A 72,089-nucleotide genomic window follows, 5' to 3' on the forward strand; every position below is an offset into this window, starting at 1 on the left:
TGTTGATGTGTGGCGGCCTCGGAGTCATTGACTTTTCTGAACTGAGTAAAACGCTGCTGTTCGTTACGAAACTGTGTCTCGTATTTTGGCGAGGTTACGGCAGAGACATGCGCAGAGCACCAGATGCGGCTCCGGACGCTGCTAGGGTGGGCGTTTATAATGAAGCGGATTAGCAGCGGACAGCCGTGCGCCGCCGGACGGAAGGCGCGTCCTGCCGGCGACGCCTTCCTTCCACCCGGCTAGCATTTCCTGCGCTAAATGCCCCCAGGAATGCTTAATGGCGCGGAGGCGCGTTCTTCATCCCTCTGGCAGCCCGCCCTGCCGCCTGGACGCCCCGCTGTGGCCACTAATGAAAACCCGCACACGGCTTCCTCCGCGGCACATTTTTATTCACACGTTTCTTAGCCATTACGGTGTCTGCTACGCTAAGGCATATGTTGGCACTGCCGCAGGCGCTGCTCGGCCATGTTTCGCGGCAAGCTTTATATGTCGCACGACAAGGACAGTATGGTTCTAGCGAATGCAAAAGCTGTAACGTGCTTTCAAAAATAAACAAGCCGCGGCTATAAAACGAGGTGACAGTAGTCGTGGGACAACTCCCAATGTTGTTGTCGGACCTCTTCTTCCCCGGCGTAGTGTAGCAGTTCGACTTTGAATGGACTCAAAAAATGGGTTCAAATGGCTCTGAGCACTATGAGACTTAACATCTGTGGTCATCAGTCCCCTAGAATTTAGAACTACCTAAACCTAACTAAGGACATCACACACATCCATGCCCGAGGCAGGATTCGAACCTGCGACCGCAGCGGTCACGCGGATCCAGACTGAAGCGCCTAGAACCGCACGGCCACACCGGCCGGCCCTGCATGGACTCAGTGAGTCGTTCTAAGTCCCCTGCAGAATTATTGAGCCATAATGCCTCTTATATCCTGCGGCGGGGCGTGGTTTGTCGTCGTTGCTCGTTCGTACAGTCTCTCATTAATTGTCCACCTACCTAAGTACGGCTTCCTCACGACGTCCCTTCACTCTGCAGTAGCAGATACTCACTAGGCTGTGTAAAGCAGTGTTGATGAATCCACGACCTGTGACTTCTCCTGGAAAGACATTCACAAAATCGGTAGAATATAAAAAACAATAAAAATTAACATTTATGATATGGCGCGCGCCGCTAACCTGTGATCTTGTTCCGAGCGCGCAGTGTAATCGATTATAGTTCGCTGTCCTCGTGCGGGTGGCGCTCCGGTGGCGATTTGCTATGACGTCGCTGGCGTGTGTTTGCGGTGGCCGGCGGAAAGCGACAGGGGACTGGACGGAACCTGAAGTTCGCTCTGCCTGACCTGCTAGTGACTAGCGCTAAGGTTGTTGTGCCTCCCAATATGAGCAGAGTGGTCTGGGGCGGAGGCGACTCGCCGCTGTGCTGGCCATGCGATGGTGATTAATTGGAGTCGGCGTACTTGTTCTTTCTGCCTGTCTGATGTGGAGGTCCGGTGGGGTCCTGTGATATTCTGGCCCGGAGACTACTAGTTGCTGAATTTTGGAGTCGTCTGCCATGTTAGGGTGTGGGCTCGGTTGGCTCTTCAGATTTTCGCATGGAAGCTCCAGCAGCGGTTTCTGATCTTTTCTGATGTGGGACGGTGTTGTTGGAACTTTTTGCTGTGTGTGTGGCTCGTTACGATATTTGTTGGTACTAACTTATTTGCCCAACTGGAGTCCTGCCCGGAGTTGCGTTCATGTATGGTACATTTGGCAGTTGATGTGTTACGTAAAGTCTGCCTAAGAAGGGCGGTTTTGTACGGTATATACGAGGGTTGTTTTTTAAGTAAGGGCTGTTTTTATTTTTTAAAAAAGATACAAATACTTTTGTAAAAAAACTTTTATTTTCTGATTCTATACACTTTTACCTATTTTTCTGCATAGTTGCCTTGTTTATTTAAGCAATTGTCATACCGTACAACTAAGTTTTTAATTCCCTCTTCAAAGAATTCGGCCGCCTGCTCCGACAGCCAAGAGTTCACGGCCGCTTTCACTTCATCGTCGTCATTGAAGCGCTGCCCGCCAAGATGGTGTTTCAGGTACCGGAAAAGGTGAAAATCGCTAGGAGCAAGGTCGGGGCTGTACGGTGCACGGTCCAAAACTTCCCAGCCAAAAGAATCAATCAAATGCCGAGTCTTTTGATAAGTGTGAGGCCTAGCGTTATCGTGCAGGAGCAAAACTCCTTTTGTCAGCATGCCGCGCCTTTTGTTGTGAATTGCTCTGCGGAGCTTCTTTAGAGTTGCACAGTAGGCATCTGAATTGATTGTCGTTCCTCGTGGCATAAAGTCCACTAGCAAAACACCGCGCCGGTCCCAGAACACAGTTGCCATAATCTTGCGCTTTGACAGCGTCTGTTCGGCTTTGACCTTGACGTGTGAGGTTGTGTGTCGCCATTCCATCGATTGTCGCTTGCTTTCGGGAGTGATGTGGGATACCCATGTTTGACCTCCAGTGACAATTTGACTCAACATGTCATCCCCTTCTTCCTCGTAACGAATCAAAAAGTCCAATGAAGTGGCAAATCTCTTCCCTTTGTGGTCCTCTGTGAGGAGTCTGGATACCCACTGAGAACACAGTTTCTTAAAGTTTATGTTTTCAGACACAATTTTGAACAAAACCGATCTCGAAACTTGTGGTAATTCCAAAGAAAGAGTGGAAATTGTGAATCTTCTGTCCTCACGAATCTTTGTTTCGACTGCAGCCACCAAATCATCAGTGATCACAGAGGGCCGGCCCGAGCGTTCTTCGTCACGGACGTTTTGACGGCCATTTTTAAACTCTCTAACCCATTGACGCACTTTACCTTCACTCAATGCATTCGAGCCATAAACTTCTGTTAACTGACGATGAATTTCTGCAGCTGATAGGCTTCTCGCGGTCAAAAAACGTATCACTGACCGTATCTCACACGCGGCGGGCGATTCAATAATCGTAAACATTATGCGTACACGTCAGCTACACAGCTGCAACTTGCGTCAGTGTGAACGGGAAGGATGCAGGCAAGTAGCGCGGTGGCTTGTTGCGGCGTCCGCGCGAACAACGGGACTTAGAGCGCGAATGGCCCTTACTTAAAAAACAACCCTCGTACATAGTGAATTACTGCTGTTTGGTGTATGTGGTCTTCTGGGACTTGAACAACACGATCTAGTCAATTTGGTTGTGTAAAAGCATTTATTGGTACGTTCGGTATTTTTTTATTGTGTTATTGTTAACTTGGTGGAATAGTCGCGTTTGGTGTCGTTAAGGCTCTTATAAGACTGTGGTTTGACTATTCATGTGCGCTTGGCTTTTATTGTTTCGTTTTAGGAAGCGAGAACTGTTTGAGATTTGTGTGTTGGCTTCCGGTACTTAAGAGCGCCCGAGTTAATGGCGCTGCGGTTATCATGTGCTGTCGGGATGTTATACTGTATTTTGAATCTTATCTTGTGTTGATATTATCTGTCGTGTGTTAGAGAACATAACCAAGGTGCGTAAGTGATGGGCAGTTGTGGGAGGCATGTCGGGGAGATCTCAGCGGTTTATTTCGGGGTCCGTTTCTAGTGGGAAGGCTCCGAAGTGTTGCGAGCTCGCTCTTCTGTGATTGCGTTGGGAGTTGCCCACGCCCTTTGGTTGTACCAAATTATTTTGTTATTATATTTATTGGTTGTGTGTTGCGCTTCTTTCATTTTATGGTGTCAATCCCCATTATCGTAAAGTTTTTTATATACATTATTTTAAATTGTAATGCCAAGTTAACTTATTATTGGATCTTGTCTTCGGATAAACTCTAAAAGCACTATTTTATGGTGGCAAGCTGCCGTTATTCTATTTTTAAAGCTCACTATTTAACCATTTGTAGCCTCTCCCCGATGTTATTCAATCTGTATATTGAGCAAGCAGTAAAGGAAACAAAAGAAAAATTCGGAGTAGGTATTAAAATTCATGGAGAAGAAGTAAAAACTTTGAGGTTCGCCGATGACATTGTAATTCTGTCAGAGACAGCAAAGGACTTGGAAGAGCAGTTGAACGGAATGGACAGTGTCTTGAAAGAAGGATATAAGATGAACATCAACAAAAGCAAAACGAGGATAATGGAATGTAGTCAAATTAAATCGGGTGATGCTGAGGGAATTAGATTAGGAAATGAGACACTTAAAGTAGTAAAGGAGTTTTGCTATTTAGGGAGTAAAATAACTGATGATGGTCGAAGTAGAGAGGATATAAAATGTAGACTGGCAATGGCAAGGAAATCGTTTCTGAAGAAGAGAAATTTGTTAACATCGAGTATAGATTTAAGTGTCAGGAAGTCGTTTCTGAAAGTATTTGTATGGAGTGTAGCCATGTATGGAAGTGAAACATGGACGATAACCAGTTTGGACAAGAAGATAATAGAAGCTTTCGAAATGTGGTCCTACAGAAGAATGCTGAAGATAAGGTGGGTAGATCACGTAACTAATGAGGAGGTATTGAATAGGATTGGGGAGAAGAGAAGTTTGTGGCACAACTTGACTAGAAGAAGGGATCGGTTGGTAGGACATGTTTTGAGGCATCAAGGGATCACAAATTTAGCATTGGAGGGCAGCGTGGAGGGTAAAAATTGTAGAGGGAGACCAAGAGATGAATACACTAAGCAGATTCAGAAGGATGTAGGTTGCAGTAGGTACTGGGAGATGAAGAAGCTTGCACAGGATAGAGTAGGATGGAGAGCTGCATCAAACCAGTCTCAGGACTGAAGACCACATCAACAACAACAACATTTAACCATTTAAGTTTTGTAACTTATATGAAGTTGTTGTTATTTAATGGAGTTCAGTAATTGTAATTTAATAAATTGTGTACAGAGTCTGCTGTTTGGGTATTATTGGGTGGAACTCCTTGGATAGTTGTCCTATAAGAATGCACATTTCAATTTGTCTGTATTATTATTTCTTTCCTTTTTCAGACGTTATGTCTGGTTAAAAATGGAAAGTGACGTGGACCTTGATCAAGCGTGACTTCCTTTTAACTGTACGGTATATGTTGCATTGCATTTAGGAACTTTCGGGTAATTGAACATGTATCAATAATTACAGATTTCTGAAGTTTTATATATACGTTTGGATGTAGCTGTATTGCGTTGATGTACTGGTGGATATTGTGTGGTATGACTCCTGTAGTTGATAGTATAACTGGTATAATGTCAACTTTATCCTGATGCCACATGTCCTTGATTTCCTCAGCCAGTTGGATGTATTTTTCAATTTTTTCTCCTGTTTTCTTCTGTATAAGTGTTGTATTGGGTATGGATATTTCGATTAGTTGTGTTAATTTCTTCTTTTTATTGGTGAGTATGATGTCAGGTTTGTTATGTGGTGTTGTTTTATCTGTTATAATGCTTCTGTTCCAGTATAATTTGTATTCATCATTCTCCAGTACATTTTGTGGTGCATACTTGTATGTGGGAACGTGTTGTTTTATTAGTTTATGTTGTATGGCAAGTTGTTGATGTATTATTTTTGCTACATTGTCATGTCTTCTGGTGTATTCTGTATTTGCTAGTATTGTACATCCGCTTGTGATGTGATCTACTGTTTCTATTTGTTGTTTGCAAAGTCTGCATTTATCTGTTGTGGTATTGCGATCTTTAATAATATGCTTGCTGTAATATCTGGTGTTTATTGTTTGATCCTGTATTGCAATCATGAATCCTTTCGTCTCACTGTATATATTGCCTTTTCTTAGCCATGTGTTGGATGCGTCTTGATCGATGTGTGGCTGTGTTAGATGATACGGGTGCTTGCCATGTAGTGTTTTCTTTTTCCAATTTACAATTATTATTATTATTATTGTTATTATTATTATTTAATTTCTGTATGAATGGTTGTTGATTATGTCTAAAAGGAAATAATTTCTCAATTTTTTTGTGTTTGTGCAATATTTATGTATCTATATTTCACAAATAACGTCTGTGGTCGGCGAATGTATGTATCAAAGCAGATAATAAAAAATAATTACAAAGATGCTTATTAAATTGCCTATAAATATGGAGGTTAAAACATTACTCTCTCTGTCTTCTTGTAGCCGTTAAAGTTGTAAGAGCCTGTGACGCTCGCTTGAATGCGTAGGTAGCCTTCTTTTGTCCTTTGATCGAGAAAGACGCCATTGGAGGTTTATATTTGTAAAAGGTCTGTACTTTCAATTTATGTTAATTTTTTGAATGTAGAAATTGTTAAAATTATTACCTGTAATAATTTATTGCGAGCTTGCCCAAGATTTCATTCCACATTCTTAGCCGTTCCGAGCGGTCTAGGGCGCTGCAGTCATGGACTGTGCGGCTGGTCCAGGCGGAGGTTCGAGTCCTCCCTCGGGCATGTGTGTGTGTGTTTGTCCTTAGGATAATTTAGGTTAAGTAGTGTGTAAGCTTAGGGACTGATGACCTTAGCAGTTAAGTCTCATAAGATTTCACACACATTTTTCTTAGCCGTTTTCAGCATATTAGTAATTTTTCATGACTCAGAGCCGTGCGGCGATTGTATAACCGCTGCCGCGGCAAATTCAAATTAAATTGAATGAAAGCAGTTTTCCCGCAATATAGCGGGTAGCTAACGGTACATTAAAATTATCTCTTTCAGCTTCCTGGAGACTTCAGAGGGAAATTGTGGATTTTATTATGTGATTTTCAGATGGACATGGGCAGCTGCTATTATGTTAACAGTTTCGTAAATAATTCATGAGTGATAGAGTTTTACCTGTGTGTGATCAAAGTCTGCTGTGCAAAACCTGTTCTGGCTAATAACATAATCATTAAATTTCATTTTTTTAGTTTCATGCTCTCATGTTAGTCGTGGCAGTTAATAGTCTTCTTATATTTAAAACAATCCATTGCAGAGTTTACGTTTAGTGAACATAACATACTGTAACTTCCGTACAGGTAATAAGAGTAATTTTCTGTGCATTCAAGAGATGAAAGTAGCGAAGGGCCTTTTTTTTCATAATTAGTTACAATAATGATACCATGTTCCATATCTAACAAGCCAGATCAGTGTTATATAAAAATAGTTTGGAAATTAAAGATAATACGTCCACAGCAGGAAATCTTTCAATGTTATGCGTATCCCAAGATAACAGGTCAAAGTGCAAGAAGTTAAAATATTTTCAACTGCAGAAAGTAATAGTGAAAATCGTATTTTATCTGTCGTGCTCGCAACAGTAAGCAATACAAAATTAATTAAAATATTATCCCATATAAACTGCATATAAAGTAAAAAAGGTGTGCAGTGCGGATTACGCGACAGACCTAACACCTCCTACCACATAGAGGCTGCGTAACTCAAGCTGCGAATCAGTTCCTCAAGTTCATCTTTTATTATACTTGACGTTTCCCGATAATTTTCAGTTTGAAGAATGTTTGAACTGATAGTTCTTCGATGCAATGTAACAAAAACACTTTCCTGTACTTCCGCTAAAACATAAATTTAGTTTGCCACGACCCATGAATCAGTAAAATCGTATGCTCTGAAGACCACAATAATAATCTTTTTTTGTAATAACGAAAATGTGCACAATACCTTTTGTTCCCTTCTTCTGCAACTGCTTTTACTATGCTTGTGAATGTAATAAAATAGCTGGTACTTTCTACACAACCTGATGCTTTGCTTAATATGGCAATGACAATTTTAATCCCTTTATGTAGGCCTACGTATAACCAGTATCTGATCAAAAAATGTTACTGATTAAATATCACAGTATGTGAAAAGGACGCCTGTTGCTTTTACACACTTAACCTGTATTGCTTAACTTTTACGAAGGGCTAACAAATCATAACTTTTATATTATGTCCTTCACTATGAACAATAGAATATTCTGAACTTCACCATAGAAATAAGTACTTCGGTCCTTTCGTGGTGCTGAGCAACGTATTGCAGTCTCTGACGAGATTTTGCGAGCACTTGGTGGTTTAGCAGCTTTTTTACGGTAGCTTCCAAGTCTTAATTCGCATCGTAATATTTGGGCAGTACAGTGGATAATGCTGCAACGGGATGTCCGCTTCCTATACAGCAAACAAAGACTTCCCACTGGCACTCGTAATAACATTGCCACTTCTGCCTGGTTGACAAATAGATGCTTAATACCATAGAATTATGTGTAGCAATAATTTCCGGTCCATCCGAAGACATTTACCAATGATTTGCTTATTTTAACCACCACATAATACAGTACGTGGGCATCGCACCACACGCGACCTCACAACCCTTCCGACTCACAAAGAGAACTGTTCTGGAACTTCTGACGCAACATTTCTCCCACCTTGTCCTTTCCGCAGGGAAGTTCCTTTACATTTTAACTGAAGCCTAAAGTCATAGCTTGTTACAGTTCTAATTACAAAGGTTCATAATACTTTATAACTAATGTTGTTGTTGTTGTTGTTGTGGTCTTCAGTCCTGAGACTGGTTTGATGCAGCTCTCCATGCTACTCTATCCTGTGCAAGCCTCTTCATATCCCAGTACCTACTGCAACCTACATCCATCTGAATCTGCTTAGTGTATTCATCTCTTGGTCTCCCTCTACGATTTTTACCCTCCACGCTGCCCTCCAATGCTAAATTTGTGATCCCTTGATGCCTCAAAACATGTCCTTCTTCTAGTCAGGTTGTGCCACAAACTTCTCTTCTCCCCAATCCTATTCAATACCTCCTCATTAGTTATGTGATCTACCCATCTACTCTTCAGCATTCTTCTGTAGCACCACATTTCGAAAGCTTCTATTCTCTTCTTGTCCAAACTATTTATCGTCCATGTTTCACTTCCGTACATGGCTACACTCCATACAGATACTTTCAGAAACGACTTCCTGACACTTAAGTCAATACTCGATGTTAACAAATTTCTCTTCTTCAGAAACGCTTTCCTTGCCATTGCCAGTCTACATTTTATATCCTCTCTACTTCGACCATCATTAGTTATTTTACTCCCTAAATAGCAAAACTCCTTTACTACTTTAAGTGTCTCATTTCCTAATCTAATTCCCTCAGCACCACCCGATTTAATTTGACTACATTCCATTATCCTCGTTTTGCTTTCGTTGATGTTCATCTTATATCCTCCTTTCAAGACACTGTCCATTCCGTTCAACTGCTCTTCCAAGTCCTTTGCTGTCTCTGACAGAATTACAATGTCATCGGCGAACCTCAAAGTTTTTACTTCTTCTCCATGAATTTTAATACCGACTCCGAATTTTTCTTTTGCTTCCTTTACTGCTTGCTCAATATACAGATTGAATAACATCGGCGAGAGGCTACAACCCTGTCTCACTCCTTTCCCAACCACTGCTTCCCTTTCATGCCCCTCGACTCTTATAACTGCCATCTGGTTTCTGTACAAATTGTAAATAGCCATTCGCTCCCTGTATTTTACCCCTACCACCTTCAGAATTTGAAAGAGAGTATTCCAGTTAACATTGTCAGAAGCTTTCTCTAAGTCTACAAATGCTAGAAACGTAGGTTTGCCTTTTCTTAATCTTTCTTCTAAGATAAGTCGTAAGGTTAGTTTTGCCTCACGTGTTCCAACATTTCTACGGAATCCAAACTGATCTTCCCCGAGGTCCGCTTCTACCAGTTTTTCCATTCGTCTGTAAAGAATTCGCGTTAGTATTTTGCAGCTGTGACTTATTAAACTGATAGTTCGGTAATTTTCACATCTGTCAACACCTGCTTTCTTTGGTATTGGAATTATTATATTCTTCTTGAAGTCTGAGGGTATTTCGCCTGTCTCATACATCTTGCTGACCAGATGGTAGAGTTTTGTCATGACTGGCTCTCGCAAGGCCGTCAGTAGTTCTAATGGAATGTTGTCTAAAGCTGCTAAAGCTTTAGACAACATTATAACTAATATTCACTTAAAATATGTAGACGTTAATACAAAAACATTATTTACAGTTATACATTTAAAACACAAGTTACAGATTATTGGTTGCGTACTTTGCAGGCAGTGGAGAGCTCCCTTAATTTACCCTTCTGGCGTTAGATGGCATATGCGCCCTCAGCGAACCATTGTCTCACTGCTTGCATTATACCGGTTACAACTGCCCTGCTACCGATCGTATTTTTTACGTTATGACTGAGAATAATGAATTAACTTCTACGGAATGTGATGGAGCAATTCTTACTCTGTGTGACACATACATGTGTCGTTACAGTTGTCACAACTGCGTCATCGTCACTGACACCAGTTTCGATGTGGACATCCTCAAAGAGGTCAGGTCTATTTGTTGTCATTAGATCCAACGTATTTTCATCATGAATAGGTTTCTAACTATCTGTTCGAAACAGTTTTCAGAAGAACCATGTAGTAAAGTTTCACAGGATGTCTTATCACACCCACTGTAATTTTCTCAATTAATTGTTGGATGATTAAAGTCTCCACCAATGATTACAGTATGATTGAAGAACTTACGTACAAGTGAACTGAGGTTTTCTCTGATGTTTTCGGCTACGTCAGGAGATGAGTCTGGTGGGCGATAGAAGGATCCAGTTATCATTTCATGCCCATCCCTGATACTGAGTCTCGCCCAGACAGTCTCACACGCAACTTCAATTTCTATCTTGGTGGATTTGAGTTCTTCGTCTACCGTGACAAATACTCCACCTCCATTTCCCATTTGCCTATCCTCTCGGAATTCACTTAAATTTTATCCAAACATCTCACTGCTATCGATTTCAAGTTTGAACCAGATTTCTGTACCCAGTATTATGTGAGATTCAAAATTTTTTATGACTGATTCAAATTCTGCTACATTGTTTGAATTTTTCTGCATATTACCATTAGTATTTTAGTACCCTCTCCTGTGGGAGGCATTTCTTTCGATCTTACACTGATGCTTCCGGGTTTCCTGCAGCTATCGTTAACTGGACTGTCTGGGGAGTTGCCTAATCTAAAAAACCCTTGTGTGCACCCCAGAAACAGTCATCTACCTGAGTAGCAGCCTCTGATGTGTAGTGCACATCTGACCAATTTAGTGGCGCGCTACAGTTATCAACCCTATCACGCCAGTCCAGGAGGTCTTAGTCTGTCTTGTCATAGAACTTTTGACGTCTCTGGATCAGTCCTTTAACTCGACACATAACGAAATGGCCGCGATTAGTTATGGGGACAATGCTGCAAATTGTGAGCATCGTTGAAACTCCACGCTCGGGGCTGGTCTTCTCAACATTCTCTGCCAGTCGCTGGAATGACTCAAGAATGACTTTGGAGCCCAGAGAACAGGCATCATTTGTTCCAACGTGCACCACTTTTTGCAGTTGGTTGCAACCTGTTCCTGCAATGGCTGCTGGAGCAGCCGCTCCAACATTCTGAATGAGGATCCCAGGAATACTCACTAAGTGCACCTGGTGCCCTTTCCTGTCCCTTGTTGCCCTTTCCCTAAGGGTTAACATCATCCGCCGTACGTCTGATTTACCGACGATTAATAAACCCGTACCCGTTTGCGTTTCTCCGGCTGTTTCGAGTATGCTGCAAAAGTTTCGCTGGAAACCCTCCCCATGGGATTGCAATATTCTTGGAGCATTGAGGAAAGACATTCGCACTCGTTGATTACCTTCGGCCGGAGACATACTCGCCTCAGTAATCATTGTGCTGCGGTGTGACGAAACAGGAGACCCTAAAATATTAATCTAACTAGAAACGGCTAAAATTAGAGGAAGCCTGATACGTCTTCCATGATTTCTCACATACACACGTTTTAGGTAAATGGAACCAACACTCGTAAAACTATAGAAATCCAAAATGTTTCCCCCTGATAAATTTATTCACTAAGCACATTGTGCTAGTCGTGGTACACTACTGTTTGCTAATGTAATTGCGGACACTGTACAACTGCTCAGTAGGCCTACACAATAATCCACAAGAGAATTGGAGCAAAAACAAAAGAACATGCAAACAAACAAACAAAAAACACAAGCAAATAGTATGAATAAATATGCATGGGGAGTTATAAAGCGAATAAAAAATAAAGAGTGAATAACTTTGATCTCATAAATAATAATATCAGTTAACTGCGATAGTAAGGACAGTGTCCGAAGTTAATCGGTTCGCAGAATCATATTATCTATCGTCAAAAGTGGTTTTACAAACGAAACAAATTCTAATTATTATTCCGAATGCTGTAAAGAAAAGTAGTTCAGTGTCGTAATTTTCAGTTACATGAATTCATTGACGGTGAGACTCTACCATTGTTTACCAAAACGTCTTCACATCAGTATTTGGAGGAACAGTTCGCGAGAGTTGAGCTTTTATGACTTTCAGAGACAGTCTCCTTTTTCTTTCATGCAGGTGACTGGAATCGTGGAAATAACAAGGTTCATTGGTTGTGTAGGATTTCCTGCATAGATACGAAGATAGTGGAATAGGAGGAGAATATTGCTGCCCTTCAGGTGGAACTAGATAAGGGATAAGGTTAAGGGGGAAGAAGGGAAACGAAAGGTGGGAGGTGATAACAGGTTATAGAAGAAATAGGACTTTCTCAGACAATGTTACTGTGAATGTGTAAAACAGGTTTGAACTGTTGTCACAGTTGGGAACTGATGAGACACAGGTAGATGAATGAGTAGACAGAGAACAACAAACTTACGTTCACATTGATAAAACATGCAGCCAAAAACAAATTTTAATGTCCACATTTCATGCAGACAGCCTCTGCTTGACACTAGAAATACTGAAAAATTTACTGAAAAATTAGGTTCATCCAGCTCTAATTCAGTCAGCGCACAAAATCAGTTATCCTTATTGCATCTGAATACCTGAGGACTAAGGGGTGAGCTTAATGAGTTGCTTATGTGTTGAAGAATTAGAGTTGAGCAAACCAGTTAATATAATGTGCTTTTCTGAACATTCATGTGACCACTAGCATAGATATGTTAAATGCTACAGGATTCAAGTTAGCTTATTACTTCTGTAGAGAAAGTATAGAGAAAGGAGGAACTGCCACATCTGTCAGAAACTGTTTTGATTTCAAGAATATCGATGTTAATAAATTTTGCTCAGAGCAGTACTTAGAAGCTTTGCAACAGAAGTAGTATTTCATAAAGGAGGTCATTGTGAAATACATGTGCAGTGAGCAGTCAGTCTTCATCTGATTGGGAATTAATTACATGTGGTGTTCCTCAAGATTCCACCTTGGGTCCATTGCTTTTTCTTGTGTTCATTAATGACCTCTTGTCTGTTACATTGCCAGATTTTAAATTTGTTTTGTTTGTAGATGATGCAAACATTACAATAAGTAGCAAGTCAAGTACAGATTTAGAAATAGCTGCAAATCAAATTTTCACTGGCTTAATAAACGGTTTTAAGCTAATTCACTGTCATTAAACTTTGAAAAGTTCAGAAGCTGTAAGAGATTTCCTTCCAGCATGTGTATAACATATGAAGATATACAGATCGAAGAGGTTGACAGTGTTAAATATCTGGGATTACAACTGGATGACAAACTCAGATGGGAAGCGCGTAACATAGAATTTCTGAAGCGCCTAAATAAATCTGTATTAGATGTGAGAAAAATGCCAGACGTGGGAGATATAAACATAAAAATTATTGCTCACTTTCATTCTAGTATGTCATATGGGATCATATTCTGGGATAACTCATCAAACTGAGCAAATGTTTTTAGCGTGCAAAAGCGTGTATTAAGAATCATTTGAGGTGTAAGTTCAAGAACATCATGTAGAAACCTGCTCAAGGAACTTTGTATTCTAACCACTGCTTCTCAGTATAAGTATTCCTCAATGAAATTCGTTGCAAGTAATATCTCTGTGTTCCCAACCTACAGCTCAATACATAGTATCTATACTAGGAATAAGAACAATCTGCATAAAGACCTAAAATCACTTACCTTGGTCCACAAAGGGTTTCAGTATTCAAGAACACACATTTTCAATAAATTGCCAGCAACCATTAAAACTTGGTTCCAGGTAAAGCACGGTTTAACCAGAGTTTGAAAGACTCTTAGATAGGCAAATGCTTCTACTCCATAGGTGACTGTTAGACCAGCTTAAGTAAGAATGTCTGTTAGATTTTAGTTTTGACGGTACTTGCTCACAACAGTCAACATTAGGTGTTTTTTGTATGATAAATTTATTAAAAGTGCGTAACAATGTTTCACTCTGCTAGTGTATTAATTCTGTAGATATTAGCAGTTCCAGTTTACTGGATTTTATTCACCTATTTTGAAAATCTCCTGACAAATTATTAAGGTAGTAAGTAATATATCAATTTTTTATGTTTTTTATGTTTGTTGTGCTTTCTGTTATGTTCCATACCCACGAGAATCATCTCTATTTTCGATCTAAGAAACGAAAACTGAATGTAATCTAATCTAATCTTAGGTGCTGCTGTCGGAGACTCGTCGACGTACATAATCCTTGAGCGTGCTGTCCAGAAATTAGCGTCGTCTTGCTGTTTCTCTAGATCGTAGCTGTCCGTAGTAAATCCAGCAGGAATGTGCTATGTTTGCATAATTAGCTTTCTTAGCGCATTCGCATTCAGTGATGAAACTAAGACACGCTTCTTTCAATTAACACGCAACGTATGCCGTCGTCGTATGTTTGTTAGCCGTTACTAGTCATAGTTTGAATTTCATAGTTTTTCTGTTCGATCGCAGATCGGCACGTTTTGCAGTACAACCGTCCACAGTAACAAGGAACATCAATATATATCTAATTTGAATTAACATTCCGCGGCATGCATCAAACAAGCCATGCTGTCCACAAACGTCACCAATGACTGCAGTCTGACGGGAATCGGCACACCGTGCAATCTCGATTAAAGTTTTTAACATAAATTCATAACACTGAAATGCGCTGTCATATTTTTGTTTAATTTTTGAGTCCGCAGTATCCATTAAATAGTCTGTGCTGTCTATAATCAAAACAGCACACTGACAGCGTTCACGCATTTTAGCGGTCTGCACATCATAGTTTTCAACTTAATGTGCCGAACAGCACTTCAGAATAACAAGCAACGCGAAACGTATAGTTATTTCTTGTCTGCAATACATACCGAAATTACAAAACACATCACTGTCCAAACAGTTATTTCACGTCTATCGCGGACACAACATACACTAGTACTCACACGGCACCATAAAACCTTGTTGTTCTCGCTCCCGATTCTTTGTTTGTGCTTTCCTCATCGATCTATCGATACATTTCTATACCGCTCAACACATCTCGCTTCACATTACACTTTAAAAAATTCTAAGTAAGCCGATTTACAATTCCATAAAATTGTATAGCATCGCATTACTCTGATCATTGAAAATGAATTTAAACAATAGGTCGGTTAATAAACATTAAAACATACGACATCATAATAAATGAAAATAACAGTTATATTCACGACCGATGCATGATGTAAACAGAAGCCACAGCTCTACAAAAAATTAATTTACAGCGCTTATCGCGAAATAGACCGTTCAATGTATCACGAAAATAAAGCAGAGAAAAGGAAAAAGAAAGCATAGGAAAGAGGAAGAAGCTCTATATCACATTGTAGTGATAGCTTAACATGTCGCACCCCTCCTGTGATCATGCGATGCTGTCTCGAACGTCTCACCGCTGAACATATTTATATGTAGTTGGTGCCGTCATATGGTTAATATTTAGAGTATTAAAGCTATTTTACAATTATCCTTGCCTAATTATCTTGCAAGGAGGCATTTACGTAACTAACTGCTGCAGAAAAGTACTTTGTAACACAAACTTATCACTTTTTGTAAACCAAATACAGTATTCCACAATGAATCAGCATATGATACAGTCTCTTTGTATCTAAATTTTCTGTATACAATTATAATAATCATAAATTATATCTCTTTATTGAATTATACAATATGGCACAGTGAATCAACACACCACACTGGTAGCTTCATATAATATTAGACTTTATAATTTAGAATAGTCTCATCTCAAAACTCCAAATCATCTATTACGCATTATTCAAATTCTTTCACTGTATAGTAGGCTTTGTTCGTTACCCACTTAGTTATTACACTTTTGAACTTATTCAGGGGCCCTGAGTGGGCATTTGTAGGTAATTTGTTAAAATATGTGACACCAAGACATTTATAGCCATTATGGATCTTTGCTAGACTGGCATGGGGCTTGTATTTAAGTAATCCAACAGAACGTAAAATACTATAGTCACCTTTTGAGCATATAAGTACAAAATTAAATACATGAGTATATAGTCATTAAGAAAGCCAGAGATAAAAAAATAACATTTTCCTTTCTCCTAAATTCTTAAATTATTCAACCAGTAACAGAAATGACATGATACAGTCAGTGAAAGAACAAATTTCATCTATCCTAGATTGGCATACAACAAAACATAATACAATTGTTATTCTACACAGAACCCCAATAATCATTCCTAGTCTGTTACCACTTTTAGTCCTTCATGTAAGTTCTCTTTTCTTCACTCCTCACATACAGTATTCCAATTTCTATGAACCCATATCTTTATCCATATGTGTTGTGGAGTTGATACTTGTTACTTTGTTTTATTATACAATTAGTTGCTCAATTGACTCGTTATTACTAACCTACGCAATAAATTGAATATTACAGACGTTTCTAAATTTCAGTTATATTTACAACAGTTTTCTATTGCTACCTACCTAGTGTGATTCCTTCATTTACATCTAATAGACTAATGTAGAGGAAGAAAATGAAATACTAGTATATTAACACACATCATGCTATGAAATATCCTCTGCCTTAAATAGCTTTGCAAACTCAAAAAAAATTCACATTTATATAATTTAAAAATAAAATTTTTCATACTCTCTACATTTCAATTTATTTCCTCTGAACATAGTGGCCAGAAACATCTACTTGTGCGAAAATTTACGAAACCCTGCCTTATTTTGATTCAGCAATTGCTATCTAATTGTTTCGTATTAACCAACCCTCCTTCCATTTCTCATTATCCACACCAAAACAATAATCAACACTACCCACGTTGTTTGTTGATACAATAAACATGACACTGCTTGCACTATTTTATTGAAATCTATTCAGTCCTCTTGACTACATTATGGCAAGATCCCTAACAACTTCAACCTGTAATATTATCTGCATTTCCTCTTAGTTCATCTTCCCGTTCTACATTTCTCTTTATCCCATATTTCTACCGTTATCATTTTTCGCTTCAATTTACGTTTTTCTTAATTAACGTTTATTCTACTATATTCCTTTGTAAGTAGGCTGTTTAGCTTTTTATATTGGTAACGCCACATAGCGCTCTGTATGAAAATCACTGGCAGTGCTGTGTGCAGTCTGTGGCTGGTTGGCATTGTTGAAATATTCTCTATTGTAATGTTCGGCATTTAGCTGTTAACGGCGCGTAGCGTTGCGCAGTTGTAGGTGAGCCGCCAGCAGTGGTGGATGTGGGGAAAGAAATGGCGGAGTTTTGAGAGCGGATGATCTGGACGAGTGTCCATCAGAGACAGTAAATTTGAAAGACTGGATGCCATGAACTGCTATATATATTATAACTTTTGAACACTATTAGGGTAAAAACATTGTTTGTTCTTTATCAAAATCTTTCATTTGCTAACTATGCCTATCAGTAGTTAGTCCCTTCAGTAGTTACAATCTTTTATTTAGCTGGCAGTATTGGCTCTCGCTGTATTGCAGTAGTTCGAGTAACGAAGATTTTTGTGAGGTAAGTGTTTCATGTAAGGTATAGGTTATTGTTAGTCAGGGTCATTCTTTTGTAGGGACTTTTGAAAGTCAGATTGCGTTGCGCTAAAAATATTGTGTGTCAGTTTAGTGTTGATCAGAATAGGTAAAGAGCGAAATGTCTGAGTACGTTCAGTTCTGCTCAGCTGTTTGAAAATCGAATAACGTAAGGGGTTTACCAGCACAGTAATACAATAATTTTTCTAAGGGGACGTTTCACCTTCTTTATTTCACTAACTAATTTTTCTAACCTTGCTGATCAAATTTCCTGAATTCATCCAAAATTCACTTCTTACGCTATCACACGCATATCAGCGGGTTCAAGGTCAACATCGATATCGCGGCGCAGCAAAACCCATCGTAAAATTTGCCTTCAGCTCTCGTTGTCACTATAAACCGAAGGTAAAGGATCAGTGGGACTTGAGCAGGCGTGTAGGATTCCTTCCAGACATTTGCGCTAACCGCATCGTCAAATGACTGAGTTTGGAAGAGGGCGCATTATTGACACGAGAGAATGTGTTGCAGCTATCCGAGAAATTTCTGCTCATATGGGACGAAGCGTGTCGGCAGTGCAGTGGGTGTGTGCAGAATGGTTCACGGCATACCGAGGAACACGACGAAACGGTTCAGGTCACACATACAGACCACCCCCCGGACGATCTACATCTCATTCGAATGGCATTGCAGGACAGATCTGGCTCCTCCTCAGCCCCGGCGCAACAGTGGAACAGTGTAACACATCGGACGCTATCAGAGATGACAGTCCGTAGCCGTTTTTTACGGCATGGGTTAGTCCGCGTCATCCACTTCTCCGCCTACCTTTGACGAACGTACAGAAACATGTCAGAGAGCAATGGTGTGTGGAACAATGTCACTGTGGACAGGTATGAAATCAGATAGCGTTTTCAGACGAATTCAGGTTCTGTTTGTTTGAAAATGATTGCCGCATTTTGGTTCGCCGCAGACGGAGGGAGCGGCATCACCGTTACTGCATTCGCACAAGACAAAAGCGCCAACACAAGACGGAAATACGGAAGCGTCCGATCCCGCCCGTCTGCTTTGATCCATGACGTCACAAATATGGCGGAAACAAAAACAAACACACACACTTTCCACAAGAAGCCTAATGACACTAACGGGACAAGCGCGGGAAATGGGGTGTTTTGGGTGGGGGGCAAACTAAATATAAACAAATTTAGACGCCTTGCGTAGCTACAACGTGTAAGTGAAGACAGCCATGCACGAATACCCACCCACCTCCCCAGGGGTCGTAACCCCTGCAACCCATAGAAGATAAAGATGCTTCAGTAGCTGATTAGTGTTTTTTGTCTTTTAAAAAAAAAAATCTCACGGGATAGAACGAACAGATCAGAAGGATAAATATAATAAACTAAAACAGAAATTGGAGGAAACAGATAATTAAAATAAGTAATAAGTGTTTTAAAATTTAAAAAAAAATCTCACGAGATAGAACGAACAGATCAGAAAAGTAAATAAAATAAGATAAAACAGAACTGGAGACAGCCACACTCAAACCAAACTCCGCGCCGTCATGACGTCACACACGACAACACCCTTACGTCACGGGTCAAAGCCGGTGCGTGGGATCGGACGCTTCTGTCGACCCCACAAGACCTTATCGTGTGGGCTGCTGTTGGGTACAACCACAAATCACAGTTGGTGCGTGTTCAGGGCACTGTGACCAGTGTGACCTACGTGAATGACGTCCTGCGACCCGTAGCCATACCCTTTCTGCACAACACCCAGACGCCACTTTTTAGCAAGACACTGCACGACGACATATTGCTGCACTGACATGTGCCTTCTTGGTGTCGTAGGATGTCAGCCTTTTGCCCTGGCCCGCCAGATCTCCAGTCTTGTCGCCAATCGAAAATGTATGGAATATGGTGAAGCGATGGGTGCAGCGCTGTGACCCATTGTCAACCACCACAGATGAACCATGGAACCAGGTGAATGCAGCATGGTTGGCTATACCAACGCCATTGGCGCCTTATACGCGTCGATGCCATCACGCATGGAACAAGTTATCAGGCTCATGGTGGATCCTTTGCCTACTAGGCAACAGGACACATGCTGAACCGAGATGATTGAAACGCTGGTCATTTCTGCAGAGCATACTAATTAGATGTTCTGTGAATATCAACGTCCTATCTCTAGTCATTCAAGGTTTTCTGTTGTGTTCTGAACATGAGATTAAGAGGAATTCTTCATAAAATTAGTTAACATTAAAAAAGAGTTCATGCAAGTATGAACCTCACGTTACTCTTAGATCGCATGCGAGAATGTCGTACCAGTTACGCAAAAAATCCAGTAAATTTATCAAGCAGTATGGGAGATACAGTGGGAGAATGAGACGTAAGAAGGTTCTCTGAATCAGTCAGGACCAGAGGGGATAAACGGGGTGTAACCTAAGAATCATCAGCAAATAAGCATACACTGTCAGCCTAATGTAGCCCATGAACCATCTTCGAACGACACGATGTGTATCGTCGGTTGAAGATATTGAAATGAAGGAATAAAAGCGGTAGAAAGCCAATATGTGAACCTCAAAACTAGCTTGCCATGTAAGTCCCAGACTAGCACCTGTCTTGCAAAGACGATGAACAAGAAGTACTACTTACAGTTTCGGTGGCAGCAAAAGGAAGCGCGATATACATGTATAGTAACACTTGTTCATGTAACCAGTCAGCTACACCACGGAGAGCATCACCGTACATCAACACAGGCTGAGCACTCGTTCGCGACTGAAGCAACAGTCTATTTCCTTGGTCGTTGTATTGTTGAAGTGTGAATATTTGTCCACGGGATGGGACGCAAGATCATCTCCACAGCGCCCGATTGAAGGTCCTGATGATTCCATGTCGAGGTTTTCCTCCCTCTAGCCTTTGAGAAACCAATGTGGACCACTGGGCAGCAGAAAAGAAAAGAGCGAGTAATTCGCAGCAAATGAACAAGTGTAATGTAAAGAAAGCGATACTGCTGAATAACAACATCTGTCCGCACAGAGATCACCACGCCACAGAAGATTACACAAATTTCCGAACCGCTGGAAAAGTGCACTGCATAGGAGGGGGAATATATTGAAAAATGATGTACGTGTCGAAGCTCCATTTTTTGTAAATGCGTCGTAGATACGTTTACGTTTTTTATTTTCCTCGTAACATGCATTTCATGTGTTATAATGCCTGTCACAATATACAGAACGAAATGTTCAGTATTTGTTGGCAGCAATTAGGTTTACACATTCAGGTTTTCAAAATGGTTCGCAATAAAAGACATAACGGTATACGTATATTTTCCCAGTGTCTCAAAATTTTGCATATCCGTCTTGGGATATAAAGTCGAAAATGAGAACATAGGCAACACACGTTGGAGGCCTTATTTTATGCCTGTTTGAGTATGCAAACTAGCCGCATGGAAGGAAAAGCGTATTACTTCCCACGAGGGTACTAATTCGTCTTTAATTGCACCAGTCATGTGCTTCCAGCGGGGTCTGCGCTGCAGCGAACACAAAAGCTGAAGACACGTTACTGTGTACTAGAAGCGGCCTGGATGCTGGAGAAGGAGTGATGCAAAAAACCAAGACTCGGTGATTGCGTCGCGCGATGTGTCACAGATGAGAATTTAATTGATATTTCGAAGCAGCTGTGTGAGGCGCTTTGCTCATTTCCCTAAGCACACGGATGTTAACGTTACAGCAAAAAGCGCAATATCGACTGAGGCTAACACAGAATGCAAATTCAGAAGCAGAACGCACTGAAGAACCGTACCGTTCCTTCATCGTCCGGAGACTGTAGGATACGTCGCTTGTTACGGAAATGTAGTCCCGAATTTAATGCTATAATGAACGAGGACGCTGAAAGCCTATGTTCGTGCAGTCCGTCGATGATATACGAGGTCATTGTTGAATATTTCGCCGGACACGAAAAACCCGTTTGCTATATGCGTCACTAACTTGCCTGTTGTGACAAAAACTAATTTTACCCTCTGGGAGGATTTTGAGTTTTGACAGTGCGTGTGTCTAATGGATGAAGGTATCGGACAGTAATTTTGAATACATTGTAATTAATAGAAAAACTAAACAGGCTTTTGCTTTGGCGATAGTGAAAGTAGTAAAGTTAAGATACGAATGAAAAGTCGAACGGTCGCCAGCCCAATTAGGCACATTAATTTGAAATATTATGTTCAAGAAAAATGAATTGTAGTGACTTTCATTAAGACTCTCCTTGAATAACACACTGGATACACGCGAATACAGGGCAATATAACTTGTGGATAGCAGTAGCTACCGTTAATGCACAAACCATTAATCGTAGAAAGCAAAATTGTACCCCACTCATAATAACAATAACAGTTACAATCATGATCATTACGTGACTCGGTACTGAGATGTTCCTGCAGGAAGCACTGAACTTAAGTTGGACATGGAAAGGTTTCTGACTTAACTGACAAATAAATACCACAAATAAAATTAAATAATACTACAATTACACTGTTTATACTCCCATTTCTAGAAATGTATCAGATTTCTTTAGTAGCGATAATATTCCAATTATCTTTCTTATATGAAAATATAGGGTGGGGACCCATAAGCTGCTACTGTACCACTAGTCAAACTCTATGATTATTTCAGCAGTAAGATTCCATTCAACTAAATTTAATTCTTAGCCTCACTTGGAATAGTTTTCATCCTCCAAAGCAAATTACTCAACACTGAGCTCGATTAACTTGAAAAAAAAAAAATCGTTCATGATAGCAATCAAGACTAAATTACGCTTCCAATAAGTTCAACTTGTGTTCCTTCTTCATCACCTGTGAAGCAGGTATTTTAGACGGTAACATTTACACAGCCTGGTACTGAATTTTAGCACATTTAATACACAGAAATAAATCACTCATTCGTTTGAAACAGGAGACTCTATATGCCTGAATTTGATGGAGCAGCGGCGAAGCAGTGGTGGCAAGCGACGTGGCGACTAACTGTACGGCTCTTGAGGTTTGAATGCTCTTTACAGTTTATTCTTGGCGACGGATTTTTAACGTCTTAGAGCCATCCATTATTACCGAAAGTATAATGCAACAGCCAGATTCACATCGGAGGCAAAATTCCTTGCAAAACGGCTTCCAAATGCCTCCCTTCGCACCGTCGATGTGTACCGTGCAACGGCTAGCCACTGACTGCGTACCGCTCCCACCGAGGAGCAGCCCAGTTCGACCGCCAAAACCATCTTTTACATCGCTCCAAGCCACTTCCGTTGCGGAGTGACTTCCCTACACCTTTTACGTTATACAGTACAAGTGTCCTAAGCAAGAATCAGCTTCCAGTGTTTTCTTTGTAAACTTACATATATTATAAAATTTCATTATTTTCAACATTATTTAGTTTTTCCATATGTACATTACAAACTTCAAATTTCCTGTCACAAATCAATGACCTTAAGCAACAAAGAACAAACACTTCATAATCACAGATACACAGTTACGTAATGTGAACCTACTTCTAATTGATATCGGTGTTACAGTAGCAAACTATTACTGCAATCCTCTTTTGGTGTGTTTTTGTCTACGAGTGTCATCTTCTTTATTTTACTATTACTATGGCTTAAATTTATTTAATCGCGTATCTAACAACTTCTTACAGTAATATATGCAATCTCATTGATAGAAAAAGCACTTCGTCTTCAGGCCACGAGTGTCCTACCGGGACCAGCCGACCACCGTGTCATCCTCGGTGGAGGATGCGGATAGGAGGTGCGTGGGGCAGCACACCGCTCTCCCGGCCATTATGATGGTATTCTTGACCGAAGCCGCTACTATTCGGTCAAGTAGCTCCTCAATTGGCATCACGAGAATGAGTGCACCCCGAAAAATGGCAACAGCTCGTGGCAGCCTGGATGGCCACCCATCCAAGTGCCGACCACGCGTGACAGCGCTTAACTTCGATGATCTCACGGGAACCGGTGTTTGCACTGCGGCAAGGCCGTTGCCCATAACACTGATAAAACTAGACAAAAATTTAGCCACGTTGTAAGAAGCACAGTGGCAGTTGTATTTCACAACGGTCTGAATTCTTCTTGCTGATATTCCAGCAATAAGTGCATAAATTAAACAAAGCATACTACTTTTCCCTTACAAACTCAGAAAAATTTGTACCTTCGCTATAAAATAGAACTGGTGCATTTTTGATAATTTTCAGAAACACTGTAGGAGAACAGTAAATGAAAGAAACTAAGAGCAGCGATCAACGACCCGTCAACGACGATGTCACTTGGGACGGAGCACAAGCTGCGGCAAAGTAAATGGCTGAATACTCTTCAAAGGAATCGTCCTGGTATTTGCTTTAAGGGAATTAAGGAAGTTACGTGAACAATATGGATGGCTGATCGGAAATTTGAACCAACGCCCTCCTGAATGTGAGTCTCGTGTCTCCTGTCTTGGTAATAGGAGATGATGTTAATGTTCATCCCTGTGGCAGGCACAGAAAGATTATATGTGTGAGTGTTAACCACCACTCCCAATGAGGCGGCTGAGACATATGGAAATGAATGGAAAGGAAACGGGATAGTAAAGAGATCCGAAGGAAATTATAACTTCCAGTCGCAAAGGGCATTGCGGCAGTGCAATAGCGAGGGTTGTAAATTTGTGCCGGACGGGACTCGAACGCGGATGCTCCGCTTTTCTAGAATGTTTGATATGTCCATCAGAACACTCATACCTATAGTCCTATGGATGCGAAGGCTGTTTGGTCCGAACACCTTTGGGAATCATAAATCTACGAGTAGGGGGCTAACGGGAGTGGGTTGTCGCGATGCGGCCAGAGGGAAGTTGGGGATTCGGGTCTGACGGAAAGTGTTTCCGGTTGGCCGAGGTAGTAAAGGCAACCGTCCTAGAGAAGCGATGCATCCGGGTTTGAGACCCAGTCCTGAAAAAATTTTCAGCTCTCTCCGATGCAGTGCCACAATCCCCCGCGCGGCTGGAAGACATTATTTCCCTCCTTTCTCTTTCTCATCGCGTTCCTATCCATTCCTTCCACCCCAATTATTCAGGAACGGAGGGGATTGTCTTTGGCTCCTATTAGACAATTGTAAGAAGGTACTGATCTACGTTGTCTCCCTACCATTATCGTGGTTGTTAAAAAGCACTTATCAAAGAAATTTCAGATTTCGAGTTGACCTATAGTTTAAATACAGACCTTAAAGTTTGTCCAAAACCTTTCATCCTACGGTGAGTTCGTCCCTGGCCGTTTTCCGAAACCATATCATCAATGCGATGGCTTAAGAGTAGGAACCATAACAGCTCCAGAAAATCAAAGCTATTTCCCAAGTGCTCCATACGTTCATTGTAACAAGACCGACAAGTGCTGGGACCCTGCTTTGGCTATTCATTCTATTGCTATTTTCAGAGTCTAATGTTTATTATATTGTTTAGCTTTGGGTTCTTAGTGGTTTTATGTCTCCTAAAAAGTGGCACAAACTCAGAACGCTGACCAACTCACTTTGGCAACTAGCATGGAACACGAATTGACTGATGAACTGGTTCATTATATCTACATTTTGCATCACAGAAAGCATATTGGTAATGACTGTGTATAGCGGAATCTGTCTGTGCACTCTTGGACAAGGGTGAATGATGATTAACATCGGCAGCAAAAAATGATATTATTTATGTTTAATGTTGTAGCAAGAGATTCCAAACCTTTATATTTACATGAAATCCAAACAGAATTGTAGTCTTCCGTAAATTAATGGATCGTAAAGTAGGAGTGAATGAAACTTTCTTCTAACTTAGGGCGGAACAACTGATAATGTGATGCAAATTTCGTGAAGCTACTGACCTGTTCAGGCGCCTCATCAATCTTATAGGTTTCGTCTTCACCATTTTTCTTCCTGTGACTATTAAGTCTTTTAAAGTATTAAGAATTATGAAAGAAAATGTCGAATTTACTTTTTAGTTAATTTACGGTTATTGGTTTAAACACACAATGATCATCTTGCATTTAGTGATTTTGACAGATGGCCTAACAAAGAATTCACAGGTGCAAACAGAAATAATTAGCATAACTTTGTTCTTTCAGTGCTAGACGACGGCTGAATAACACAGATTGACTAGGAAAAAATGGAAATTTTCATGTTTACTACCTGACATTGAGCGACTAATACATATTAGCTATACACTTGAATAGTTTAAGCACAACTGACGTCTATATAAATATACGCATAATACAGGAAGTACAACATGGCAAAAATACCCAGTAATTACATCTTCAGTGATAATATAAAGGTTGAGATTTTCAATGTAAAATACGCAGCTGTACAATATTTTTATTGGAAACAATCGATTTCATTCCAACAACAGACCACCTTCGTGCCTCTTGCACCAAGTAAATCGAGATAAAGATGTACATTAGAGTACCACCACGAATAAATACATTACATGTAGACCATCAGTCCTTATTACAAGAAGGTACTTACAAAAACCAACTCGGCTATGCACTGTTGCAGCTGCAATGGCAATGTAGCTTTTATAATGTTCCATTACAATTATTAACTGTCTGAGAGAAACAGTAGTGTCCTGACTAATTTACAGGCGGTTATTTTCTCCCCCTTCTCAAGTTCTGAACTTAATATTCCAGAGATAAAACGACTTCGGATTTAGTCAGTCTGCCAACAAATCAAAGATGCCAATAATGTTCCATAGTTCGGCTAATTATTGCATGCACCAAGATTTACATTATTACTTTGAAAGATTTCTGTGTACTGCATCGCTGTAAAAGTACTTAAGTTACCTAACTGTTCACATACAAGCCCTCAATTAGATATACAGTTAATATATTTTGTGCTCCTATATTTCCATCCTTCTCAATGCCGGCTGTGTGAAAGTGTATGTGAATGTACTTTTCGTGTTTCCATTGGTAGCTGGATGTATGACTGCTTTGGTCAGTCTGCCCAATTTTGGGTGGTCAGTCAAAGGAAAGAGGATGGTGCATTCTAAGTCGTCTTTATCGACAGTGGGTAGGTTGGTACCGGAAGCAACCCCTTTGGTCTGTTCTGGCTACCTGCAGAGATTCGTTGTCCTCGGGGGTGCTTAAGTACGAGTACTTGACTCGTATGCTCAAACACATTTGTGATTTCGAAACTTTACGTTTTAGACTAGGTAAGTGCGTGATCCACAGGATAGTGTTACAGTTTGTAAGAGTGCATGAACAATTGAAATTAATGCTACTTCGAAATTAAAAAAAACAATATTATGTTAACCCACCCTTACTTTCACTTACTATTTTTGAAAAGTCAGTAATAATGATACACAAATAACGAAAAAAGCTGTACTTTGAGAGGCCAGGCGACAAATTACACACTGTAAACTCAATAATCAGTGAACCACTACACAAGACGTGAAACCGGCAGTGACGTCTGTCTCACAGTGCACCTGCATCCACAACAGTTCATATCACTCTGTTGATTATCACAAACGGGAGCCAGAGTCTGGTGAAGCCGGCCGGTACGACCGAGCGGTTCTAGGCGTTTCAGTATGGAGCCGCGCGACCGCTACGGTCGCAGGTTCGAATCCTGCCTCGGCCATGGATGTGTGTGATGTCCTTAGGTTAGTTAGGTTTAAGTAGTTCTAAGTCCTAGGGGACTGATGGCCTCAGATGTTGTCCCACAGTGCTCAGAGCCATTTGAAGCATTTTTTGATTCTGGTGAGGCACCCACAACACGTGGTCGTATGTCAGTATAGGTTAACTTCGTATACACATGAGCGCACACACACACACACATACACACCATCAGCAGGTATTCCAATGCAGAGCTGTGCAGTTTCTAATTAATATAACTAACCTCTTTCGTGTTCAAACTACTTTGGTCTCGTGTAAAACGTATCAATAATGAATGCGGTTCTAGAGTTGCAATACTCTGTAGGAGGTACAAGGCCATCAGAGTCATCTTGGTGGTGTTTAGTGTTGTTACCTGGGTCTTTAATATATACAGGGTGGTCCATTGATAGTGACCGGGCCAAATATCTCACGAAATAAGCATCAAACGAAAAAACTACAAAGAACGAAACTCGTCTAGCTTGAAGGGGGAAACCAGATGACGCTGTGGTTGGACCGCTAGACGGCGATGCCATAGGTCAAACGAATATCAACTGTTTTTTTTTTTAAATAGAAACCCCCATTTTCATTACATATTCGTGTAGAACGTAAAGAAATAGGAATGTTTTAGGTGAACCACTTTTCTCGCTTTGTGATAGATGGCGCTGTAATAGTCACAAACGTATAAGTACGTGGTATCACGTAACATTCCGCCAGGGCGGACGGTATTTGCTTCGTGATACATTACCCGTGTTAAAATGGAAATGGACCGTTTACCAATTGCGGAAAAGGTCGATATCGTGTTGATGTATGGCTATTGTGATCAAAATGCGCAACGGGTGTGTGCCATGTATGCTTCTCGGTATCCTGGGCGACATCATCCAAGTGTCCGGACTGTTCGCCGGATAGTTACGGTATTTAAGGAAACAGGAAGTGTTCAGACGCATGTGAAACGTCAACCACGACCTGCAACAAATTATGATGCCCAAGTAGGTGTTTTAGCTGCTGTCGCGGCTAATCCGCACATCAGTAGCAGAAAAAATGGCGGGAGAATCAGGAATCTCTAAAACGTCGGTGTTGAGAATTCTACATCAACATCGATTGCACCCGTACCATATTTCTATGCACCAGGAATTGCTTGGCGACGACTTTGAACATGGTGTACAGTTCTGCCACAGGGCACAAGAGAAAATGCGGGACGATGACAAATTTCTTCCACGCGTTCTATTTAGCCTCGAAGCGTCATTCACAAACAGCGGCAACGTAAACCGGCATAATATGCATTATTGGGCAACGGAAAATCCAAGATGGCTGCGACAAGTGGAACATGAGCGACCTTGGCGGGTTAATGTATTGTGCGGCATTATAGGAGGAAGGATGTTGTTTTTGTTGTTGTTGTGGTCTTCAGTTCTGAGACTGGTTTGATGCAGCTCTCCATGCTACTCTATCCTGTGCAAGCTTCTTCATCTCCCAGTACCTACTGCAACCTACATCCTTCAGAATCTGCTTAGTGTATTCATCTCTTGGTCTCCCTCTACGATTTTTACCCTCCACGCTGCCCTCCAATGCTAAATTTGTGATCCCTTGATGCCTCAAAACATGTCCTACCAACCGATCCCTTCTTCTAGTCAAGTTGTGCCACAAGCTTCTCTTCTCCCCAATCCTATTCAACACCTCCTCATTAGTTATGTGATCTACCCATCTATTCTTCAGCATTCTTCTGTAGCACCACATTTCGAAAGCTTCTGTTCTCTTCTTGTCCAAACTAGTTATCGTCCATGTTTCACTTCCATACATGGGTACACCCCATACAAATACTTTCAGAAACGACTTCCTGAAACTTAAGTCTATACTCCACGTTAACAAATTTCTCTTCTTCAGAAACGATTTTCTTGCCATTGCCAGTCTACATTTTATATCCTCTCTACTTCGACCATCATCATTTATTTTACTCCCTAAATAGCAAAACTCCTTTACTACTTTAAGTGTCTCATTTCCTAATCTAATTCCCTCAGCATCACCCGATTTAATTTGACTACATTCCATTATCCTCGTTTTGCTTTTGTTGATGTTCATCTTATATCCTCCTTTCAAGACACTGTCCACTCCGTTCAACTGCTCTTCCAAGTCCTTTGCTGTCTCTGACAGAATTACAATGTCATCGGCGAACCTCAAGGTTTTACTTCTTCTCCATGAATTTTAATACCTACTCCGAATTTTCCTTTTGCTTCCTCTACTGCTTGCTCAATATACAGATTGAATAACATCGGGGAGAGGCTACAACCCTGTCTCACTCCTTTCTCAACCACTGCTTCCCTTTCATGCCCCTCGACTCTTATAACTGCCATCTGGTTTCTGTACAAATTGTAAATAGCCTTTCGCTCCCTGTATTTTACCCCTACCACCTTCAGAATTTGAAAGAGAGTATTCCAGTCAACATTGTCAAAAGCTTTCTCTAAGTCTACAAATGCTAGAAACGTAGGTTTGCCTTTCCTTAACCTTTCTTCTAAGATAAGTCGCAAGGTTAGTATTGCCTCACGTGTTCCAACATTTCTACGGAATCCAAACTGATCTTCCCCGAGGTACGCTTCTATCAGTTTTTCCATTCGTCTGTAAAGGATTCGCGTTAGTATTTTGCAGCTGTGACTTATTAAACTGATAGTTCGGTAATTTTCACATCTGTCAACGCCTGCTTTCTTTGGGATTGGAATTATTATATTCTTCTTGAAGTCTGTGGGTATTTCGCCTGTCTCATACATCTTGCTCACCAGATGGTAGAGTTTTGTCATGACTGGCTCTCCCAAGGCCATCAGTAGTTCTAATGGAATGTTGTCTACTCCCGGGGCCTTGTTTCGACTCAGGTCTTTCAGTGCTCTGTCAAACTCCTCACGCAGTATCTTATCTCCCATTTCATCTTCATCTACATCCTCTTCCATTTCCATAATATTGTCCTCAAGTACATCGCCCTTGTATAAACCCTCTATATACTCCTTCCACCTTTCTGCCTTCCCTTCTTTGCTTAGAACTGGGTTGCCATCTGAGCTCTTGATATTCATACAAGTCGTTCTCTTCTCTCCAAAGGTCTCTTTAATTTTCCTGTAGGCAGTATCTATCTTACCCCTAGTGAGACAAGCCTCTACATCTTTACATTTGTCCTCTAGCCATCCCTGCTTAGCCATTTTGCACTTCCTGTCGATCTCATTTTTGAGACGTTTGTATTCCTTTTTGCCTGCTTCATTTACTGCATTTTTATATTTTCTCCTTTCATCAATTAAATTCAATATTTCTTCTGTTACCCAAGGATTTCTATTAGCCCTCGTCTTTTTACCTACTTGATCGTCTGCTGCCTTCACTACTTCATCCCTCAGAGCTACCCATTCTTCTTCTACTGTATTTCTTTCCCCCATTCCTCTCAATTGTTCCCTTATGCTCTCCCTGAAACTCTCTACAACCTCTGGTTCTTTCAGTTTATCCAGGTCCCAACTCCTTAAATTCCCACCTTTTTGCAGTTTCTTCAGTTTCAATCTGCAGTTCATAACCAATAGATTGTGGTCAGAATCCACATCTGCCCCTGGAAATGTCTTACAATTTAAAACCTGGTTCCTAAATCTCTGTCTTACCATTATATAATCTATCTGATACCTTTTATTATCTCCAGGATTCTTCCAGGTATACAACCTTCTCTTATGATTCTTGAACCAAGTGTTAGCTATGATTAAGTCATGCTCTGTGCAAAATTCTACAAGGCGGCTTCCTCTTTCATTTCTTCCCCCCAATCCATATTCTCCTACTATGTTCCCTTCTCTCCCTTTTCCTACTGACTAATTCCAGTCACCCATGACTATTAAATTTTCGTCTCCCTTCACTACCTGAATAATTTCTTTTATCTCGTCATGCATTTCATCTATTTCTTCATCATCTGCTGAGCTAGTTGGCATATAAACTTGTACTACTGTAGTAGGCATGGGCTTTGTGTCTATCCTGGCCACAATAATGCGTTCACTATGCTGTTTGTAGTAGCTAACCCGCACTCCTATTTTTTTATTCATTATTAAACCTACTCCTGCATTACCCCTATTTGATTTTGTATTTATAACCCTGTATTCACCTGACCAAAAGTCTTGTTTCTCCTGCCACCGAACTTCACTAATGATGATGAAGAATGATTGGCCCCCATTTTATCGATGGCAATCTAAATGGGGCCATGTATGCTCATTTCCTACGTAATGCTCTACCGATGTTACTACAAGATGTTTCACTGCATGACAGAATGGCGATGTACTTCCAACATGATGGATGTCCGGCACATAGCTCGCGTCCGGTTGAAGCGGTATTGAATAGCACACTTCATGACAGGTGGATTGGTCGTCGAAGCACCATACCACGGCCCGCACGTTCACCGGATTTGACGTACCCGGATTTCTTTCTGCGGGGAAAGTTGAAGGATATTTGCTATCGTGATCCACCGACAACGTCTGACAACATGTGTCAGCCCATTGTCAATGCATGTGCGAACATTACGGAAGGCGAACTGCTCGCTGTTGAGAGTAATGTCGTTGCACTATTGCCAAATGCAGTGAGGTTGACTGACATCATTATGAGCATTTATTGCATTAATGTGGTATTTACAGGTATTCACGCTGCAACAGCATGCATTCTCACAAATGATAAGTTCACAAAGGTACATGTATCACATTGGAACAACCGAAATAAAATGTTCAAACGTACCTACGTTCTGTAATTTAATTTAAAAAACCTCCTGTTACCAACTGTTCGTCTAAAATTGTGAGCCATATGTTTGTGACTAATACAGCGCTATCTATCACGAAGTGAAAAAAGTGTCCCAACTAAAACATTCATATTTCTTTACGTACTGCACGAATATGTAATAAAAATGGGGGTTCCTATTAAAAAAAAGGCAGTTAATATCCGTTTGACCTATGGCAGCGCCATCTAGCGGGCCAACCATAGCGCCATCTGGTTTACCCCTTCAAACTAGACGAGTTTCGTTCTTTGAAGTTTTTTCGTTTGATGCTTATTTCGTGAGATATTTGGCCCGGTCACTATCAATGGACCACCCTGTATATAAGGGGGAGTGAACAGCGGTAGGTGTTGAGTGGTCACTGTGAAGGCCATAGAGATTCTGCATACCGTGTGAGACACCATTATTAGCATGTGGCAGAGTTTGAAAGGGGCCTCGTGGTGTGTTTACCTTTGGCCGGCTGGTCGAATTGTGCAGTATCCAGATTTGTGAGGCATTCAAGTATAATAGTGGCTCCTTGCCGCTGGACAGCATGGGAATACGAGGAGAAGCATACATAAATTAAGATTCCGATCGACCATGTCTGACCACCACAACGGGAGAAACACTATACTGTGTACCAAGCACACCGTAAACACTTCAGATATGCGTCTGCCATTCGAGAACAGTGGTGTGCCTACGTCAATGGCACTCGTGTCTTTCGATATCGGCTTCCGGCACACTCCTCAGTATTCACAGCCGATTACATTCTAAAAACAAGAGATCGACTGGGAGAAGTGTGTTGACATTTGCACAGATGGTGCTACAGCCATGGTAGGAAAAACCAAGGGCGCTGTATCACTGCATTGTAGGTAGATATAAGAACCACCAGCAGTCATTGTATTGTGCACAGGCGAGCTCTAGTAACGAAAAACGCCTAATAATTTAAAATATGTTGGGAGGATGTGGTCAAAAGGATCACCCATGTAAAATTGCAGCCATAGCAGTCCAGAGCGCTGAAAAATATGTGCGGCGAAATGGGCAGTAAAAACAACTTGCTTTCACTACATACAGAAGTGAGATGGCTATCCAAAGAATTAGCGCTATTGAGGCTTTATGAACATAGTAATGAGTTTTTACCTACGTGGTACCTTTTCGCCCCTGTGTGGTTTGTGAGCGAATGCGCTGTATTCTACTCTTTACAAAATTACTATCAGTATTTAGATGAGGGTTTAGAAAGGATTGCTCCTTCAGAAGGTTCTGTTGTACACTTTCCTCCTACTAACCGGTATTATTTTCCTTTGGTAACGATAGCCTCACTCACTGTAAAGTTTCATTAGACATACGCGATAACGGTCAACTCTATGGTAATACAGTACGCTGATTAGGAAGGGAGAGGTTACAGTTTCTTTAGGAAGAAAGACATAAACAAATTTACCGGGTCTACAAAAGAAATTAGTTCTCTTGTATATTATGCAGGATGATTCAAAGATAACGTTACAAAGTTTGATAACGGAGAATGGCAAATGTATCAATTAGAGGTGAGGGGCCACGGATATGGTACTTGACCTGGGGTTACAATGATAAAAGCAAAGACGGTTTAAATTGCGGCAGCAGCAAAGCATAAAATTTCAGTCTTTAACTTTTTCCTCAGAGTGTGAAAATATTTTGTTGGCGCCCAACTACATAGGGATAAATGTTCATCATAAAAAAATAAGAGAAGTCAGAACTCCCAAGGAAAGATTCAAGTGCTCGTTTTCCCGTGCGCTGCTCGAGAGCGGAAAGAAGCGAAATAACTTGAAGGTGTTCCATGCCCCCTCCGCCAGGCACTTAATTGTAAATTGCAGAGGCCTTGTATCAGGCCACGGAGGACATCCGGCAGTTCTAGGCGCTTCAGTCTGGAACCGCGCGACTGCTACGGTCGCAGGTTCGAATCCTGCCTCGGGCATGGGTGTGTGTGACGTCCATAGGTTAGGTAGGTTAAAGTCGTTCTAAGTGCTAGGGGACTGATAACCTCAGATGTTAAGTCCCATAGTGCTCAGAGCCATTTGAACCATTTTGAACATCCGGCGGCACGGCCTTACCAATTGTGTCCTCTGCTCAGACTCACTCAGCGCCCTCAAAGTCTCTGTGCGCTGTACACTGCTCATCCCTTAGTGCAGGGGGTCCAGGAAAAAGTCACTTGATCACTCTTGGTGGAGCCAATGACAAGTTTCTGTAGGTCCCTGGTCATGTCCGTCGGCCAGGAAACGAGGCTGCTGACGCTGCTGCCAAGGCTGCAGTCCTCGTCTCTCAGCCCGCGATTACCTCTATTCCCTCCGAAGATCTCTGCGTTGCCGTCTGTCAAGAGGTGGTGTCCCTTTGGCATCGCCAATGGTCCTCCCCCTTCACCGGAACAAGCTTCGGCTTATTAAGCCTCTCCCGGCACTTTGGACGACTTCCTCCCTCTCGCCGGGAGGAGATTATTTCAACTCGGCTGCGTTTTGGGGCAGTAACTTTTTAGCCATCGTCATTTGCTCAGTAGCGCTTCCCCAACACTGTGTACCCACTGTGTCCATATTTCAAATGTCTGCGTTTTGGGGTAGTAACTTTTTAGCCATCGTCATTTGCTCAGTAGCGCTTCCCCAACACTGTGTACCCACTGTGTCCAAATTTCAAATGTCCGCCACTTCCTGCTGGAAAGCCCTTCTTTTACCAATTTACGTTCCAGCTTGGGTTTGTCGTCTAATTTGTCAGCCGTTTTAGCGAATGACGGGCGGGCTGTCGGCCACGTTTTAATTTTTATCCGCCGAAGCAATGTGCGGAGGCCATTTAATTTTTAGTTTTGGACCACCACTTTTGTACGGTGCGTTTATCTCTTAGCTCTTTTTCCGTGTGCCTTTTTTAGTTGTCTCCTATTCTGTCCACTGGGACTGACATATAGTCATTTCCCTCGTCTCTGTGTTTGTATTCTATAGTTTTGTCTTGGGCGCTTATGACCCCAGTTGTTTTTTGCGCCCTAAAACCAAACAAACGAACAATTCGAGCGCAGTTAATGTATTTGCAAATTCTGAGTCATTTCGCACCATTGGTCGAAAACTATCTGCCACACTAGGGAGTTAGCGTCTCATGCATGGAAGCGGTTAAAACAAACAGCTGCGTTTGGAGTGGAGTCGTGCCCAGAAATGTTGAATGGCATCGCATTGTGTCCAGCGATGAATCGCGGTTCTGTACTACCCCAAAAAATACCTCGTATGCTGGCGAGCTATAGTGACGTCCCATTCTTCCAAAATTGCACAGTGGTGTTATTCCTGGCGTGATGGTAGACATTGGGTGTGACTTCAGGTCTGACTGAGGGAACTCTGAAGGCAAAACGGCACGTCACAGGCATCCCACTTCCTCATAGGCTACTTCTAATGTGACAGAATCGCAGTGCTGTTGTTCAGTAGGACATTGCTCGTTCACGAGTACCAAATGGCTCTACGAACTTTCTGCATGATGCTGAGGTATTCCCGTTGCCAGCAAGGTTCCCAGATCTGTCCCCACAAAAACAGGTGTGGTGCCAGCTTGAACGCCAACTCCATCCCACAACCAGTATCCAGGATATCAAGGAAGAGTTCAATAATTGTTTGCCAACTTGCCTCAGGGGAGGATACAAGGGTTTTGTGACACACATCCCAACCCAAACGGACATCAAGGACCAGTTACAACAGGAGAGGCTACAACTGTTACACGGCACCAATCCTAACCGAAACAGTGCATGCAGCCAGAACAGGGAAGGTGAAACAACACATTGATAAGCAGCTTCATGCTGTCAAATTATTTGTAAATCTGAGTCAATAATAACTCTCCATCCGAACAGGCCTTGGAGCGCCCAACGGTATCGCTACCGACCGGCCGCCGTGTCATCCTCTCAGCCCAAGGGTGTCACTGGATGTGGATACGGAGGGGCATATGGTCAGCACAACGCTCTCCCTGCCGTTGTCAGTTTTCGTAACCGGAGCTGCTACTTCTTAGTCAAGTAGCTCCTCAGTTGCCTCACAAGGCCTGCGTGCACCGCGCTTGCCAACAGCGTTCTGCAGACCGGACGGTCACCCATCCAAGTGCTAGCCCAGCCCGACAGCGCTTAACTTCGGTGATCTGACGGGAACCGGTGTTACCACTGCGGCAAGGCCGTTGGCGAGTCGATAATATAATCACTGAAAAATATCCCAGACTCTCTCAACCCGTGATCCTTTATTTCATTTCCATATTTCATTCTGGGCATTTCATATTTCTTTTGTTAAAACAATCTACAGTTTAATTCATAGCCTGACAAATATTTCTAGGTTATTAAACAGACTACAACCACAAGCAAATCCGCAAATAGGGGAATAACAGGCAGGCTTCAGAAGAGGGAGATCAGGCATAGAACAGATCTGGAACTTGAGAACACTTTTGAAAGTCAGACAGACAAGAAACACTGTAGTTACTTTTGTAGACTTTAAAAAAGCATAAGACTCCATAGAGCGACAAACGCTTTTTGACATACTGGAAGAATATGGCATCAACAGAAAAACCAGGGCAATTATACAACAGACGCCCACAGACACTACCTCGAAGATTAAGTTCATGGGAGAAATTTCGGATCCCTTCCAGATACACACAGGTGTCCTACAAGGAGTTAGGCTTTCACCAATCCTGTTTAACATAGTCTTAGACAAAATTGTCAAACAATGGGAAGAACAAGTTAAAGGAACGCAGCTAGGAAGAACACGTGAAACAAGAACAATCATTAATGTGCGGCATTTGCAGATGACACAGCCATACTTAGTAATAACACACAGGAGGCAAAGGAAGCACTGGAACACCTACATGAAATAGCTACCAAAACAGGTCTACAGATATCGTATGAGAAGACTCAATACATGGAACTACAAACCAACAATGTACACATCATGCAAACGATGTATGCATCCGAAAAAAGAGTCGAAAAATTTAAATATTTAGGGGAATACATACAAATAGGAGAATCAAACAAGGCATCGAACACAGAACTAACAGAAAGACTACAAAAAGCATACAAACTCACATAGTCGCAATATAATCAGAAAAGCATATCAAGAGAGGCAAAAATTAGACACTAAAAGTAGATGTATTACCGGAAGCACTATATGCGTCCGAAACGACCACAATTGGAGCATCAGGCATTATAGAGACAGAAAAAATTGAACTCAAAATTCTCAGGAAAATATTCGCACCAATATACAAATATGGCATATGGATAAAAAGATCTACCAATGAGTTATACCAGCACACTGACAGACTCACAAACACGATCAGAAATCGCATACTAAATTTCTACGGATATATACAGAGAATGGACATCACAAGACTTACAAAGAGAATCTTCGATGCAGTAAAACATTCAAGCCTTAAAACAAATTGTTATCATGAAATACAGGAAGACATAAGGGAGCTGGGGATCAACAAACAAATGATAAAGGACAGAAAGGAATTCAGGAACAAAATTAGGAACGCAAAATTTATGGTAAATGAGAAGAGGAAGACGGGAGCATTATGGACGGAACAAAGGAAACAAGAGCATAGTCAAAGGATGAAGAGATTCTGGGAAGAGAATAGGAAGAAAGGAAATAAGTGAAAATTGTGTCATCATGAGATATTTGAGTTCAAACACTGTCCATAAGGGCAAAAATGATATGAATGAATTAATTAATTTCTAGGTATGTCGCTCTCTCCCACCATCGAAGAAAATAGGAAAGAGGAATTTCACTGTCCGCATAACTTTTGTCATTTCTGTTTCAAGTAAACTCGTTTGAAGAATGTTGTAAAAATATCCGTACTATAGAAACAGGCATAAAGTAGATTGTAAAAATTAAGAAACACTTTTCTATATTATTGGTTAGTGTGATTTGGAAATCATTGCCGGCCAGTGTGGCCGAGCGGTTCTAGGCGCTTCAGTCTGGAACAGCGCGACCGCTTCGGTCACAGGTTCGAATCCTGCCTCGGGCATGGATGTGTGTGATGTCCTTAGGTTAGATAGGTTTAAGTAGTTCTAAGTTCTAGGGGACTCATGACCTCAGATGTTAAGTCCCATAGTGCTCAGAGCCATTTGAACCATTTTTTTGGAAATCATTGCGTATGCCTCACATAGTCTCCTACCATTCCATGTTGACGTGTTTGCACCCTCATCGAACCTCGCAGCTCGTCCACGTTGACCGGTAAACACGTAGTGTAGGCAATTATACCCCACGGCACTATGATAGCATTACATGAAAAGTCTAAAATAACTGCAAAGAAAAGAGTCGACGCCGTCCAAGTTATCGTCTGGTAAAGAGACAGTTAAAATGATTATTATAAAAGTGTCACGACTTCTGTGTTTCGAATCATGGAAGTTTTAGCGGCTCTTTTGCTTTGGCAAAGTAGAGCGACATAGGGCGGCACCGCTTCCCAACTGGGTCCCTCTTACAGCGTTTACTGAGCCCCCTCACCACTACCTCATTAATCAGCGCCGCCCCGTAGCGAACGGGGAAAGGGCTGGCTGTGATGGAGGTCAAAGATAAATCAGTCGCACCCAGGCGACGCCACACCAGATTCATACTGCCGAGGGTGGTAGTAGACATCGGAGGTTAATCATCAGTTTAAGATCGGCCAGAGAAGTATTGCTACAAGGAGCAGGCAAGGCTGTACGGAACATCTTTTTATTTCTACTACCCACTTCAGCCTTCGCGACGAAGGGCTGCCAGGGGTTTTAATTACGGATCGGTCCGCAAAGAGAGTGATGAATCAGATGTCCTGAAGCGGAGACTCGCAATAAACTTTTGAAAGTCGAAGCCACCTCAGAAAGTGACCACCGGGATCGGTGCTCGTCTTGAATGCGTCAACCGGTACTGCTGCGGCTGAGAAAGAGGTTATGGGAGGGGGGAAGAGGTGGCAACTGGCAACCACCACACGAGGCATTGAATACACACTTATGATTCCTTATGACTCACGTCCATTGTTACAATAGCTCCTCTGTCTGTCTAGGTACTTTGTCATCTGGTATTAAGATCAAAATCAGCAGCACACGGAAAAACTGTTCGTTATACGAGGAATGTTAGTAATTAATTGTTATTTTGTTTCCCGGTAGTGGAGTCCAGCTGCACATTAAAATATCCGCGCCACAGTATCATAGCCGCTACAAGAGTCAAAACGGTGCAGACCATTGGTTATGCGGAGTGTCTTGCCAAAACTCTTTGTCTGTATTCGAAGAGAAACAAAGCAGTAGCATTAGATACTAACTTTCTGGATGTGTACGGTAAAAATACATCGTTCTATGACACAGTGGTTAGCTGACATAGATGGGTCCAGTGTGGTTAAGTAAATGTTGATGACGATGAACAAATTCGCGTACCATCTCGCTGTGAAGAGATCTCATCTATATAGCACTCCATCTTCAGGCCGCAAGTGGCCCATCGGGACCATCCGACCGCCGTGTCATCCTCATTGAGGATGCGGTTAGGAGGGGCGTGTGGTCAGCACACCGCTCTCCTGGTCGTTATGATGGTGTTCTTTGACCGGAGCCGCTACTGTTCGGTCGAGTAGCTCCTCAATTGGCATCACGAGGCTGAGTGAACCTCGAAAAATGGCAACAGTGCATGGCGACTGGATCGTCACCCATCCAAGTGCCGGCCACAGCCGACAGCGCTTAACTTCGATGATCTCACGGGAACCGGCGTATCCTCTGCAGCAAGGGCGTTGTCCTCTTACTGTAACTCTTCAGTTCGCAGTCAAACGCCTGGCAGAGGGTTCATCCTACCGTTCCATTTTCGAACGGCGCATGAGAAAAACGTGCACTTAAATCTTCCTGTTCGAGCTCTGACTTCTCTTATTTTACGATGATGATAATTTTTCCCTATGAAAGTGGACCCCAACACAATATTTTTGTAATCGGAGGATAATGCTGGTGATTGCAATTTTACGGGGAGATCCTGCCGCAACAATTGATTGCCACTCCAAGTCACTTGTAATGTATGTGGCACTGTCTTCCTATTTCGCGGTAGTACTTCTTTCAACGTTTTCGATGTCCTCCATCAGTCACATCTGATGCGGGTCCCACACCACACACCAGTACTCGAGAGGAGAGCGGACAAGCGTGGTGTAAGCTGTCTTCTTAGATAGACTTGTTACGTTATCTATGTGTTTTGCCAATAAATCTCAGTCTTTGTTTTGCCTTCACTACAACGTTATCTAGGTTATCGTTCCAGTTTAAGTTATTAGTAATCTTTATCCGTAAGTATTTAGTTGGATTTATAGCCTGTAGAGTTATGTGATTTATCGTATAATCGGAATTTAGCAGACTTCTTTTAGTATTCATGTGTATGACTTCGCAGTTTTCATTATTTAGGGTCAGTTTCCAGAGTTGTATAACCTAAGCATGCAGTGAGAATCGGTGAATTATAGACACATGATGTTTAATCACAGGACAGATGGCTTGTAACTGAGGAAGTGTAATGGTGAGTCGGTGAAAGATTTTAAATTGATCCCTAATTCGGAGGTAACTACCAAGGGAGGGGTAGCCATGAGAAAATTACAGATTAGTTAAAAGAAGAATAACGTTCTAGGTGACGGAGCGTGTAGTAACAGTAATATGAATGTGGTGAAGAAGCAAGAACTCAATCTGTGTACCGAAGAAGCCATTAAAGAAGTAAACTGAAGCTTTATCAGTAGAATTTAAATTGAGAGTTGAAGGATACACTGATAAGATTCGCTGATACCATGGCTATTGCAAGTGGGAAGGAAGAAGAACTGCAGGACGTACTGAGTAGAGTGAACAGTCTAATGAGCATCGACGAAAGAGGTAACTAATGAAAAGTAGGATAAGAGAAATTACAAATAAACTTATCGCAGTTTGGTAGACCAAATGAGGGAATTCTGCTATGTAGGGGGCAAAATGAGGTATGATGTACGAAGAAAACAAGACATAAGAAGCTACTAGCAAAGACAAAGAAGGCATTCCTGGCCCAAAGGGGTCTGCTAATATAATATACAGTCTTGAATTTGAGAAAGAAGTTTCTGGGAATGTACGTTTGGAGCACGCCACTCTATCACATTAAATCGTGGGCAGTTGTTGTTGTTGTGGTCTTCAGTCCTGAGACTGGTTTGATGCAGCTCTCCATGCTACTCTATCCTGTGCAAGCTTCTTCATCTCCCAGTACCTACTGCAACCTACATCCTTCCGAATCTGCATAGTGTATTCATCTCTTGGTCTCCCTCTACGATTTTTACCCTCCACGCTGCCCTCCAATGCTAAATTTGTGATCCCTTGATGCCTCAGAACATGTCCTACCAACCGATCCCTTCTTCTAGTCAAGTTGTGCCACAAACTTCTCTTCTCCCCAATCCTATTCAATACCTCCTCATTAGTTACGTGATCTACCCACCTTATCTTGAGCATTCTTCTGTAGCACTACATTTCGAAAGCTTCTATTCTCTTCTTGTCCAAACTGGTTATCGTTTATGTTTCACTTCCATACATGGCTACACTCCATACAAATACTTTCAGAAACGACTTCCTGACACTTAAATCTATACTCGATGTTAACAAATTTCTCTTCTTCAGAAACGCTTTCCTTGCCATTGCCAGTCTACATTTTATATCCTCTCTACTTCGACCACCATCAGTTATTTTGCTCCCCAAATAGCAAAACTCCTTTACTACTTTAAGTGTCTCATTTCCTAATCTAATCCCCTCAGCATCACCCGATTTAATTTGACTACATTCCATTATCCTCGTTTTGCTTTTGTTGATGTTCATCTTATATCCTCCTTTCAAGACACTGTCCATTCCGTTCAACTGCTCTTCCAAGTCCTTTGCTGTCTCTGACAGAATTGCAATGTCATCGGCGAACCTCAAAGTTTTTACTTCTTCTCCATGAATTTTAATACCTACTCCGAATTTTTCTTTTGCTTCCTTTACTACTTGCTCAATATACAGATTGAATAACATCGGGGAGAGGCTACAACCCTGTCTCACTCCTTTCCCAACCACTACTTCCCTTTCATGCCCCTCGACTCTTATAACTGCCATCTGGTTTCTGTACAAATTGTAAATAGCCTTTCGCTCCCTGTATTTTACCCCTGCCACCTTCAGAATTTGAAAGAGACTATTCCAGTTAACGTTGTCAAAAGCTTTCTCTAAGTCTACAAATGCTAGAAACCTAGGTTTGCCTTTTCTTAATCTTTCTTCTAAGATAAGTCGTAAGGTTAGTATTGCCTCACGTGTTCCAACATTTCTACGGAATCCAAACTGATCTTCCCCGAGGTCCGCTTCTACCAGTTTTTCCATTCGTCTGTAAAGAATTCGCGTTAGTATTTTGCAGCTGTTAGAAAATCGAAAAAGAAGAGAGTCGAAGTGTTTGATATGTGGTGCTGTAGAAGGATGTTTATAATAATGTAGACTGATGAGAAACAAGGAGAATATGCAGAGATTCAGCAAAGGGAAAGACATGTGGAAAGCATTGGTAAGAAGAATCAACAGGATTACTGGATATGTGTTAAGATAACAAGGAATAACTTCCACGGTACTTGAGGGAACTGTAGACGGTACAGAGCATAGAATAAGGTAGGCATATATGCAACAGTGTCGTGTCGTTGGGTTCGAGAACTACGCTGAAATAAATAGGTTGGTGCGGGAGAGCATGGTGGTCCACATCAAACCCGTCAGAACACTCATGGAAAAGAGGAAAGTATGCAGGGTTCATGAGCGTGACCCAGCGACGAAGGAGCAAAACACGGGGTGGATGAAGGAAGAAAATCTCCTGCCGTGGTTACTGTAGTTTTCAAAGAGTCACGGTAAGCTGTCCAATGGGTTGTACCTGCTCAAAGAGAACATCATTTCTCCTCCCTTTGGGGACACAGTCACACATGCTACTTCTTTGGGCTATCAAAGTTTACCTCACACCCTGTTCTTTGCACATAGCAGCCACTTACTTCCATCTCATTCCTCCGACAACCTAGATCTAGTACAGTTTCAAAAGTAGTAGCCAGGTGCCCATTATGGAAATCAAATGCTATAGAATTGGGAATTGCACTTCATTAATGCTGTAGTTGTAGCGTGAAATCCAAATCTGGCTCAACAATTAGCATGCGAACCCATAAACTAATCTGTCAGTAGACTCAGACCTAGATTGAACTTTTTAGTCACAACATAATATGAGAAACACCGTTAATTACGTACCCATGAAATTATAAATGCTTCAAAACCTGCACAACAATTAATCCTTGCGCTTCCCCTTCTAGTCTACTAGCCAGCAATTATAATAAATCAACACAGTATCGCCAGGTATCTGTAATACTGTACTGAGGTTTCAATAAGGATAATCACTAAGCTGAATATTTTAAAACTTTTCTTCGGAATTATATTTCACTGAAACATTTACTATCCCTCTATGAAAACCAAATGTACTCCTTTAGACGCAAGATTCACTGAATGGTAAAGAACTCTACTGGTCCACAAAGATTATTAAATGTTGTTATAGAACTCAGTCACTTTGAATTTAAAATAGGAAACTCCGAAATATCGCAATACTTGGAATAAGACCGTCTATAGGTAAATGACTAAGGATAAAATATAGGTGCTCAACATAAAGTTTACAGAACGCATCTTATTACTGGATAGTAAACACTTAACTGGTCCATCAGTACTCAACTCTCAACTGATTCTTTGAGAGGAAGGTGGAAGCTGTCGTGATTTCCTGTGGCTACTCAAAAAAGGAAGCAAAAATATCCATGCCTCTTCCCGTATAACAAGATCTGAAAACTCTCTTCTTTCGTAGGACGGAGATAACCAACGTACGCTGTGAATAATGAGCTAAATTTCTTCCACATCCGAGGCTACATAAAATAATCTTGCCGCTCTTCTTTTCTCGTTCAGTTCACAAGGTGCGGATACTTTGCACCAGCTGACTGTTGTCACAAAGGAGTCTTACAGCTCCATCGCCCAATTCAGATTTCCTATTCTCGCCAGGCTGGTTTCGTTGTGAAGGAATTCACTCCAGCTTTTACATGATGAAAAACCTAAATATCTTATGCGAGAAACAGTATTAGAACTAAACATTTCCATCCTTTTGTAGAATATTAATTTTAACATTAAATTCGTTGATTAATTACAGTGATATAAATGGACATAAATAGTGAATAATCATATACACAGATGTTACATCAAAGATCATGGTGATACAAACATCACACTGAACACAAGGAGACAAAGAAGTTAGATAATGTAGGTATAGGTAATATCGATAATAGTATTACAAGCATTACTTACCCCTCCTTGCAGCTCTTCCATTTCAAGTGGCAATAGAGACAGAATGTTTCATAAAACCCGATAAGAAGAAATTGGAAATTTGTGGTAAGGTTTTAAGGGACCAAACTGCTGAGGTCATCGGTCCCTAAGCTTGCACACTATTTAATCTAACTTAAACTAACTTACGCTAAGGACGACGCAGACACCCATGCCCGAGGGAAGACTCGAACCTCCGACGGGGGTAGCTGCACGGACCATGACAAGAAGTCCTTAGACCGCACGGCTACCCCGCACGGCTAAGAAGAAACCATAGTGAATCAAGTCGGGTAACGGTGGAAGCCACTCATGAAGATAAGAGCCATGAGGAGAAGCACGTCCAGCCCAAAACTGAGGAAATCACGATCATTTGAAAGTAAATGTGCTGGAGAATCGTTTTGTTCAAAAATTTGTCGCCTCCCTCTTGCTGTAATTGTAGCTTAAGCTACCATTGTAGCATGTCCAAGTACTAGAAATCAGTCACACTTTCCAGCGCAAAGCAAAACTAGTCCACACTGTTTAGAAGCGAACACGGCACAAAAGACCTTAACTAAAGATAGATCACGAATGTGTTCCATAATCTCATGAAGACGTTCTGTACCGCACCCATGCACGTTAAGGCGGTTCACCTTCCAAGACGGGCACATGCAACATGGCTTCGTCACTTAACACCATCTTCTGTGGAAAACCATCTTCCTCCAGTTGTCGCTGCAAGTCGTTGTAAAATGCAGAACGCAGCTCATTGTCTCGAGCAGTCAGCGCATTTAACAATACTGCGACTGGTACGGTTTTACACGCAGTCGTCTCAGGAGAATGCGTCAGACAACTGACTGCGATATCTGCAGTTCTCTGTTCGCACGGGCAGTGCTGCAAAATGGTTCAAGTCATACCTCACTAACAGGAAACAAAGGGTGTCAGTGCAAGGGACTAGTGAATTAAGTCATCAGACATCATCAGAATGGGAAGAAATTACATGTGGTGTCCCACAAGGATCCATCTTAGGGCCATTGCTGTTTCTTGTGTACATTAATGATCTCTCATCAGTTACACTGCCAGAAGCAGAGATCGTTTTGTTTGCAGATGACACAAGTATTGCAATAAATAGTATGTCAAGTGTAGTTCTAGACAGATCTGCTAATGATATTTTCATGGATATTAATAAATGGTTTAAAGCCAACTCACAGACATTAAACTTCGAAAAGACTCACTATATGCAGTTCAGATCCTGTAAGAGGTTTCCACCCAGCATATGCATAAAATACGAAGAAGAGCAGATAGAAGAGGTTGACAGTCTTAAATTCCTGGGATTACAAAAAAATGGTTCAAATGGCTCTGAGCACTATGGGACTCAACTTCTGAGGTCATTAGTCCCCTAGAACTTAGAACTACTTAAACCTAACTAACCTAAGGACATCACAAACATCCATGCCCGAGGCAGGATTCGAACCTGCGACCGTAGCGGTCCTGCGGTTCCAGACTGCAGCGCCTTTAACCGCACGGCCACTTCGACCGGCTCCTGGGATTACAACTTGATAATAAATTCAGTTGGGAAGAGCACACCACAGAACTGCAGAAACGCCTTAACAAATCTGTATTTGCAATTCGAGTGTTAGCAGACATAGGTGACATAAATATGAAAAAGCTTGCATACTTTGCCTACTTTCAATCCATAATGTCATATGGTATAATATTTTGGGGTAACTCTACAAGTCAAACAAAAGTTTTCAGAGTCCAAAACCGTGTAATACGTATTATTTGTGGAGTAAATTCACGGACGTCCTGTAGAAACCTCTTCAAAGAACTGGGTATACTAACTACTGCCTCTCAGTATATTTACTCATTAATGAAATTTGTCCTAAATAATATATCTCTTTTTCCAACAAACAGCTCAGTTCATACATACAATACCAGGAACAAAAATGATCTGCACAAGGACTTAAAAGCACTTACTTTAATTCAAAAAGGGGTCCACTACTGAGGAACACTCATCTTCAATAATTTGCCAGTAAACATAAAAAATTTAGTTACAAATAAAGATCAGTTTAAAAGGAGCCTGAAAGACTACTAGTGGCCAACTCCTTCTACTCCATTGACGAATTTTTTAGTAGAAACAAATGATGTATTGTATATATTCATACAATTAGTATTGTAATTTCAGCTTTAAAAAAAATTTACATGTTCCACATCCACGAGGATCTCCTCAGCACCGATCTATGGAACGAAAACTAATCTAATCTAATCTAGCCTTCGATTTCTTCAGGCTCCTGACCAGTGATACCCATACACACCCTACCTTCTACAATGACAGTCTCGGCCACTCTGTAGTCTTCGCACCACATTAGCCATCAAACTCAAGGAATTCATGGACTGAAGCGTCAAAGAAACTGGAATAGGCATGCATGTTCAAATACATAGATATGTAAACAGGTAGAATACGGCGCTGCGGCCGGCAACGCCTATTTAACACAAGTGCCTGGCGCATTTTCTAAATCAGTCACCGCTACTACAAAGGCTGGTTATCGACATCTGGGTGAGTCTGATCGTGGTGTTATAGTCGGCGCCCGAGTGATGGGACACAGCATCGCCGGCCGGCGTGGCCGAGCGGTTCTAGGCGCTACAATCTGGTACCGCGCGACCGCTACCGTCGCAGTTTCGAATCCTACCTCGGGCATGGATGTGTGTGATGTCCTTAGGTTAGTTAGGTTTAAGTAGTTCTAAGTTCTAGGGGACTGATGACCTCAGAAGTTAGGTCCCATAGTGCTCAGAGCCATTTGAACCATTTTTGACGCAGCATCTCCGAGTTGGCGATGAAGTGGGGATTTTCACGTACGACCATTTCACGAGTGTACCGTGAATATTGTGAATGCGGTAAAATTTCAAATCTCAGACATCTCTGCAGCCGGAAAAAGATCCTGCAAGAACCGGACCAACGACGACTGAAGAGAATCCTTCAACTTGACGGAAGTGCTACCCTTTCGCAAATTGCTGCAGATTTCAATGCTGGGCCATCAACAAGTGTCAGGGTGTGAACCATTCAACGAAACATCATCGATATAGGCTTTCGGCGCCGAAGGCCCATTCGTGTACCCTTGATGACTGCAAGAACCAAGCTTTACGCCTTGCCTTGGCTCGTCAGCACCGAAGTTGGACTTTTGATGACACAAACATGTCGCCCGGTCGAATGAGTCTCGTTTCAAATTGTATCGAGAGGATGTATGTGTTCGGGTATGGAGACAACCTCATGAATCCATGGACCCTGCATGTAAGCAGGGGACTGTTCAAGCAGGTGGGGCGTGTGCAGTTGTAGTGATATGGGACCCCTAATATTGCTAGATAAGTCTCTGACTTAAGCATCCTGTCTGATCACCTGCATCCATTCATGTCCATTGTGCATTCCGACGGACTTGAGCAATTCCATCCGGACAATGTTACACTCCACGCGTCCAGAATGGCTACACAGTGGCTGCAAGAACACACTTCTGAGTTTAATTATTTCCGCTGGCTACCAAACGCCCCAGACATAAATACTGTTGAATATATCTGGGATGCCTTGCAATGTACTGTACAGAACTCCATCCCCCCGTACTCTTAAGGATTTATGGACAGCCCTTCAGGATTCATGGTGTCACTTCCCTCAAAAAATGGTTCAAATGCTTTGAGCACTACGGAACTTAACTTCTGAGGTCATCAGTCCCCTAGAACATAGAACTACTTAAACCTAACTAACCTAAGGACACCACACACATCCATCCCCGAGGCAGGATTCGAATCTGCGACCGTAGCGGTCACGCGGTTCCAGACTGTAGCGCCTAGAACCACTTGGCCACTTCGGCAGGCTGTGTCACTTCCCTACAGCACTACTTCAGACTTAAGTCGAGTCCACAGCACGTCGTGTTGTGGCACTTCCGCGTGCTCATTGGGGCCCTGCGCGATATTGACAGCTGTACCAGTTTCGTTGGCTCTTCAGTGTAATTCCACATATGGTATGTCAATACACGTTTAATTGTCATACGCTTATTTTGCCATGTATAGTAATTTTAATTAATGAGTACGTGTAATTTCGCTTAACTATTACATTTGCGATACTTCTTACTCATGTACCGTAGCTACAGTGCCCTCTGCCGTCCTCAGTTATTTGTATAAATGCCAGACGCATGTAGGTCATCACAGCAATCACTATATACCTACATGCACAACTTGTCGTTGATAGCTACCCCAGAACATTTTACGCTATGTATGACTGGTATGTATGGCTATTAACCACGTGAGTACATTTTATTTTTCTTATGTAGCACCAGGCCTTTTATAGATTTATCTTCAGCATAGTCTACTTAGTTGGTTATACTACTGGTTTTGTTTGTAACCAGTGTGCAATTTTCAGGGGGGGGGGGATGGGGGGGATTTCCCCCCCTCTGCATCAGATCATCCCCTCCTCTGGTTTTAGTTTATACATCCCAACCTGGGATGTTTATTTCCCACGCACTGTAGTAAAACTTTACATATAATTTAAATTTGTGGAGCCGAACACTGAAAGTGTTTAATAAGTCTTACTATTAATACTGTTAATATGTTTCAGTTTTCTATCATCAGAATAAGTACAGATTTTCACAAATGTGCCTATACTTTTTGAATTCCGCTTGTATACCTGTATGTAGATGATTTAGTAAATAAGCTTTACCTATAATGTACTTTTAAAGACATAACAAGGGATGGCTTTTCTGATAGTGCATACGCGTGAATAGTGAGTTTCGGCATTAACATCTATTTACAAATAGCTGTTTAACCATGCGTAACGCCACAGTCCAAGCTAGTAACATATATAATTCTAAAACATGATTAATACCCCTTGTAGGTGCTGTCAGGGCAAGAAGACAAAGGTGATAAATTTGTGTACCTTAATGTTGCGCGTCTGAGTACATTCTTCACTTCACACAGCATTATGTACGTGATGTACGATGGCGGGAGTTCGAAATCCTTCGATATTGGCCCGTTCTTAATGGCGTCTGTATAGAGTACCCGTCAAGACTTTCGGTACAGCCGTAAAACATTGGACACCAGGGCGGCAGGGAGTCAACGCGGTCGGAGAAATAAGGTTTTACGGCGCGCAGCCAAGCCGAGCAGCCCGCAGAGATTGCGCGCGGGTATCGGCCGGCGACCGGCGCCGTAATTTACGAGCGGCCCGGGGGCGGCTGCTTTAACGACTGGGCCGGTTCGGTCGGCACTTGTTGTCGCTGCGGCAGGTGCGGGCAAGTGCCGATCGCCGCCGCCGCCGCAACAAATTGCAACAAGCGACAAGAGGGGCTTGGCCGACGTCGCTGTGCACCGGCTGCACCATACGTCACACTCAAGCCGGTCACCTGCGCGCCTACCACTAACCGTAATGCATTGTACTGGGTGTGTCGTAAGTGATAGAGCAAACTGACACGGCTGAACACACACGACAGTAGAAGCAAACACATGCCAGTAAACACGGGTCCGCAAACGAGCCGTTTGCGAAATACTCTGAGGTGAAAAAGTCAGCGGTAGTGACGTGGCAACAGCGCGTAAACAAGGTATAAAAGGGCAGTGCATTGGCGGAGCTGTCATTTTTGCTGGAGTGATTCACATGTGAAGGTTCCCGTCATGTTTATGGCCACACTATCGGAATTAACAGACTTTGAACGCGGAATAGTAGTTGGAGCTAGACACATGGGACATTCCATTTCGGGAATCGTTAGTGTCGTATCGGCCGCCGCACAGCAGCCGTCAACTCGGCGCGGCGTGCTACAACACGCGCGGCACACAGAGAGTACCGCACACGATGTCAACAACTGGCACAAGTGAACGTGTCGTCGCGGGGTTAGCGGCACCGTACACACCACTATCCATACGGATTACCCTGGCGGCGCTGCCCTTGCCACCGGAGTGAGTAACCGTATCAGGGCGCCATCTACTAACACTCTGATTGGCCGGACCTGCGGATTTAAGCGAGCTCCCTGAGCCCGTTTAACCAGTTCAATCTTCGCCGATCACTGTGTTGCTACCCGGCTGCTGGATTCACGACGACCGAACCGTACTGTGGCCTCCCTGGCTGGAAACTTGTGACGCGTCGGTATCGACTGGTTGGCAGTGGTTTGGACTTGTATTCTCTACTAGTGACTCCGATTTCTCCTTGGCGCTACAGCCAGCGGTGTAGTCGAACTTAAGTTTTGTTTTGAGTGACAGAAGGTCAAATAAATTTGGTTATCACGGAATATTTGTTGTGTTATAGTGCGGACATAACAGTTAGGGAATTCAGTATTCCGCTATCCATAATGCCATGAGTGCCAGGAATAAGAGATTTCAGGCGCTACTCTCTCACCGAGGACAACGCAGTTGCCGACGGTATTCACTTAACGACCGAGAGCAGAGATGTTTGTATAGAGTTGTCAGTGCTAGTAGACAAGCAACACTGCATGAAATAACCGCAGAAATCAATGTGGGACGTACGAGCAACGCATCCGTTAGGACAGTGCGGCGAAAATGGGGTTAACGCACAATGGCAGCAGACGACCGTCGCGAAAGCCTTTCCTAAAGCTGAAGGGCCACGCCTGGGATCGTGAGCTATAACGGTTGGATCCTAGCCGACTGGAAAACCTTGGCCTGGTCAAATAAGACCCGTATTGAGTTGGTAAGAGTTGATGTCAGATTTCGAGTGGGAAGCAGACACCGCGTAACCAAGTCGTCACTAAAGCCGTCGGCACACGGACCGTGCTGTCGAACGTTAACGTTGAGCGTGCCAAGTTCAACGTGCTGCTGAACGCTCACGAACGATGCGACTTGTACATACGGTACGTGGACTCCAACGTGGTATACGCGATCGCAACGCACTCCAGCGGCAGTTTGAGGAATGTTTCTAGTTCGTAAATCACACTGTTTACTCAACGGGCGCGCGTAAGATTCCCACGTTAGCTCTATTGAAACGCACATTTCCTCCATCGTCCACGAGAAGGAAAGTACCATGTCCGATCAATAAGGACACAGGCTTATAAAAGTTCCATTACAAACAGTGCAGTACAAATTTGGAATACTTCTCCGCATAAGATAAACATTATTTCATCATTCCCACATTTCAGTAAAACCCAAAGGTCAGTCTTACTTGATCACTGTTCCTACCCAGAAGCAGAATCTTTGCAATATGTGAATTACGAAGCGCAAAAGAAAAAGGAGCAAAATATCTTTATACAAGTAGCGCTAGCTGTCCTGTAGATTAAGCCAATCTAACAGTCATCCCTCAAAAAAAGGTGCACGTATATTTACATAACATCAAATATTAAAGCATATAATTATAGTAAAGTAATAATAAAGTATCAGAACCTAATAAAACCTCGATTGCTAGGAAAAAAAATTCGGAAGTGTTAAGACGCGAACCACCGCCTCAACAAAAACTCATTACTGGACAGAGAAGCTACGCATTACACTAAGCCAACAACATGCTCTTCTACTCAATCATGTTGTTTTACTCCTTGCTTAAAACGTTAATCGTAGATAATTATGTTACTAACTGAATTTCAATTATAACAATTGTAGCAAGAACAACGCGTTTTGGGAGGATTTTCAGTGTGTCACTACTTTCAAATAGCCTACTCTCATAATACTCAAGATACAATAGTTCTTTTGCCACGAATATGATATTTCTCATTATTTTATTGGAGCGAATCACACAACTAACAACGGGTTTTCCAGTGATTCTCAATTTGCTGGTGCTCAGAAACGGCATACATACATATAGGTTTGAAATGAAGGCCAATATGGCGACTCATAACTCTGTAATGAAGCGAGACGGCGTGCGTGTGACGTAGGTGGCGTTGTGCCATCTCATTGATCAACGCTCAGACGCACGCTCAGAATATCTGACATGCCAGATATTGCTCTGCACGTTCGGAAAGACTCCCGGACGTGCTGTTCCACGCTATGACGTCAGAAACTCGGCACGCTCAATGCTCTACGTTCAGACGCACGGTCCGTGTGCCGACGGCTTAAGCCACTGTGCAATCTGGTGGTGGCGCCATAAATGTGTAGGTTCTGTCTACACGGAAGGGACTGAGTATTCTGGTCCAACAGAACAGATCATTGACTTCGGCTACTTGGAGACTGCATGTTCCCAAATAACGATGTGATGTTCATGAATGACAATGCACGAAGTCAGCGGGCTGCAATTGTTCACGATTGGCTTGACGAAAATTATGGACAATTCGAGCGAATGATTTGGTCACCCATGGAACATTTACGAAACATAATGTAGAGGATAGTTCGCCCACAAAATAGCAACACTTTCGTAATTATTGATTGCTATAGAGGCAGCCTGGCTCAATATTTGTGCAGCGGACTTCCAGCAACTTTCTACTCCTCTAGCACAGCATCAACAGGGCCTCTGAGGTTAATGTCCCCACCCTGCAGACGGATCACCGTCTGTAATGTCGCACGCCCTCACCTCGTGAGACATTGCGGAGAGGTCTGGAATTTAATCCAGGGTGTTGGCGGAAATAATGGTGATCAGGGACTATTGATCATGGACTTAACGCCACCACCCTTCCTGTTCTCTCCGCCGTACACGCAAAGAGAGAACTGGCAGCAGTGTGAGGTATTCCCATCCAAGTACTGGCTAGCCCGACAGTGCTTAAATTCGGTCTCTTATCCACAATGGATCAACAGAGATTCAATATGGGTTTAGAAGAGGGAAAGATACAGGAGGAAAGATACAAGAGATGAAACTGGACTACTGACAATTATAGGTGAGAAATACATTGAAAGAGAAAGATAATTTTACGCTGTTTTCATTGATCTGGAGAAAACCTTTGATAGAGTACATTGGAATAAATTAATGGACATTCTAAGGAAGAGTGGTGCTGACTCTAGGTAGAGAAGGCTGATTAAAATACTAGAACTAGAAGAGAAAATACGAGTACAGATTGGGAATGAGGTGAATGAGGCAAGCAGAACTGGAAGGGGTGTGAGGCAAGGCTGCTGTATCTCCCCAATACCGTTTAACATGTGTCTGGAGCACATTATTCATAAATGTTTGAAATGAAACATGGGAGTGTGGGTTGACGGTAATAGGATAGAAAGTATTCGATTTGCGGATGATAAAGTGTTGTTGACAGAGAGCGAAAGAATTGTGGCTGAACTGTTAAACGAATTAAATAAGTAGAGAACAAAATGTACAGTGATAAGTGGAAAAAGTAAGAACAGTAAAGTTAGGACAGGAAGATGTAGAACAAGATAGTGCTTTCAAATATCTGGGAAACATTATTACGGACGACATGGAATGTAATAAAGAGATGAAAATTGGCAAGAAGACATTTAATAAGAAGAAAAAGCTTCTCTGTGGATAAAAGGACCGGGACCTGGGAAGGAGGTGGTTGGTGAAGTGCTTCATACAGAGTGTGGAATTCATCATCATCATCATCAGTGTTCTGCCAAAAGGCAGGTTTTCACATGCTAGTTCTCCAGGCTGTCCGGTCTTGAGCCATCCTTTTCAGGTCTGCATAATTTCCTCTTCCCTTTATGTCGTCTATCATCTTGTATCTCCTTCTTCCTCTCAGTTTTCTCCCACAAACCAGTCCTTCTAAAGCATCTACTAGCAAGCTCTCCCTTCTCAATGAATGTCCCAACCAGTTCTTTTTCCTTTCTCATACAACCTTCAGCAGACATCTTCTCTCACCAAACCTTTCCAATACTCTTTCATTACTCACTCTTTCCATCCAGCTTATTCTCTCCATTCTCCTCTACAGCCACGTCTCAAATGCTTCTAACCTTTTTTCATCCTCTCGTCTCAGCATCCATGTTTCTGCCCCATATAGTGCCACACATATTGTCTGGAATTAGCATGGTATTATACAGAGCTGAGATGTGGATGCGGAGGAAAGCGGAAAAAAGAAGAATAGAAGCATCCGAGATGTGAATTTGAAAGTGGATGGAAGGAATAATAAGGGTAAACAACGTGATATATGAGGAGGTGTTAAGAAGAGTGGGGAAAGAGAGATACATTTTAAAGGTATTCAGGAAGAGAAAACACGATTGACTTGGAGACTGAAAGAGACGAAATTGTTTACTGATGGATGCTATGGAAGCAACGGTGAGTGGAAGAAGAAGAAGAAGAAGAGAACGCAGAAGATACCAGATTATGAGAAAACGAAGAGCGTAGCAAATGACAGGACCGCATAGAGAGTGTAAGTAGGCTGTTCAGGTTTTTTTATTGGTACCGCCACGTACCGCTATGTATGAAAATCTCTGGCTGTGCTGTGTGCAGTCTGTGGCTGGTCTGCATTGTTGTTTGCTATTGTAGTGTTGGGCAGCTGGATGTGAACAGCGCGTAGCGTTGCGCAGTTGGAGGTGGATGTGGGGAGAGAGATGGTGAAGTTTTGAGAGTGGATGATCTGGACGTGTGTCCATCAGAGAGAGTAAATTTGTAAGACTGGATGTCATACATTGATTTTTGAACACTATTAAGGTAAATACACTGTTTGTTCTCTATCAAAATCTTTCATTGGCTAAGTATATCTATCAGTAGTTAGTGCCTTCAGTAGTTTGAATCTTTTATTTAGCTGGCAGTATTGGCGCTAGCGGTATTGCAGTAGTGAGGTAAGTGATTCATGAAAGGTATAGGTTATTGTTAGTCAGGGCCATTCTTTTGTAGGGATTATTAAAACTCAGATTGCGTTGGGCTAAAAATATTGTGTGTCAGTTCAGTAATGATCAGAATAAGTAAAGAGAGTAATGTATGAGTACGTTCAGTTTTGCTCAGCTGTTTGAAAAGAAAATAATGTAAGAGGTTTATCAGCACAGTAAAGTTTCAAGAGCTATTAGGTATATGTGAAGACCTCCCCTAGGGCATAACACCAATGATGGTGATATTGCGAGGTGCCGCGGCTAGCAGTGTATTTAACACTAAATTCTTCTAGAATCTACATATGTAAATGATGCTCTAAGCCCCCCCCCCCCCTATTCTAACTCCGACTTTTGCTGTTGCACATGGATTAAAAAGATATGCGAACTGACTGTAATCAACACTGCAAGTGGAGTAGAAAAGAGTTTGGCACCTGCAATAATTTAATTTGATAAATAAGTTAAATAACGGAAGGTTTCATTAACGTAGTGAGAAATGATAGGGTTGCTCTACCGATTAACAGAATGAAAGTTCTGTCCAAAATAACAATATGATTTATTACGACTAAACACAAAATAATAAACAAAAACACATGAAACATTTACAATACATCAAATTGGCTCAAATTGGATACTCAAATAAACGCTGTGAAGGTGAAGTTGTCCCTAAACTAGATTGTGACGTTTATGACGAAGTGGTATGTGGAGCCAATTCCTTGCAACTCAAATCTTAAGAGGAACACACAGCTAACCCAACATTAATTCCTGCTACATTAGTGAGAACTCAGACAATGAACACCCAAGATAGAACAAAGTTAGAAAAGACGAACAGTCGCGCTCTGCTGAGCTCTGATTATCGCCTAGCAAAAATGCCTGCTTTGCCGGTGCTGCGGACGTACATTACCAAGCTGTCTTCTTAGCTGCAAGGACACGATCTGGCGTACTGGAAGCGATGGCTGGTTGCTTCGACGTCCCGTCGTGGTGATGATAATGTCGCGTGTATAGTCCGAAACAAATTGGCCTGGTCTGGTTGTTCCAGACTAAAGACTTCCTATCAATACAAATGCGCCTCTGAGGGAGACGAAGAAGGCTCGCCACACAATCACTGACGGTACAGTGATTGATTTTCACAAGCAAAGTCACACAGTAACTCCGATACAATCAACTTTAGCCAAAACTGCCCAAGACAGACAACATAGGCCGCTTGTACGCAGAACGCTCAATTGCCAACTGTACTCGGAAAGTTACGTTGAAGTCGAAACTTCAGCAACTTCGTTAAACAGTTACAATCAAATAAAAGTATATTAGACAGCCAACGGAAGGCGGGCTGTCCAGAGCAGTGAGAGCTCAGTGTTGTAACCTACTCCGACTGAAAGGCGAGAGCCGACTGCCCCACAAGAGCACCCGTACAAACCGAACACAGAACATTCCCGCCCCCACGACAGTGGCCGTGGTTAACCGTCCAATCAGCAACTCGAAAACCGGCGGAAAATTTCACTCTATTGCCGGAGCACTACCATTCCACCAATGGGGATTCCTGGCGCCAATTTCTGCGATGATTTTGCTACGTCACGGAGCTATGCCCTGAGCAAGCCAATCACAGTTACGATTTTGCAGAAAGCGCGGGAATTTGCCCGCCACAACTGCCTGGGTACACAAGTCATTCCCACGCCTCGCTGGTAGCCCGCCAGAAAGTGTTTCTGCGAAGTAACGGAACCTCTAGCCCAGCCGCTACTTCAGGGCGTGTCTCAGCCGCTATTCTACAATGTCGGCGTCTGGAAAGCATTTACTCGACTCCCTCGCACCCGTCGGCTTACCCTTTCAAGATCAGCAGAGCCCGCCTGTCACCGGACCACCCGGGTGACGAGAGACGCTGAGTGGGAAGTCCGCGTGTGAAGGAATAGCAACTTTCCACCGCATGCAATTAGAGAGGAGAATTGTAAGATAGAAATATGAGAGGGGTCTCATGCCATCTCTCAATATAACACAAGTGCTGTTGAGAAAGACGCTGAAAGTAGCCAAAATAATGTCAGTGGAAGCGTAGTCAGTAACATTAATGTTTCTGATACGGAACTCACGTAAAATCAAAATTTTCCTGTCAAGTGATGGTCAGACAGTCCGTGAAGTTGACAATTTCAAATTCTTAGGACTGAAGGTGGATGGATAGTTTTCTTGCAAGTAGCACGTTCTATGTCTTGTGCAGAAACTGAATGCTGCTATCTTCACTATGATAATGCTGTTCGCGGTCTCTGAAGCTGAATCGCCAACACTTAAGTATTTTATTTACTTCTGCTCTGTTATATCATATGGTGTTATAGATTGGGCAGCTCGGTTCACTCACAAAGAATATTTTTAGCCAAGAGAAGAGTGGTCTGATTGGTCTCAAGCATTCAGGTGTCTCGGAATTATAACTCTGCAATTCCTGTACATATAGGGTGTAACGTGTATAAGTGCAGATATTTTAATCTGTGGTACCTTAAAATGCACACACAGCAATGCATTGGTTGTTTTTTCTCTGCATCTAACAGTCTTCCCACAAACATGTCACAAACTCTACGACCCGATGTTTTCTGCATGGTCATAACTGCACCGCTAAGAGGACTACACATGTCAGTATAGGCTAACCGTCTTGCGTCCAGGTGGCCACACTTCAGTACCTGAGCTGCTGCCCAGCGGCAAATAAATATTAATAAGTTGCTCTTGCCACATGTACTTGCAGTTACTAACCAACCTAAAAACATACGACTTACAACAGTTATAATTATTGGTCTGCAGATGACTCAAATTATGATGCGATGCAGTAAAGTACACCACACTCACCCACCAATGGGAATACCTGTACTTACACCCATTACAATCTGTATATTCCTTTATGAGATGTGTTGCTCGCTGAACATCAGATTGAAAAACGACATGCACTTGGATAACACTTCCTAAAGCAATGTAGAGAAAGATTTGCACTGTTCAACAGGGTTCATTTTCAATAAGCTTCCAGCAAAACTGAAAAAAATGAGTGAGTTTCAAATCCAAGAAGAAGAATTTTCGTGGGACACACTACTTCTATTCTGTGCAGGTGATCCTCGCAGTAGTTAAGAACTTGGGTGTTATTTATTCGTACAGTCTGTTATGTTGTTGCTTTAATTTGTTCTGATTACTGTGCTGATAGACAATAAAAGCGGGTTAAAAGCTGTGAGCTGTCTGGGGAAGTTAACATTGCATTACTGCGCAACTGTTTCACCAGGTATTCAGTCTAGCTTACCAAATTCCCAACCAGACTAACATTAATTATAATCTTTTAATAGTCATACGACAACTGGTGATATATATATATATATATATATATATATATATATATATATATATATAAAGAGAATTTAAATAAAAAGAAATAGTTCAGTTTATATTTGGACATTTATTTTAACATTGATCATTGAAATTTCAGCATCTTGATTCATAACTAAACTGGTGCCTTATTTAGGATTGTGAAAATGTGAGATTGTAATCTTATGGAACACATCAAATATGGAGCCAAGATTGGGAGACTGCATACAACACTGCATTCATAAAATAACACATGAAGAACGTTCAAACATATGCAAGAGGAAATTAACCACAACCAAACGATTCAATTTTCACCCAGAGAAGTTACGTGCGTAGCACAATCCTGTCCATCATGTAATTACCACACACTGGTATACTAAATTCATACTAAGTCTCTGTGAAATCTTCCCGAAAAGAATAGCTGAGGGCTACTTTGATGATTACACCACATGCTTCACGTGGTCAACTTGGTTTACACAAAGAGTGTAACTCCACAATAATTTTGATAATTAAAATAAATTCGATCGAAAAGCAATTTACAAAAGAAAAACTTCTAACTGGTTACTATCGTCTTACTATTAACCTGATGGGTCAAACAATTGTATAAGCACGTGGTACTGGTCTCACAAAGTACACCCCACGTGGGTTGAACATAAAGAAAAGTTGCTATATTGAAAAATATTGTCAAGATGAGACGTTATAATCTCACGCACATTCGCATTTAAGATTGATGATCTTAGTTAGAGTTACTGATAACACATGGTTCCACTTTACTCACAAAGTAGTGACAAAGCAACTACTGGAATATTCTGAACTGTACACTCGAATCACACTGCGTTGCAATTTAAGATAACATTAGATATTTTATAGCTAAACCTGAAATAAAGGTGATTAAATTTTCAGTTAGGCTGAAATTAAGAAATCCATTGTCCTACAGACTTAGCAGACACGCGCTTAGCTGGAGATCTTACCACTTCAGACGCTCGCCGCAGACAGACCGACCTGGGCTCCTACCAAGGGTGCTTCCGTATACAAAATGGAAGTGACCAGAGAGGCAGCTTCCTATACCAACATGACAAGGGACAGACAGGACCTTACTATGGATAGAAACCTCTTTGCTTTTAGAAAGCGTAGCTACCTGTTCCGACGTTGGTCCTACTGTTCTCTAGCAGACAGGCTTCTCTGCTACCATCCAGCATGCAAGTAGAAATACATTTGTTCATTCATCCTCTCACACAGAAGGGAAGGGGGATGACAGTATCTTATCATATACAGTATATAAAAGAAAGCGGATGTAGGTTCCGTATGAGACTGTGTGACATGAATTACATATAAACAGTGTTTTAAAGTGTAGTAGTGTGACAGATCGTTCTTGTTTATGTGTGAAAGTAACACGTTTCACTGCTCAGTCTTCTCCCAGATAGTCAGAAACACCACAGTAAATTTAGAAGAGGAATTTATGCCGTAAATGACAACATATTTAAGAAATTAAAATGAAAGGAATCCTACAGAGACCTTTCATAACCCCAACGCTCCGGGAAAAGACTGTGCAAGGAATTTTCTGGCCATGCTAGGACATTCCCAAGCAGGCTTATCACACCCAACTTAAACCAAATTGTAAAGAAAAGGCAAAAGGTCACCAGCTATTTGCTAGAACACAATAATTTCAACACATCTTTAGAATCTAGCAATTTCAAAGAGAAAAAAAACAATCTGTGACACCTATTTAAATGATAGTGTAGACCTAATTCGGTCAGCAAGTAAAAACAATGGTTCCTGTGTCATTAATATGAAAACAATTTCTGGTTGTTACCCTTATGGAGTTCACCAGTATTTGCTCATTGCAAGAGATAACTGATCACAGGAAAATTTATGACTGTTTATTAACAAGCAAAATTTATGAAAATAGCAAACGTGCCACAGCAATTAAAAAAGAACATGAAAATAACATCAGTATTATAAAGCAGAACATTACAATGCACAATCCGCAAAAGCAAAAAAAAGTGATAAGAGATAAAACATGTTTTACAAAGTGGTTATCGCAAAAAAAAATCTATATCTTATAAAACTAATAATTTGTAGAATGAAAATAACTTTGTGGCTCTAATTTAATCACTCTACTATATTTCAGTTAGTTAGCAAACAATGACCACTGTGTCATTATACTGAAACTACTATTAATTATGTGATTGTTACCCTTATGGCGTTCCTCATTATAAAGATGCCCTATGCAAAGGCTAATCGATCACAGTCCAATGAGAATGAATAGCTATCTGGCTGATAAACGAAGCAATGCCACAGGAATGAATTTACGAAACAAAATATCACAAATCTAATACATCAGACAAGAACAAACATTGATCAATAAAACAGCTCTGAAAGTACAATAGTCAACATCTAAAAAAAAACGCCAATAAATAAAACACCTGCAAAATACAAGAGTCAGTCTAATAAAAAAACACCAATAAATCGAACCCCTGTAAAATACACGATCAAAGTTTCTCTGACAGAAACACACGTATATGCATTGAACTAAGAACCGTATAATCACTGTTCACTGACACACTCAGCAGTTCCACTCTTCTGAGGCACAATATAAGGGGAGGGGGGGGGGGTTCGTCGCCGCAGCTGTCAGTAGGGATTTTTTGTCCATCTGTTGCGTGCAATCCCGCCTTCTCTGCCGTCTCATGAAGTTTCTCTTGGTGGCCCGTGTCACGTAAATCTCGATTTGGTTCCATGTTAGTGTTGTCAAATTCGTGCGGTATCCTCGTTTGACACGCCAGGTTGATATTCCTGGGCAAGGATGACACTTAATGGCTCTTCATTGTGCCACCCTTAGCTACCAGAGAACATCGAACTATGATTTACTGTCGCTTGACAGTGGACATCCGCCAGGAAATGTTGATAGGCGTCGTTGAAGTCTGCCAGTTTCTCTGGACAGTATGTGTCAAAAGGCTCCACGCCCCTTGTGTTGTTAAATTCTTGAGTTATCCTCAATTGGGTCGCCGGTTTGATATTCCTGGGCAAGGATGACACTTATTGGCTCTTCTATGTGCCACCCTTAGCAACCAGAGAACACCGAACCATGATTTACTGTCGCTTGACAATGGGCTTCCGCCAAGAAATGTTGATAGTCGTCGTTGACGTCTGCAAGTTTCTCTGGACAGTACCTGTCAAAATGCTCCACGGCTCTTGATCACCTGTCTTCTGTCGTTTCACCGCGGCCGTCTCGTCACGGTGGCGTGCGTGTGGTGCGTTGCCAGCAGATGGATTTCCGCGCAGTGAACCGCTCGGCCATCTCAGGTCATCACCTCCACGAAGGGTCGCACTGGTGCGGCCGGCCATTAGCTCTGGGTGCAAGGGAAAGTGTTTGGCCCGTACCCTTCTTTTGTTGTGACCGCTCTGCCGAAGTGGCCCTGTTGACAGTGTTTCCCGCTGGGAAACCCGTCTCTTAACACCTAGTCCGGCTGCTCCCGTTGTCTCGTAAGAGTTTAGCCGGTTCGCTTTCACTCTCTCAACTGCATTCACATAAATTGTTCATCATAGTTATGTGATTACAAAATGTCATACATAATACCACTTAGTATTGTCTTTCACAATTTTTAAGAACAAAAGTGAGACTTAAATTTTTTTAAAATAAATAAGTTAGATGAATTGACAATATAAAAATAAAAGTTAAATGACTTGACAATATAAAAAATAAAAGTGAAATGACTTGACAGTATAAAAATTAAAGGAACTGACAATATAATATCTAAATCCACATCACTAATGTGGTTCACTTGCGTTTTAAAAATTCAAATGCTACATATTAACTCACTAAAATTAATAGGATTATGCCTTGTGGAAGTATAGGTCAGGACAGCATAGGGTTCACATGTTATTTACACACACACACACACACACACACACACACACATGCACACCTGTTGTCTATACTACAAACTAACTACCCATAAACATGTATTACTCAAAAATTCTACTTCAGTCCACTACTAGTTAATCCAACAAGCTATTTCAATGCTACTTCAACACAATGTTTATACAACTACAACATTGTTCTAATTCGTCCTCTTCTTGACGCTCGTGGCATATGTCTTGTCACATAATAAATATGGAGAAACTTTCCTTAAACATACATAGTAAAAAGAACAATGGTTATTTACACGCAAAAACGTTTATACCATTTGACACACCTGATAAGAGACTCGCAATTATACATCTATCATACTCATATGTTTATACATAAAACAGTAAGACAATTTCATCTAAAATTACGTTATCACAAGAATTAATCACGCAGATGACTCTGAGAACGGTAAAAATATCTGCATCATACAGGTTATATTACATGTTCTTACCCATTTTCCTCCAATTTCGTTCCTTCTTTAAGTTACCTTTCGCTTCCGAATAAGTTATTTCGTCTGTGGTGGTTATTCTGGATTCATTTCTCATGAATGTCAAAATTGTGGTCTCCTCTATTTTGTTAAACAGTTTCATCTTAACATACTGAACTTACAACAGACACAAAAGATCCGAACCCTCCTGTAGTTTAAATGACAAATGTTTTGCTTTATCCTTATTATATTAAACCAGGCTTTCCTTCGGTCCCATAATCAAAATTATTTAATCTTCCTCTACCTTCAAGAGGGAAATTTCCTCAGTACAAATCATATAGGCTGCAGTGCATCCCGCACCAGCGAAAACAGTAAGCTGTAATGCTCACAGCATCAGCAAAACACATAAATTTCGCTTTTCTAGGACAAGTATTAAAGCAGAATAATTTTTCAGGCTCTGGCTCAACATCAGTCAAGACTATAAAAAGGATCCATATTTCCGTTCTATTCTCCATTTTCTGGAAAACTGCTCGTCATTTGACTGCCATAATACTATTTCAGGGCCACGTAAATTACACAAACCACAACTTTCACCTTGAAGGGAATCAATCTACTTACGAAATACACAGACAGCACTTAACGTACTCATCTGTAAAGAACAAAAAAGATTTATCATCAATATTATCATATTAGCGCATATTGGTAAGCCATTGGTTAAACAATCGTATTATCGCATCCTGTTTTCAAGATTCCAAACTTACTCTTTCTTTTCTCAGAGTTCTCCTATCTTAAACTATTCATACAGCACGCATACTATAGTAAGAGATCCTCATTTATACTGACAGATATAGAATAGTAATAGATATATAGTAGCACTGAAAGCAGAAACTCGGAAACAAGGCTACTAACAGCTGGGGGCCTGGGTTTGCCAGACCCATAATACCCACAGGCATTAATTCAACACATATCTTGCTTCTCTCAGGAGCGACTCTTATCAATTTACAGAAAAAACCATAAACAGCATTTCACTCGTTCACAAAGAAACCTTTTATCTTCACATTTGAACCAACCTAAATCCTAATTGCACAAGGAAAGAAAAAAAATTAAAAACATCACTTCAATCTATCACATAGAAACATCTTTATCATTATTTTTACCAACATATTATTCAAAATGCATTTATCACAAATGTAAACTAATCAATTGTTTCTCTTCACCGTCCTCTCTACTCCTCACTGTCCTTTCTACTCAATGTATGGTTTTACGTTTGACACATGGTGTAACCCTTTTGATTTCTTCGATCGAAGAGTTTCAACTTCTATGGCGTTTTCATGGGGAATCATCCTTATCCGATACGGGACGTTAAAGAGATTAAAAAATTTCTTGCAGACACCTGACCGTTTGTTAGACAGCTTGTGTGACCTGATAAGAACTTTTTGTCCTACATGAAACACTGTTTTTCTCACGTGTTTCTTATACGCCTTGACTCTGGCTTCTGCTGCACGCTTGATGTTGCGTAAATCTAAGTCAACTGCGTTCCGGCGTAGTCTCGGCTCTAGTGGCCAAGGCACCACCTCTTTGATTTTGCTCGGAGGCTCCTTGTTTTTTAGCACAGTGATTGGCGGAAGCTTTGTTGACGTATTAGGCAACTCATTAATTATGTTCTGAAATCCTTTTAGGTGTATGTCCCACGATCGGTGATCACGACTGCAGTACAACCTACATAATTTTCCTAATTCACGCATAATACGCCCACTGGGGTTCGAGCTGGGGTGAAATAGAGATATATATATAGGTTTAACTCTTCGCCTTCGAAGCATCCGCTGCCAGTATTGCGATCTAAATTGTGGTCCATTATCCGAGATAACCCTTTTCACACGCCCAACTTCATGTAGAAACTGCTTTGCAAATGCAGTTGCCACTGCCCTTCCTGTGGCTCGCCTCAACGGAGTCAGACACACAAACTTGGAGGTTAGCTCCATCGCTACGAAAACATATGCAAAACCTGCTTTAGATCGTATTAGTGGCCCAAATAGATCCACGGCCGCGAGGTCACAAAGTTTGCTTGGTATTATCTGGTGCAATGATGCAGCATACGTCACTGTGGTCGCCTTTGCTCGCTGACAAAGTCCGCACACTCTAAGTACACAACGAATACGCCGTAGCATGTTATTAAAATAGCATGTCTCCTTCAGTTTTTCACAACGTTTCTGTGCTCCGAAGTGACCATAACTCAAATGTATGTACCATATAATTTTGTTTACGATTTCCTCCGGAATCACCAACACCCATCTGGAGTCGTCCGGGGCTCGTTTCTTGAATAGTATTCTATTGCGCACTAAGTAGTACTGGCGTATTCCTACATTCTCCTTGTCCTCCCACTTCTTCTTTATATCTTTCAATACTGCGTCCTTATCCTGTTCGTCCGCTACACTCCCTAAAGAGGTGGTAACAAAGTTCTCGAACGCTACATTCTGTAAGTATAGGATGCTAAAATTGTTTTCACCGAGTTCTCCTTCTTCTGTGTGAACCAAACCTATAGGAATGCGCGATAAAGCGTCAGCAATTACATTTTTCTGTCCCGGAATGTATTCTACAGTGAAATTATATTCCTGTAGGTATAGTGCCCAGCGTCCTAGTCTCCCATGCGTGATTTTTGTGCTCATAAGAAATTGGAGTGCACGATGGTCGGTGTACACCCTGGTGGTCCTCCCAAATAAGAAATACCTAAATTTTGAGAATGCCCAAACTATCGCGAGTGCTTCGAGTTCTGTCACGGAATAATTTTTTTCACATCGAGGGAGCACCCTGCTCCCAAACGAGATTGTTTTCCAAGTTGTAATATCATCATTTCCTTCGGTTTGAAACAGTACCGCACCTAATCCTGACAAGGAACTGTCCGTCGTTTAACAGAATTCTTGTGTCAGGTCGGGATGTACGAGGATTGGAGTCTCTACCAATGCCTTTTTCAATTTATAAAATTCATTCTGTGCCTCTTGATCCCAGACCCACAAAGCGTTCTTCCCTGTTAGTCCACATAGACGGGGTGTACCAAGTACACTAAAATTTATAAATCGCTTATAAAAATTACACAGGCCTAAGAATGCTCGCAACTGTTTTTTATTTGTCGGCATTGCACACTCCGCTATCGCCGCAATTTTTTCCGGGTCAGGTTGTATTCCATTTGCTGAGACAATATGGCCTAAGAATTTTATGTTCTCTAATCTGAACTGTGACTTATCTAAGTTGACTGTTACACCTGCCTTCTCAAAAACATCCAGTAGTCTGTTCAGAACGTCATTATGATCCTCCCACGACTTTTCCGCAATTAATGTGTCATCCACGTAAATTGTCACTCGCTGTTTCAAATCATCAGGCAAAATGCTATTTAATCCCCTTATAAAAGCAGCTGATGAGACGTTTAGTCCGAACGGGAGACGGCGGAATTGGAAACAATTTCCATAACACAGGAACGCTGTATATAATCTGCAAGCTTGGTGTAGCACGATTTGCCAAAAACTCGAACGGAGGTCGACAGATGATAGTACCATTACCCCGTGGAAACGTTGTAAGAGTTCCTCAAGGCTCTCAGGCCTGTCCGTTTGCGACATAATAATTTTGTTTATCTGTCTCGAGTCGCCGGCCGGAGTGGCCGTGCGGTGCTAGGCGCTGCAATCTGGAGCCGAGCGACCGCTACGGTAACAGGTTCGAATCCTGACTCGGGTATGGATGTGTGTGATGTCCTTAGGTTAGTTAGATTTAATTAGTTCTAAGTTCTAGGCGACTGATGAGCTCAGAAGTTAAGTCGCATAGTGCTCAGAGCCATTTTTTTTGTCTCGAGTCTAGTACCAAACGAACCGAGTTGTCGCGTTTTGGTACGACAAGCAAGGGTGAGTTGTACGATCTTACTGCCCGCTCAATTATTCCTTGTTCTAACATCTTGTTTATTTCCTTCTCCACCTGTGGCTTTATACGCAACGGGAATAGGGTATGGTCTAACAGAAAACTTCTGATGGTCACGTACTCTGAATTGGTAAGTAAAACCCTTAATCGCCCCCGGAGTCTCAGAAAATACCCGTTCATGATTCCTAAGTAGGCAATACAATTTCTCCTTTTCCCTGTCCGTGGTTCTAACACCCGCGATGCTCTTTCTCAGTGCATCAGCAAAAACATCTTTCCCCTGCTCCCCATACGTAGCGCACGACTCACTTACATAGTTCACGAGTAGCTCCAATCTGGGTTGCGACTCGGTTTGAGCTTGAAATTTTAGGCAACTAATTTCTGATTCGGCACGTAATATGCATTCATCAAAAACTAAATTAATTGGCTGATCCCCAACTTGAACTGTCATTACTCCTCCACCCATGTCAATTACTGCATGGTGGGTATTCATGAAGTCATTTCCTAAAATCATTGCCACATTCAGCATTGGGAGCACAAAGAAGTTGTACTCAAACTCTCTTTCCAGGCAGGTAAAATTAAGCCGAGTCTGCCTTCGGATTTCTACGCTCTTACCGTAGATTGCACCCTTCACCTTTATTCCTCGCACTTGCAAAACGGGCCAAGTCCCCAGTCCCTTTGCATTTTTGAAATGCTGCCTCGCTCACTATGGAGAAAGGGCTTCCAGTGTCAATGACACACTTAAAAAAAATTTCGTTTACTGCAACTGTCACGACTGCATTTATTCCCGAAATTTTAGCACTCGTAGTTTCTTGCAACAAATCCTCTCTAATATCTTCCCTCTCTATATACCGTATGCACTCATTTGCCATGTCGCTCATTTGTTCCGATTGGGCACCTTCTGCGCTGATCGTTTGTCATTGCCGGTTTTGTTCATTTCCATTTGCTGGATTATGTCTAGGGTTTGCTGGCCGAATTTCAACATCATGAGGTGCTCCGCCTACAGTCCTATTCCCACCGTGTTCACCGTAGTAACGATTCTGGTTGCCGTAACTGTTGCGTTCACGATCCTGTCCACGTCCTCGATCATTTCCGTTGTTCCACCTGTGTTCGAGACTGTTACCCCAGTTTCTACACGGCCGGTCCCGATTATTGTTCCGTTCGCGTCGCGACGACCAGTCACGCCGTTGATTAGTACTACGGCCACGACTGCGATCGCGCTGCTGTGCCCCGTAATAACTTTGTGCCTGATTAGGCGGGCATTCTGCTGTATTATATTCCAACTCTTGGAGAAGTGTCTTAAACGTTTCCACGTCCTCTTTGCATCGTCCCGCAAGAATGACGTGGCGCAAGTGCACCGGCAATTTGGTGATGCATATCCTAATTAGTTCCGCAGGCCCGTATGGGTCGTATAGAAATTGATTTGCCTGCAGCATGTGGTCGAATAGGCGTGCTGGGCTGCCGAAACCAGACTGGTTCAAATTTCGCAGCATAATTATGCCATGCTTGACCCTATCTTGTGCCGCTTCCGACCAATAGGCGGACAGAGACGCTTGTCGAAACTCCCGAGTGGAGTAACAGTGACGCGCTGCCGACCTCATGCGAATCGCCGGTTCGCCTTCCAAATAGCCACACATATATTCTATCTTATGTGAACTTGCCCAGTCGGGGGAAGATAGGACTCAAATTGCTCGAGCCATGTTCGTGGATGTATTCCTTTTTGCGAATTTCGAAATATCTCAAACTTTCTCACCGTAAGGAAATGTTTGAAATCAAATTCCCGCATTTCCTCCCGGCGAGCCCCTTGAATGTTTCTATTTTTCTCATGTCTGCCCCTCAAAATACATTCTTCCCTGTCGTCAAAATCTCCCTTGTGGCCGGAGTCCCTCTCTGTACTGTTCGTACGGCTTTTTTTAGTGCTATTGGCGAGTTCGGAATCACACGCCATGCGGTTTTCCAGATGCGCCACGCATTCTTGTAATTCGCCTGTTACAGCTTTGTGCCGCCTGTTCACTTCGAACTGTCCCTTCTAAAATCTAAGAAGCGAACGCACTTCTTCGGTCTCTGCGACCGCTACCGGTGTAGTATTGTTCTCGCTTTCCGTCATCTTCACCGTGCCTACGATGTCCGCTAATGCCGCAATCTTATCATGTATTTGTCTGTTGTCCTCCGCCCCAGTCTGCTTCAATTGTTCTACTTGCTGTTCGAGTGCGTGAATCGCTTGACTGTAGTCCGTTACTGTGTTGCTAACGGACGCGGGACAATGCGTTTCCGCCTCCTGGACCCTCTAGAGAACCTGCTGGCGTTCCCTTTGGCATTCTTCTCTCAGCGCTTGGAAATTCCTAAGTAGCTGTTCTTCGCTCTCTTTAGATTCCGCATCTCGCCTCGGCTTGCCCTGTTCTAAGGCTTGCAGACGATCATCGATTTGTTCAAATGTACGGCCTAATTCTTTCATAATATCACTTTTTATTTCACTTGCCAGGTTGTTTATTCTTTGTGAGATATCATCGGACACTCTCTGCATCGACTTGTCGACTTTATTTTTCTGCTCAATTAGTTTTTCGTCTATTTGTTCGCCTAGCTCGCGGATCGATTTTTTAGATTTCTGCATCATTTGTTCGCCTAGCTCACGGATCGATTTTTCAGATTTCTGCGTCAATTGCTCGCCTAGCTCGCGGATCGATTTTTCAGATTTCTGCGTCATTTGTTCGCCTAGCTCTCGGATCGATTTTTCACATTTTTGCGACATTTGATCGCCTAGCTCTCGGATCGATTTTTCAGATTTCTGCGTCATTTGATCGCCTAGCTCTCGGATCGATTTTTCAGATTTCTTTGCGTTTTCTTTATTTTGTTGCAATAAGGCTTTCATGAGTTCTGCCAAATCAATTTGGTTAGTAGGAGGCAAATTAATTTCTGGCTCTGCTCTGTGCCCGTTCGTCCTGTTTTGCATTTCAGCTGAAGTATTCCCCAATGCATTTTCGGAACCGTCCGACGCATTAATATTCGAAATCAAATTATCCCCTTGGTCCATGTTGCTTAAGTTGTTGGACCACCTACTTTTAGCTTGGTTACGTGTCTGCATTCATTCAATTTATACCCGGTATGCGACACACTAATCAAAATAAATGTATCCCCCAAATTTACGACAGTCACACGGAAGGTACCCAACCTAGTACGCACTTTTTCACACACGAAACAAATTTATATCTTTGATCGAAGTCAGTACAATTTACAAGGGAGAAAAAAACACATACATATAAAACACACAAATATAGAAAACAAAGTGAGACAAACAACACACCGCCGCTCAACAACGCGGCGAATCTTTTGCAAGTCTGCTCAGAAACAACGCAGAAGTTGTTTGACCGCTGCAGGGAAAAAAAAATTAAGATTATACAACGCTCGCAATCTAACATTTCAGAGATTCCAGAGTCTAGCGGAATCACAGAACAGGGTCGCCATGTGTAATGTTGTTGCTTTAATTTGTTCTGATTACGGTGCTGATAGACGATAAAAGCGGGTTAAAAGCTGTGAGCTGTCTGGGGAAGTTAACCTTGCATTACTGCGCAACTGTTTCACCGGGTATCCAGTTTAGCTTACCAAATTCCCAACCAGACTAACATTAATTATAATCTTTTAATAGTCATACGACAACTAGTGATATATATATATATATATATATATATATATATATATATATATATATATATATAAAGAATTTAAATAAAAAGAAATAGATCAGTTTATATTTAGAAATTTATTTTAACATTGATCATTGAAATTTCAGCATCTTGATTCATAACTAAACTGGTGCCTTATTTAGGATTGTGAAAATGTGAGATTGTAATCTTACGGAACACATCAAATATGGAGCCAAGATTGGGAGACTGCATACAACACTGCATTCATAAAATAACACATGAAGAACGTTCAAACATATGCAAGAGGAAATTAACCACAACCAAACGATTCAATTTTCACCCAGAGAAGTTACGTTCGTAGCACAATCCTGTCCGTGATGTAATTACCACACACTGGTATACTAAATTCATACTAAGTCTCTGTGAAATCTTCCCGAAAAGAATAGCTGAGGGCTACTTTGATGGTTACACCACATGCTTCACGTGGTCAACTTGGTTTACACAAAGAGTGTAACTCCACAATAATTTTGATAATTAAAATAAATTCGATCGAAAAGCAATTTACAAAAGAAAAACTTCTAACTGGTTACTATCGTCTTACTATTAACCTGATGGGTCAAACAATTGTATAAGCACGTGGTACTGGTCTCACAAAGTACACCCCACGTGGGTTGAACATAAAGAAAAGTTGCTATATTGAAAAATATTGTCAAGATGAGACGTTATAATCTCACGCACATTCGCATTTAAGATTGATGATCTTAGTTAGAGTTACTGATAACACATGGTTCCACTTTACTCACAAAGTAGTGACAAAGCAACTACTGGAATATTCTGAACTGTACACTCGAATCACACTGCGTTGCAATTTAAGATAACATTAGATATTTTATAGCTAAACCTGAAATAAAGGTGATTAAATTTTCAGTTAGGCTGAAATTAAGAAATCCATTGTCCTACGGACTTAGCAGACACGCGCTTAGCCGGAGATCTTACCACTTCAGACGCTCGCCGCGGACAGACCGACATGGGCTCCTACCAAGGGTGCTTCCGTATACAAAACGGAAGTGACCAGAGAGGCAGCTTCCAATACCAACATGACAAGGGACAGACAGGACCATACTATGGAAAGAAACCTCTTTGCTTTTAGAAAACGTAGCTACCTGTTCCGACGTTGGTCCTGCTGTTCTCTAGCAGACAGACTTGTCTGCTACCATCCAGCATGCAACTAGAAATACATTTGCTCATTCATCCTCTCACACAGAAGGGAAGGGGGATGACAGTATCTTATCATATACAGTATATAAAAGAAAGCGGATGTAGATTCCGTATGAGACTGTGTGACATACATTACATATAAACAGTGTTTTAAAGTGTAGTAGTGTGACAGATCGTTCTTGTTTATGTGTGAAAGTAACACTTTTCACAGCTGTCTCCTCCCAGATAGTCAGAAACACCGCAGTAAAAATTTAGAAGAGGAATTTATGCCGTAAATGACAACATATTTAAGAAATTAACATGAAAGGAATCCAACAGAGACCTTTCAAGTCTCTGATAATTTTTTGTGTTTGGCTAATTCCTTTGTTTACAGATTTTAAATCCGTGTTCTGTAAACAACACTGCTGGCCATTAAAATTGCTACACCACGAAGGTGACGTGCTACAGAGGCGAAATTTAATCGACAGCAAGAAGATGCTGTGAAATGCGAGTCATTAGCTTTTCAGAGCATTAACACAAGGTTGGCGCCGGTGGCGACACTTACAACGTGCTGACACGAGGAAAGTTTCCAACCGATTTCTCACACACAAACAGCAGTTGACCGGCGTTGCCTGCCGAAACGTTGTCTTGAAGCCTCGTGTAAGGAGGACAAATGCGTACCATCACGTTTT

The 72,089-nt window shown here is 41.8% G+C and overlaps 1 pseudogene; it reads right to left on the bottom strand.

Moving 5' to 3' along the window:
- Positions 1–36,116: 36,116 nt before the first annotated feature.
- LOC126213064 (5S ribosomal RNA) lies at positions 36,117–36,234 on the bottom strand (annotated as a pseudogene).
- Between the last annotated feature and the right edge of the window lie 35,855 nt (positions 36,235–72,089).

Source organism: Schistocerca nitens, chromosome 1, assembly GCF_023898315.1.
Source record: "Schistocerca nitens isolate TAMUIC-IGC-003100 chromosome 1, iqSchNite1.1, whole genome shotgun sequence".
NCBI classification, from domain to species: domain Eukaryota; kingdom Metazoa; phylum Arthropoda; class Insecta; order Orthoptera; family Acrididae; genus Schistocerca; species Schistocerca nitens.